General features: G+C 40.0%; 2 protein-coding genes across 3 annotated transcripts; one reads left to right on the plus strand and one right to left on the minus strand.

Moving 5' to 3' along the window:
• Window positions 1–13,791: 13,791 nt before the first annotated feature.
• On the plus strand, window positions 13,792–34,626 carry C7 (complement C7). The gene is made up of 18 exons (XM_015848684.2): window positions 13,792–14,021; window positions 14,326–14,381; window positions 15,046–15,121; window positions 16,270–16,411; window positions 17,166–17,307; window positions 18,066–18,204; window positions 19,110–19,244; window positions 20,713–20,956; window positions 21,607–21,720; window positions 22,100–22,266; window positions 23,215–23,443; window positions 24,007–24,178; window positions 24,546–24,633; window positions 25,903–26,035; window positions 26,966–27,157; window positions 28,202–28,298; window positions 31,727–31,911; window positions 33,321–34,626. The coding sequence occupies exons 1-18, from the start codon at window positions 14,016–14,018 to the stop codon at window positions 33,506–33,508; spliced, it is 2,505 nt and encodes an 834-aa protein (XP_015704170.1). The 5' UTR covers window positions 13,792–14,015; the 3' UTR covers window positions 33,509–34,626.
• An 8,120-nt stretch (window positions 34,627–42,746) lies between these two features.
• On the minus strand, window positions 42,747–68,365 carry C6 (complement C6). Of its 2 annotated transcripts, XM_015848692.2 has the most exons (19): window positions 68,266–68,365; window positions 67,961–68,075; window positions 66,775–66,950; window positions 65,929–66,085; window positions 63,639–63,783; window positions 63,006–63,147; window positions 62,021–62,159; window positions 59,949–60,149; window positions 55,716–55,956; window positions 54,548–54,670; window positions 52,033–52,199; window positions 51,576–51,801; window positions 49,578–49,749; window positions 48,534–48,645; window positions 48,012–48,144; window positions 46,967–47,158; window positions 46,383–46,473; window positions 45,264–45,505; window positions 42,747–43,342 (listed from the first exon to the last, which is right to left on the minus strand). In XM_015848692.2, the coding sequence occupies exons 3-19, from the start codon at window positions 66,915–66,917 to the stop codon at window positions 43,161–43,163; spliced, it is 2,808 nt and encodes a 935-aa protein (XP_015704178.1). In that variant the 5' UTR covers window positions 66,918–66,950; window positions 67,961–68,075; window positions 68,266–68,365; the 3' UTR covers window positions 42,747–43,160. The 2 variants fall into 2 exon arrangements, with proteins under 2 accessions (XP_015704178.1, XP_015704179.1); XM_015848693.2 differs by lacking the exon at window positions 67,961–68,075 and having other exon boundaries at window positions 68,266–68,362.
• Window positions 68,366–72,089: the final 3,724 nt, after the last annotated feature.

Below are 72,089 nucleotides of genomic sequence, written 5' to 3' on the forward strand. Positions count from 1 at the left end.
ATTGTCGTACCTGGACTGGAGTCTTTGTGTTCAGACTGGAGAGCGTCGTAGTCAGACAGGAACTCGTCGTACAAAGACGGAGGGTGCTGCGATTGGCTTTGAGGGCGTTGTTAGTCGGCCAATGAGGTCAGTGTACAACGAGTCAATAGAGTCATGTTTTGAACTGGAGATCGACGCACTCAGAATTGGAGGGCATCGTGTTTGGACTGGAAGAGTGTCCATACTCGGACCAGGAGGGCGCTGTGCTCGACTTGGAGAATGCCGTGCTCGGACCGGGAGGGCATCGCGCTCAGTCTGGAGAGTGTTATGTTCGGACCGGAGGGCGCTGTGCTCGGACTGGAGAGTGTCGTGCTCGGACCGGAGGCATCGCGCTCAGCCTGGAGAGTGTTGGAGCTTGGTCTGGAGGGCATTGTGCTCGGTCTGAAGAGTGTTGTGCTCGGTCCGAAGGGCATTGTGCTCAGTCTGAAGAGCGTTATGCTCGGACCGGAGGGCATTATGCACAGACTGAAGAGTGTTGTGCTCGGACTGGAGGGTGTCACAGTTGGATTGGAAGCATCATGCTTGGCCTGAAGGTGCCGCACTCAGACTGGACGGCGTCAATACTTGGACTGGAGAGTGTTGTGCTCGGTCTGGAGGGGCATTGAGCTCGGTCCGGAGGCATCGCGCTCAGTCTGGAGATGTGTTGTACTCGGACCGGAGGGCGCTGTGCTCGGACTGGAGAGTGTCGTGCTCGGACCGAGGGCGCTGTGCTCGGACTGGAGAGTGTTTGAGTTGGGATTGCAGGGAGCTTTTTCTCATCCCAAAGTTTTTTCTGCGACAGCTCTAAGATCTCTCTTTCTCGTACCGATTGAGTCTCGTTGGTACAGGAGATCTTTTCTCTCAGCTTCCAAAAGCTTTTTCTCTCTCTACCTTCTCAGCCCAAAAGTTTTTCTGCCTCAGCTCTAAGACTCTCCTTCTCGGCCCTAAGACTCTCTCTCTCAGCTTCAAAAACTTCCTCTCAGGAATGGTATTGACTAAGGCCCATAAGCATTAGCTAGGCCCAAAATCATTTGTGCCTCTTGAGATCTGCCTGAGCCACAACATTCCTGCCTCAAAATATGCAATCAACTCTCAGGATTTCTTCATTGTTCAGGAGTGAAGCTCTCATAACACTGAAGATGTCTGTTTCCTTTGAGAATCTCTTCAATTCCCTGCACTCAGTTATTCCTTGGTTCTAGGGAAGACTTCCGTCCGGATGTTATAACCCAGATACTGAGCTGAGTATTATTAACAGAATAATCAACAGTAAGAGTCAGGGAGATTAAGAGTGTGGCCCACGATCATTCAAAAACTGCATAAGGATTCATAGAAAAGAAAGAGGAGCTCACGCTTAAAATCACTTCTGTAATTAGTTGCATTAGTTGCTCCTCTGGAGCTGTATACAGATACGAAGTGAGCATTGCTAACCATGCTTTCATCCATTATACAATTGATAGCTCTCATAAGAAAAGTGGCTAGCTTAAACATGGCCCAATATGTTCGGAGCGTCTCAAAAAAAGGAACCAATGGCACACAGTCCTGGTAACAAATTTATTAGAGAAACATTTTTTTTTTCCCTCCAATAGAGAGAAAAAGTAAAAGAAAACAAAGACTCAGCAGTGTTTATAAAATATACTGAGTATTGGCAGTCCGCCTGGACTTTCAAAGTCAAGCTCGCAGGTGCAGAAGTCGCAAACACGAGATAGCTTCCTTAACAGGGAAAAAACTCGTAGCTTCTGTTAAAAGCTAAAGAGCAACAGAAGAAAACACAGAAAAACAGCAACTCAATTTCCCCGCATCTCCACCAAAATCTGTCACGGTTTGAACTAAAAATCCACCTGCGTCCGTGACAGGGGGCCGTAGGCCCGGAGGGGCCCTAGGCCGAAAGGAAAAAATTAACTTAGGAAAAGAAAACAGCGGCAACGATCTAAGGAGGCACACTTATTTACTAAAATACTATATCGAAATACAGGATAACACAATATAATACAATCTAATTGAAATTGAGCTAACGAATCAAGCAAAATAGGAGAGAGAATGAGTCCCGTAACCGAGAGGCCTACTGTGAATCTAGGCGAACGCTTGAAGGCTCCCACACACTCCCCTGAAGGCCAACTCGAAAGACGTCAGTCTGTTCTGCGACAGAGTTAATATAGAGTCCAGGTCCCGTGACCTATCGTGTTGTTCCCTGGGAGATGTAGTCTTCTTCTGTAAGTTGCAGATTCAGTAAAATTATTCATGCTTAATATGATGTTATGATGTGGAATACTGATAGCAAAAATTACAAAATTATTAAACCATGACAGATATTAAGCTACTTTCTAGCACAGGCATGTCCAACCCATGGCCTGCAGGCCACATGTGGCCCAGCACAGCTCACACTGCAGCCACCCCCTGCCCCACACCATCATGGCAGCAGCTCTTCCCACCAAGCAGCCTGGCCCAGCCCCTCAGCACCAACCAAACATTGGTGCTCTATGAACCCCATCTGGGCTGAAACCAGGGCACGGGGTGCAGTGTGGTGCCAGATCAAGTTATGGCAAGTAAGTTTATGGAATGTGATACATTGACTAAACACAGTCCTATAAACAGCAAGAAATACACAGCCATGCTCTCCATTTTAGTGAAGGAATTTGAGAATGGGTTTCAAGATTGCTTAAAAAAAAATCAACTTTTTGGTTTATTTGCAACTCCATTTTCAGTTGACATAAATACATTACTTGTGAATTTTCAAATGGAATGTATAGAGTTGCAATTAAAAATGTGATCATGTCTCTTTACCAGACTTTTATAAGCTCTCTCTTACCAGAGAGAAATATCCTTCACTTCACAGTCACACCTTATTCGTGTCATTGCTTTTGGCAGTACATACATTTGTGAACAACTGTTTTCAAGGATGAAGCACAGGAAGAGTAAAATTTCATCAAAAATCTCTGATGAACACCTTGAGAACTCACTAAGAATTGCAACCACTGCCATCAAACCAGACTGATGTGTTAGTTTCACAAAAACAAGGTCAAATATCCCACTAGTTTTATGTTTTGTTGATCTCTTTTTTTTTTTATGCAGGTTAATAAAAACATTACGCTTAAAATAATTGCTGTTACATACATTAACTTTTTAATATATTTAATGAGGGCTGCTCTGAAAGTAATGCCTCCTATTTTATTATACTGGCCCACAACATCAGAGGCAGATGTTGGTGTTATGGTAGTAAAGGTTGAATCTTCCCACCAGTATCCCATTATATTTTGTTGCTGTGTGACAGATGACAGCAGACAGGCAGTCTGACAAAATGGCATCTGGCATGGAAGTACGTGTGAAGCAAAGGTGTGTTATCAAATTCCTCCATGAGGAAAAAATATCACCCACTGACATTCATCTACTTTTAATGAAAGTTTGTTGAGACTGAACAGTGTAATGTAAGCCAGTGGATGTAAGTGATGTGCTTCAGCACAGACAACAATAACAACTGAAGATGATGTGGTCCAGCCTTTTTTACAAGCACAGCATGCAGGCTCCTGTTCATCACTGGCAAAGATACAAAGCTAATGGTGGTGACCATGTGGGCAAAAATAGCATTTTACAACTGAGAATCTGCTCAACCAAACAGAGTTCTTGTACACTTTGTATCTTTTGTAGTTTCCATGGAAATAAATAGGAGGCATTACTTTTGGAACAACCTACATAGATGCAGCCCAAGACAATTCCTCTTCACTCGTGGCCCAGGCAAGCCAAAGCAATGGACACTCATGGCCTAGTGGCACTGTATGAGTACTCTACTGCTATGCAGTTCCTGATAAAAATATTCAGGTGTTTGCTCCAAAGCAGAGCAGTTTCACTGGTTTTGCTGTTCTGCAAAATCTGAAATCTGCTGAAAGAACTTCTGTGTGGAAAATGCAAGACTGAAGCCCAAACAAATTCCGCCAAATGTCATCATGTGGCATCACTTAGCTATGTATGTGTAGCCTGCCCTGTGCACAAATGGCGGGACTACAGGGGATTGGAAAAGCAAAGGTTGATGTATGACGTATAATAGAATCGTAGCTGGAAGGGACTTTTAAAGGTCATGCAGTCCAACTCCTCTGCAGTGAACAGCTGTAGCATGTGCTTGATATCATTTTCAGAAATGTAGGCAATTCCCCGGGATCAGAGAAATGCTTTTATATGTTGGGTAGTGAAGACTTTAACCATGCTACCAATGTCTCAGGGAGGCCAAGGGAGAACTGAATAATTCGAGGACAGCATTTTAATAAGAGTCAGTTTATATGCCTTTCTTTCTGTATATAATCTTGGATTCCATGCTGGAATTAGTGTGGAAGAAGATGCCCTAAATATCTGCTATGAAGCTGTCTCAGGAAGGGTGACTGGTTTAAAATATATCTTCATTTATATGATATCCAGATACTTGAGTTTGGAAATACCACTTTGTTTGAATTTGAGCAAGAAACTTTGTCCACCACAAGATGGTAGCATAATTCAACTAAAACTTCCAAACACTGAACAGTGAATTAGGTTAATAAATTAAAAGCAATGTTATTTATACAGTTCTTTAATCTCTGTGATAGTAGCAGAAAATATGAGCAAATAAATAGCAATGCTTATGAAAAAGGCAGTTGCATCCTGCTAAGAAACTAATGATTAATGCAAATGGCTTTCTTTCTATTTAAAATTAAAATGGGTAGAAGAAAATTAAACAGCTGCCACTGACTTATGAAATTACTTGTTAAAATATAGTGAATATAAATTATCAAAATTATCAGGAGGCTTTGCAAAGCTTATACAAAATGTATTAAATACATTTTATATTGTTGCTTTCCTGGACAAGTCTGTTTATCACAACTATGTACTATTTCCATGTATCCAGACTCTTTTTCACCACACACACAAAACAACAGCAGAGAATGACATCTAGTGTAGCATGCTGAAATAAATACTAGAATTTATTACTGAAAATAAATTATTAGAACTCACACTCTAGTGTATCTCCAAGTGTTTTTCTCAATACTGAATTAAAAACGTACATAGCCACTCCATCAGCCATGATGGTATGAAGTGCTTTGTGCTGGTGACATGTGACATCCCTTCCTTAGTGCTCCTGTGCAGAGCTTATATAAGCAAGTTGCATTGGAAAAGCAATATCACCTATGTTTTTTTTAATTACTAATCTTTACCATTGGACAAAGAGACTGGGGTATGGGCCGAGTGTCAGAAGACATGCACAGAAAGCTACAAACTTCTTTACAAGTTAATAGCTGTTAAATACTACTATTATTATCAAAATAATGCTACACAAGACAATCAATCTTTTTTCTGGATAATGACTTAAAGCCTTGCTGGTTTTGTTGTTGTTTGTTTGTTTGTTTTTCCTGGACATACATACACACACAAGCATAATACAAAATTTGACTGGAGATCTGCTAAAAGCTGTTGCTGGGCCCCATAGTCCAGAGTTGTAACTTGCACTACATTCTAGGTTGAAAGGTTGAGCTTTTGACTGTTTTCCCCAAACCCTGCAGCAGGAGCCATTTTAGTGACTGGAAATACTTTTGTACCACCACAGGTTGCAAAGCACTGGATTTAATTTTTCCTTACATGGCTCTGTAGTTTCTGAGAAAAGGCTGGGCGAGTGTTTGTAGTGGGGTGGCAGATACACTAGATGAACTTCTGGCATTCCTTCCAGCTATATTTCTTCAATGCTGTCATTTTGTAAGAGATGGATAAGAGTAAAGGCATGACTGTACCTCCAGCTTCTCCGAATGTCATGTTTTCAGACAAATGCTTTTTATCAGTCTTAAGCTTTTAAGAAGAAACTTCAGTGCTCAGATGTTGATTGCTTTTTCCCAGCATTCTGGTTTACCAAATAAAACCCAGAGCCTATGCCTTACAAACTTGCTTTGCACTGGCAGATGTGCATATTAAACATCCGTCCTTTGCCAGAATAATGCAGGTCTCTGGCTTTCATTTGCAGTTATTCTAAAGCACATTAACCTGAAAAGACGCATTATTGAACAAAAGAAAAGCAAATATCACTCAGTCACATGTATGTAGACATGTGCATGTGGATGCTATACACTAAGCAGTACTAGCAATGTTTTCTTTCTTTTTTAACTATAAAAATTATATCAAAAGCTTGTCTGTTTTATAGCTGAATTCAGGTTAGATGTAAGGTGAAGTTTGCTAACTCAAAAACACACAGTTGAGCATTAAGATGTAATTTACAACAATTATTTCATAATTCCCAAGTTCTAGCATATAGGTTTCATAGGAATATTGACTCTCTGGAAACAAAATATAATTTGAAATGGCTGGAAATAGAACACCTTTCCTGCAATAAAGGGTAAAGACTTTGTCTGGAGCTTGTGACAAGAAGTCCTGCATCTGAGGTTAGATTCAAACAGTTGACTACCTTACCCTCTCATTTTTCTCACATTCTGTGTATAATTACACATTTCTGCCACCACATTTACTCCATGTGGTGCTCTGCTCAGCATCAAGTGAACGATTTCATTTTTATTAAAAATCGCATGTTAAGTATCTCATTTTCTTTCAGAAATACCTGTTTGCTTCTAACAAATATTTGCTATTCACACATATCAGATTTTACTTTAGATGGAGTATTCAGTGTATGCATGCTTACAGTGAAGTGAATATCAGAAGAAATGTTGGAGAAGAAGGGCTGAGAAGACTCGTGTTTACTCTGAGGACCAGTAAAAACAAGCCAAATATACAATTCATTTAATTTATATCACATCTCACCTCAGGAATCCCAAATAATTTACATTTATCTGTCTCTGGATTACTACAGGGGACTGCTCAACTCTGTCACTTTGACCTGCTTAGAACTGTGTAGTTTGCCTTCATTACTGGGACTCAAGACAAAAAATGTATATAAAAAAGTCTTTGCACTGAAAAGAAATATACAGTTGTGTGTTTTAAGTTTAGTGAAAATAAAGTCTTTTTCCCTAGGTGAAGTAAGTTAGCCTTTCTCCTTTAAAATCACTGTTGCATTTAATAATGATCACTGGCTGAGAGCCTTGCCTAAGTACAAATACTCTTCCAGGAAACATCAGCTCAGGCCTGCAATTAGAAACGTTATCTTCTGTTTATTCTGGAATAGCTTTTTCCTGTATCAGGCATTTTCCTCTTTCTGTTTACTGGAACTGAGGCATACTGGTTCCATCGGGAAATTCCCTTAATATCCATGTACAATTTCCATCTAATGCCATTCCTCTTGAATAAAAAATAGAGGACAAAACACTGCGTAGGCTTATTAGTGTATGCAAAGAGGACATAAAAAAGAACTGGGGATTTCTGAACTTTTCCTTATCTGATCACAACATGGATCTTACAGTCATGAGGCTGTAAGAAACAGTGTAGACTAGCACATGCAACACAGCCTGTCACTTCAAAGCAGACTTTTGAGGGGATGGGATGCAGTTGTGGCCCCAAGTCTCTGTTCTCCACCAGTGGGTACAGGGAAATGCCATTCTGGGTACCCAGATCAGGTGGAACTTTCCAAACTGTAGAGCTAAGTATCTACTATTATTTTGATTGGATCTGCACCTTAGCACCTGAAGGAAGAAGTGCCTGTGGCAATATTGCCCTGTAAAAAACAAAAACAAAAAGTAAAAACAAACAAACAAAGAAAACACAAAACTGTGACTAGTCCTAGCTTACTTATTCTGTCCTACTACATTCTAACATCAGAATAAGAATTAGTAAATCCTGAAGCAATAGGTAGTGGCAATTGAATTTTTCAGCTGTCTTTTAACCCTATCACAAGTTACTGACTTAAGTAAAAAATGATAAACTTTTCCCGAGGTTCTTTTCTCAAGGCTGATGCATTCTGCATGATGAAGTATACCCCTAAGCCAAACATCCCTAAGCAGTGTTTATTCCTGCCTCTGAAGGTACAGTACAGCACTACCAATAAAGGGCAGAGGTGTGTTCCTTTCTTGCCATAGGTACACACAAAGGAAGAACCACAAGGCTTCATTGACCGCTGAGGTTTTTGTAAACAAATGTTATCACAAGCCCCACACTTTACACTTTCCCCTCAGAAAGATCAATAGTAATATATTTTCTAGGGGCATTCATAAAAATCTCATAGTTTTTGCTAGCTCTAAAACATCTGGATATTGCTGTTTGCTGAGTACTTTTTCCTAGCAATTAATTGCTCTACAGATTGTCTGCACTCATACAAATCAGTCTCATGATGATTCTTGAACTAAGTAGGCACCCAGCAGGGACTGTTTACAGGCTAATTAGGAGCACCTACCATCTCCAGGAATGCAGGTTCTTCCAAAAACATTTGTTTACATGGTCTCCCATACCAGATTAGAAAAATGCCAGATTATATTTCATATAAAGACAAATCCATACCAACTTGTTATAAAAGTGGTACATAACAGTGACCATATGACATAATAGGCAGAACCTGTCAGAGCTTTCTATCTAGATATTAGCAAAGTACATCGTTAAGACTGGTGATGCAAGAAAATATATATCCACCTGATGCACAAATTAAAAACTCACAGTAGTTTATTTTCTTCAGTGCTGCTCATTTGAGCACAGCTGTGAATACAGACAGAAAACAGAATAACTTGCAAAAGGACACTGTTCCCATTTAAAGTGTTTATATGCTTGCTGTAGGGGAAGTAACAACTGCTACTGAGCACAGGTGAATCTCTGTGACTGCATTAGCCCTTTGTTATTGTTGCTATGCGTTTTCTTTTACTGCAGTCCGATGGTTGTTCTCTGTGTTCCCAGCCTAGAGTTAGAGAGGGAAGAAGGCAACCAGACATCATCTTGGTGCAAGAGAACAATGCTCTGTATTCTCATTGTCTCACTGAAAGTTTGCAAAAGCTTGCTTTATTTGTCTGACTTTGGTTCCAGACACAAGGTGTCTACAAAAACTCATTCAAGGAAGTTCCTCATAGTATTAGGACTTCTTGAATAAGCTGACAAAATCTTAACAAATTTCCAATGGTCCTAATAATGCTGTGATTGAAAAAGACATCCTAATAAGATCTACTTCTTTGAAGTTCTGCCTTTTTTTTTTTTCTTTCCTAACCTTCCTTTGTAAGAATGGAGTCCTTCTTCTTGACAAAATATATATCTTTTTAGGTTTTAATTTCAAGATTCTTATACATTTTTAGGAAGAAACCAATGGATTTTGATGAAAGATTTCCATTCCAAGTGTGCTTCTTGAAACATTTTGGCTTTCCAACAACTCACAATAATAATTATTTTAAAAAAACTAATGCACAAGATCTACTGACTTAGAAAGAAGGAGGAATGTGAAAGCTTGGACAAGGCTGGTAATGGCTAATGTTTAACATTCTGCTTGCTGTACAGAAAATTATCAGAAAAAGACAGCACTTTGAAAAGCATCAAGATATCAGACTGAAACAGACCTTCCAGATCACCAGTGCTGGATGCTGCAGTCTCAAGTACTCATATCAAGCTACTTACAAATTTAATAAACTATGAAATAAATTCACAGTTAGACAATGTGGAAAATAGAAGAAAAAAATAATCAGAAACGTAAATCATTCAATATTTGTGAAAAATTGACCTTGTCTTCCATTGAGGGTCAATCGCTTGGAACTGACTCTACAGTGCCTGGTATGATTTAATCCTTGAGATACTCTTTTATACCTCATTTGTGCCTTTATGTCACCATTATGCAATGCAATAATTATTCCAGTTTTGAATGTTTCATGTGACTCTTTCTGTGCTAGCTTATTTAAAGTGTTAAAATCATGAGACCAGCCATCTAATTCATGAAATGCGCTTCTTTTACTTTAGTGTGAGCCTCTGCTCCTGTATGAGAGCACATGGATCTGCTGCAGGCAGATTTTCAGGGTGAGAAGGGTTCGTGGAAGACCTTACCCAGCTCTCATCCCTCAGCGATAAAGGCCATTGAAAATCTCACTCATGTTTATACCTCAGTCACTTCCAGACGCTGGAGTATCAGTAGTTTAAGAAATGAAGAAATAAATATTCAGTATCAAAGAACACCTACATCTGGCACATTTGGGCAACTTGTCATTAGACAGAATGGTGTATTTGGATTCCACCATCTTTTCCAGCAGAGTCCTGTGAGGTAATGAGCATCAGGAAGGCTATAATCAGCAGTCTTGAGTAAGCAGCAACCAGAAAGTTTGTGTAAGGTGTTGGTTTGCAGACACTTGAGCCCATGCAGTGTCTGGCTGGATCTCCAAGCAGAAGGGTCTCTTTTTGTCTTCCCTTCTATCCTACAAGTTTCCCTTCTTTTTCCCTCTGTCTGTCCTCCCTGGCAGTGCATTGCCACCCTCTTCCCAGCTCTGTTTTATATCAATACTCCCTGGCAGATGAACTATCTCATTAACAGAGCAGAAAAGCACCCAGATTTTTAGCTGAATTTGTTTGTAGTGGACTAACCTGCCTCACAGGGAGAACCAAAGTGTGCCAAATCCAGTGCCAGATGTGCAGGAGATACACATAATTGGGATGTGAAGCAACAGCAGAAAAAGAGGTAGAAAAGCAGAATAGAAAGTCAGTATTTTGGGCAGCATCAAGCTGCTAAATTTGTTCACCATGCCTTGTGCTGTAAGATTAGAACCTAATTCTCAAGAACAGTAGTGACTTTTTTGGCCATGTATGACCTTTCTGTCCCCACAGGCTGAAATGTCTCTGCTGTAGGCAAGTCTAATTTATCGCTTATCTGCTACTAAAACCTTCTAAATTTTGAATTATGGTAACATGTATTCTTCTCTTCTGACCCAGTTTGTATAAACCAGAATTATTTTTGCCCTTCTTTCTGTGACACAGTCTCTGCAGTACATTTATTCCAGTATCTAAAGGCAATATCCTTCTGCAAAGTCCCTTGAGAGAGGATCATTTGTATTACTGTTAGCACAACATCAGTGCTATTCGGCACATTTTATAGAGACACATCCCAAGGCATTGTCATTAATTCTTGAAACATGACAAATACTTTAAAAGCAAAACAGGCAATTAATACACTTTTTAAAAGTTAGATGGCATTAGCAATCAGAAATGAATCCAAAACCTCCCCGATTCAGTTTCACCATTTAAAATCATAATGACAGGATGTTCTTTCTCCACTCAGTTGTCACTGAATCCTTGGCATTTGCAAAAATCACGGAGCACAGACTGTCTTCAGGGCTGTAATGCATAATAAACTTGGACAATGAAGACACAAGACTATTTAAGGCTTGGTAAACCATTGAGTAACCTTAGCTTCAATCCTACAAAGGGCTGGAAGTCTACAGGGAAACATTTCTGATATAATTATATTCTGGCTGACCTTAGTGTGAAGTAGAATACAGACAGTAGTGTTTCATGCTGTCTCCAAACCAGGCAGGACATGATTAGCCCAGCAAGTGAAGCATTACATTAATCATTACTGTGCTAGAATTACCATGTGGAGAGAGAGAAGAAATACCTTGCCTTATGGCTAATCCTTTTTTTCTCTCAAACTATTTCTCCTTTACTCCCTCTAAACTTCCATTTTAAGCCTAAAGACAGTTCATTTTGGTGTATGTATTAGAAATGTTCAGCAAGAACTGAAAGTTGCTACCATAAATGTACTTTTAGTGCCAAATGGTTAGTAGAACGGGAATTACTGATGTTTTCACTAATAGTAATGGAAAATCAGCCTCATCTTCTCTGAAAGTTACGCTGTGTTCCTCACTGCTGTGCACTCCAGGTAAATAACTGAGCAGCTCCCTCCCTCAGTCAGACCTCTCAGTAATAATTTCTGTTATTTGTAGCAGTACTTACCAGTCACAGTCTGGCTCTGTGCTGGCGCTGCACAGTTCCCCATCAGAAAGAGCAAAGAGGCTATCCTACAACTGCACATAGACTTATACTGCCTTAACAGAAACATGTAGAAAACTATCTAACAGGTACAGAGCCTAAGTGCTAAGCAGGGAAAAGTTATCATAAACACTCTATAAAATGGAAACAACCATTCATGGTCCCACTGAGTGGAGACTGAGCAGCAATCCATTGCACAGCAGCTAAGGAGTTGCTAGGCTTGCAGTCCTAGGAAGGGGCACAAGTCCAGCTCTAACCTCACTCTGTTTTGCACCTTGTCAGCTTGTTCTCTTTGCTTTCATCACTGCTGAAGCTGTGGTCAGTAAAGAAGTAGGATCCTATTCCCAAATGTAGGAAGATAACGTCTTTGGCCTGTAAAAACATATGCTGAAAAGACTAGTGAACCACCATCTGCTAAATTAACTATTTTGTTTTGCCAAAATGGTACTTGCAGTTAGATGCTCCATTAATATTAACAGTTTTGAATGAGTGACGGAGCACTGGAACAGGCTGCCCAGAGGGGTTGTGGAGTCTCCTTCTCTGGAGATACTCAAGACCCTCCTGGATGCTGACCTGCTGTAGGGAACCTGCTTTGCAGGGGAGTTGGACTTGATGATCTCTGGAGGTCCCTTCGAACACCTAAAGTTCAGTGATTGTGTGAATAAAATGTCAACAACTTTACTACTCTTTAAGAGCAGACCCACACCACATATATATCCTTTGCTGGTTGTATTTGGCTTCTCATGTGTTTATCTGTGTGTGTTGTTTGTGAGCTAATTACATATCTCTATCTTGAAGGTTGTTATAACTGGGATGTACTTACAGAAACTGACATTTCTATCTAAGCCATTAAAAGAACTAACTGCAAGGCATATGTCTGGAGAGATAAAATATTCTTTAGAGTTCCCATATATCAGGCCAGCAATTTGGCTGAACTCAGTTTTAATCACTTCTTACTAAGGCAAATGACCCTTAATAATGATGGACAAATCAGCCATACAACTTAACAGGAACATAAGGATTTCAACTGGAAGCAGAAAAATATATAAAAGTGAAGAAAGTGAATAGATCACATTACAAAAGAGGTTCATAGTTAATAAAAATGAAAAGTATCAGAGATAGCTCATGCCGTATATAAATGGGCTCTGTGGTTTCCAACTTCTGAAAAATGGGCCCAATGTCCCTGACATGGATTGAATAACATGACCGAAGACCTGGGCATCTTGTCAAGGAAAGCAGACTATACCAAAGGGGTGCAGAATTTAAAAGTCTCCCTAGAGGAATGATGTGACATGAAACATTTTCTCTGCAGACTGTGCTAAACCGTTCAAAACAGACGTAGTGCCTGAGCTGTAGTATCTGAAGAGATTTCAGATAGAGGAGCTGCTTTTCCATGAGGGCCTCATGCAGGCTACGCTTAGATGAATTCACAGAAAGTTTTGTGTTGCTTTCTTAACAGAATGGATCAGCTCCCAAAAGTGGAAAAACAAACAAACAAACAAAAAAAACCACAGAAGAGAAAAATAAGGCATGGTGGGGTGGGGAAAGAAAAAGTGTACCCCCCAAACCAGCTATTGATGTAGCATAAATACCAATGGCTTTCAAAACAGCGCCATAATAAAAACAGGTTAAAACTGTGTTCATATCCACCAGCTGATTTGCAATATGAAAACCAATGCACAGAAATCAACACGACTGCAGAATGTTCATGATCAGAATCAAACTTTGGCAACATCAGCTTAAATCTAGAGCTTTTCTGCCTGTTGCAGGCAGAGACCAGCTATGGTCCAGCTATATGTGACAGGACTGGCCTGAAAAGTCTCCTTTAGAGGAAAGAAATAGTGACAAAGAAGATAAAGACGTTCTTCCAGTAAGCACTCCTCACAACTTTCTGCCAGCCCCATTCTGCCTAGCCAAGCCTTGATTTATGTGTCTTAAAAATACTGGGCAGCTCCAAGAGCAGGCTGTGTCCCCAGGGAGCACTATCTGGGTTAAGATAAAATTCCTCAGCAGTGTTCAGCCTTTGGGGGGAAAGAAGAGCTGAACAGCAAGGCAGAATGAGCAGAGAAATACAGTAGCAGACAGACTGACTGACTCCTTCAGCTGCTGAACTGAGTGGAAGCGCATTTCTCCTGGTAATTGCTGGATGTCTGAGTACTTCATCTAACATGAAGGTAAGACAATTGCTTACTTAATTTGTTCTGATGAAGTGAATACGGCAAATGCAATGAAATATTAATTTATGTGGAGAAATACTTGGCAGCATTGGAGAAAAGAAGAAAACTGAAAAACAGTACTTTGCACAACAGAGCTGGGGAAAATCAGTGCATTATTCTTCTTATTACTCCAAGCAGAGTAATGTAAGGATTGCAGGCAGTTGGAATAGCTACATGAGGTAATGGAAAAATAAGGAAAAGAAACAAGTAAGTTTGCTTTGCTTCTCTCTTTTTATTTTTATTTATTTATTTTTTTTTTCAGATGCTGGGGATTTTTCTGTTGCTGGAGGTTTCAGGCTTCTTTCCTGTTTTTTCCAGGTGAATATTCATCTAGAAAATAGCATGGTACAGACTAAGCATGGACGATTTAACATTGTTGCATGTCATGGGGCTAGGCTTAAAGGTGTTTTCAGATGAATTTCCTGGCAGAGAAGGCACTGTTTGGTGTCAGCACTGCCATTGTTATTCATGGTGACAGGAAGAAATTATGGTGTCCCTTAGCAATCTGTTTGGTGGAGGAGGAGTAAGCAGTGGTGTGAGCCCACAAACTACGGCCTGCCCTAAGCCAGCCCCATGTCGTGGGGAGGTTTCACCCCTATACCTCTTTGCCTCCAGAGGCATTGCGACCCTGACTGCTGTCCAGACATCTCTGGGCACGGTCTGGATGCTTTCTACTTTGCCATGTGGAGCTGGTCTTTGAACTTAGCAGTGCATTGACAGAGCCTTACTGACCTTCAAGACAAAGGAACATGCCAAGTTTCTTACTGATCAGTGACCAGAAAGGTTGAGAAGGAACTGATATTATTCTTATAAATGAAAAGCAAATCTCGGTGGTTTTGGAGGAGGGAGCCTGATGGATCCCCTCATTTTCTTTGGAGGTCTGCTTTGCTGTTTAAGGAAGTTTCTCACTAATTCTTTTGAATGGAAATAACTGACAGTATTCTACTTTTGCTTTTATAATGCAAAAACCCTGCTGGGATAGCCCCTCCCGTCCAGTCAATTGCCGTTGGAATTCTTTTGGCCCTTGGTCCGAGTGTGATGGCTGTACCCTAAAACAGGTATAGATAGACACATTTTTAGGTATGCATGATTTCACAAACATATTCTTCTTTTTTCCCCCCATTAACAAAGAATCTGTTCTACCTTTAAGCTCAAACCAACTTTCAAATAAAAGCACGTGAAGCTCCTTTCTACAGAAGAGCAAGAAAGGTTGCTGGACCCTAGAGAGGGGAATTCTCCAGCCTGTCTTCTCTGTGCACACTTTCAAAGCTGTGGTATTCGTGTTGTAAGATAATTTGTGCTGTTTTTGTTTTGCTGATAGTTCCAAAAAGGCTGACTGAGCTGTTCAGTACACCAAGGCGTTCCTCAGCTGATGCTGACTTGAACCATTTCCTCTCATTTTTTATCAGAGAGGTTACATGTCAAGGGAAGAAAACTTTGTTGCAAAATATTACACAATGAAAACAAGTCGATGATTTTTAAAGTATAATTCTATTGATATTACCTTTCATTTTCTTTCTCATTTACTTTTATGTTGCATCAACTATGCAATTAATAACTATGATCAGTTAAGGAGAGATTGGTCAAAATCAAGGATGTGCTATGAAACCCTACTTTTGCTTTTTCAAAGCCAAAGGAAACCCACTTGATGCTTGATTTCATTATATCAGTAGCATTTTTATTTGTAAGAACTCTAGCAAATTCATATCAGGCATGTCTAGCCTATTAATAATCTTAAAGAAAAATGAAATTTGTCAGCACTATCCTTTTGGTTTCATATCAGATTATTGAACAAACCAACCAAGTTTATGGCTCAATCTAAAGACCACATAGCTGTCTTATTATTAACTTGTGAATCTGTTACCATACTGTGGCAATAAGTGTGGTTAAATCTTAGAAAAATGCAGTGAATGCATTCTTTACAGCAGTATAGCAGCATCCATTTGTGTGCCCTGGTGGCGCAGGTGGTAGGAATGCCGCGTTGCAACACCGGAGCCCCTGGGTTCGAATCCCCCCTGTGGCGCAAGTGGTAGAAGTGCCGCTCTGCTACAAAGAGGCTCGAATCCCGGGGGCTGGACTCGATGATCTCTAAGGTCCCTTCCAACCCGCACGAGACTATGAGACTATGAGACCCATGTCTTGACACCAGTAAACTGTTTCTGCCCTGCCTTTCGATTTCTTATGATCTCTCTTGATTTACATTCAGATTCGGAGACGGACAGTAGTGGTTTATGGGCAGTATGGGGGAAACCCCTGCTCTGCTGATGCCTTTGAAACAAGACCTTGCACCCCGACAAGGGGATGCCCAACAGAAGATGGCTGTGGTGATCGGTTCAGATGCTCCTCAGGTACCATCCAAGACATTTTTTTTATCATTTTCTGGACTTTGAAGTTAAGAAATATAACATTGTTTTCTTTGAAGTTTATAAATGAGCAATGCCATTGGAGAATCCTCGACCTATAAATAGATTAGATTTAGCAAGAAATTTTCTCTTTTTCAGCCTCAGATGTGCTTGTTTTTAATTTCAGTTTACTGAATTGCTTTGGAGTATGTTTTTGTGTTTAATTAAGAGAAGATAATTAAAGAATGCAACCTTAGATGCCATTGCTCAAAATTTATCTAGGCTATATTCAAACATCTTAGAAACCACCTGGGTCCTGAACACTGAGGGACTCCGGGCTAATGCCAGCATCCAAGCAACTTCTGTTACCTTCACAAAAAAGACACACCACCTCAGTGGATAGATATTTATCACAGAGAAATATGCTAAACTTGTTTTGGTGGTATCAGAGAGATAATCAGATTTTATCACATGTGATAAGGCCACAAGATGAAAGCATAGGAAGTAAGTTTAGAAATAAACTTTTTTATTAATGTATCAGAAGACTTGATTGGCTGTGGTTTTCCTGACGGAAATGCATTATTTCTTTATGTCTATATTTACTGTTGTTTCATAATCCCTCCCAAGCACACATAGTCCACTGTGGGAATAGCAAGCTAATTAACATCACAGGAAAGTGGGACCGTCACTTCGATTTTAGGTGATATGTAATTTTAACCAAACATTTCTCCTTTCTCCATGCATTTTTGTTTCCTCTTAGGTCAGTGTATTAGCAGATCTCTTGTATGCAATGGAGATCAGGACTGTGAGGAAGATGGTACTGATGAAGATCAATGTGAAGAGAAGAGGACTGTATGTGATATTGATAAAACACCTCCAAATTCAGAACTTACAGGAAAAGGGTAATGTATTGTGCAGACTTCAGTAGTACTGGTGCCAAATGCTTTCATTTTTTTTTTGTATTTACAATTTCATGCTATACAGACAGAATTCATGGGCCAATGGTAGAGTATCTGATATGGAAAAGCGGTCCTTACTAGTTCTCTGATTTGAGGCAAAAAATAAAGCCTTCTATTCTACTATTTAAATACACCTCCTAATATGTGAAATCAAAATGTAAGCCACCAAAACATAAATGTCAGAAAGGAAAAATTGAGCCAGCAACATTCATTCTTTTTGTTTACTGCTGTTTCATTTAGTACCGTGGATCCATATCTATTTTTACTTTTGCATTCTACCTGCAGCCTAACAAACTAATTATCTCATCTTTCTTTAACATAGTTATATCACTTGGAATGTGGTATGATTCAGTTATAGTACAGAAGTTTTTTTGAATGGGTGTTGAATGTTGTTGCTATTCCACATGAATTGCTGGAAAAATAAAAATAAAAAGCACTTGTGATAAATATGAATACCTTAATGTCAATCAGTGTGTCCATTTCTGTTGAAAAATTTAGAACTCTTTTTTCCACGTGCTTACATGTTCTTGTGCTACAGATAAAGAAGTCTGTCAGCTGAGTTCTGCTTTTCTTAAATAAATTAGATTATGATCTTAACTGCAGATACAGCATTCAGTTATATCAGGATGGTAATTATTAACTCCAGTAGAGGAATTTTTGCCTCTGTGTCTTAATGATTTTTCATGCTTTTATTCTTGCAGCTTTGATGCAGTCAGTGGAGAGTTCAGGGGAAGAGTCATTAATACAAAAAACTTTGGAGGACAATGCAGAAAAGTCTTCAGTGGTGATGGGAGAGAATACTACAGGCTGAGTGAAAGTGTTCTTGCTTATACGTTCCAGGTATGTTTCCATTAAGCACACTAGCATCTGCTTAATCTCTCATTAATCATAAGAAACCTTGCAGGGTCCCTTGGCTTCCCTAAACGCAGATGAATTATGCCTGTTCCCTCTCTGCAGAAACCCCAGTAACTGTGGCTGTGCTTTATCTCTCACAGAATTAAATGCACAGAGAAGTATCCTGTGCCACTGTTCATTGCTGGCTGGAGTTATACCAAACTAACACTACTGCCAATAGCAAAATGTTTCAGTGCCACCACAGTGCTGTGGGCTGTATAAGCCACTAGATGCTCTGTGAACATTGTGTCAGCTCATGCTAAAATAATCTGGTATATTAAAAACTAGGATAAATAAATAATGTGATTATTTCGAAGGTGTATACATATGCTTATTATTTTGAAATAAGCTAGCTTATGTCTTGCTAAAATGGAAAGGAAAAAATGTAATTGCTCAGATATGATTTCTAACTCTCTCACAGCTAGAACATAAAGCCACCTCTTTAGAATAAGCTGCAACTTGAATTACCTTAAGAAACACGATGGGCACCTGGCTTTGGAATACTTTTTGGAGGTCTTCCATTGTGATGCTTCATTTCAAATCATTGTCTTGGGGATTTGGTTTGTCTCCTTCTCATCAAAAGTATGCCAAGCAATCACTGATGTAATTTACTACATAATGTAAATGCTTCATATACAAACTTACATGTATATATAGATATGCATACATATGTCACAAAAAGTGTAGTATGACTACTGAAAAGTGCCTTACATGTAGGATGAGAGGTCATACTTTTTGAAATCCAAAATGGATTCAGCCTAAAAAACACCTCAGATTTTTTGCAGCAGGAAGGACTTGTTCTACCATTTTTAACATCCTTTTTACACAGAATTCTATCTTCCATTTTCTAGGTTAAAATTCAGAATGATTTCAGTTATGAATTTTTCAACAGTAGCTGGTCATATATGAAGCACACAGAAAAGAAGAAAAAATCAAACAGTGGATACAGTTATTCAGAGAAGAAAATAGAGCAACATAGTCATAAGGTATGTATGAATTGCTGCTGTAGCTTAGAATTTTGCATAAATATTTCTGTCATTTTTTCTTGCACTTTTATGGAAAGATGCATAAATTCATTCAGCTCAGATATTTTTGGCAGAAAGGGCATGACAGAAAAGAAATCCCTTAAAGTCACAGAATCACAGAATTGTAGTGGTTGGAAGGGACCTCCAGAGATCGAGTCCAAGCCCCATGCCAAAGCAGGTTTCCTACACCACGTAGGTAGGCGTCCAGGCGGGTCTTGAATGTCTCCAGAGAAGGAGACTCCTCAAGCCCCCTGGGAAGCCTGTTCCAGTGCTCTGTCTCCCTCACCGTAAAGAAGATCTTGCTCACATTTGTGCGCAACTTCCTATGCTCCAGTTTCTGGCTGTTTCCCCTTGTCCTGTCTCCACACACTGCTGAAAAGAGTCTGGCCTCACCACTTTGCCCCCAACACCTCAGATATTTATAGACCTGGATCAGGTTCCCCTCTCAGCCTTCTTTTCTTAAGGCTAAACAGACCCAGTTCACTTAGCCTTTCTTCATAGGGAAGATGCCCCGAGCCCATCACCATCTTTGTGGCCCTCTGCTGGACTTTTCTAAGAGAGGTGCCTGTCTTTTTTATACTGGAGAGCCCAGAACTGGACACAGTACTCCAGATGAGGCCTCACCAGGGCAGAGTAGAGGGGAAGGAAGAAGAAATCAGTGGTTTGGTTGCCAATAAGAATGGCTTGGCTGCTGTTTTTTTTTCTTCTTTCTCCGTTTTACCTCTTTAACAGTAATTTATTTATTTACTAGTTATTTTCCTCCATATTTGAGGAAGAAAAGCATCAGCTTCTTGTTATAATTGATCAATCTTTTCCATTGTCTTCCACACTTTTTGTTTTTGTTTTCCCCTACCATCTTTGTGAGTGTATTGGACTGAAAATATACAAATAATACTGTAGTTAAATTCTTTTATGATACCTTTTCCTCTAATAGCACTCCATTAAGAGAGGATTTTACCTTTGACATATATAAAGTGAAGCATTAGTTAAGTAATTTGCAAGTGACTCTCAATTCTGAAGTAAAACCTTTATCTTACAGCAAACAAAATCAAGTCACAGATATATAAATTTTATGGTCTCCAAGCTGGCAGAGGATAAGCTTGTCTTGCTGCTCTAACAACAGTGTATTTTAAGACTTAGGCTAACAGAATTCAAAAGGAACTTTAGGAGACTGAGGTGATGATCATTGTGCAGACATGCAGAGTTTTATCTGCAGTAGCATCTTTTAAATGGCTACAGCACCTTACAAATGAAGGATCCTCTAGGTAAAATCAGGGTGAAAAGGAAAATTTTTCTGATGCCTCCAATTTGCCTTCAACATTTCTATAAAGCTTTGTTCAATATCTGATATCACATCTTCATGATCTGGCTGATAGGAACTATCTTTTTAGTAAAATGAAGCATGACTGATTAATTTTCCTTTCCCCAGAGTAGACAGCTGATGGTTGTTGAGAACACTGTGGAAGTTGCTCAATTTATTAACAACAACCCAGAGCTTCTCACTCTTGCGGAACCATTCTGGAAGGAGCTCGCCAACCTTCCAGTTTTCTATGAGTACAACGCCTACCGAAGATTTATTGAGACTTTTGGGACTCATTTCTTGCACTCTGGATCTCTAGGAGGACAATACAAAGTTATATTTTACTTGGATACTGACAAAATGAAAGCAGAAGGTAGAGTACCAAATATTACCAGAAAGAAAGCAAGCAAACAAGAATAAAAACTACTTTGGATGTTCTTCCAGCTAACATCTAAAATCTAGAAAGAGACTTCTACTTGCCATCACATTCTCTTCATGGGCAAAAGAAAGAAGATTGTGAAAAGTTTGAAACTACAATGTTTAGTCAAAGATCTGACTCTGCGACCTGTAGTGCTCCTGGTAGCCAAGTTATCCCACTTGCTTCAGGACCTCACCAGGCTAAAGCAGAGTTGTAGGGCCAATCTGAGTCTCAAATAATGTTAAAATTTAAATGTTGCTTAAAAGTGGAGGCTGGGTAAAACCTAAAAAGCAGAATAAATTGCAAACAAAGCAAACACAAGAGCAACATATACGATCATGCTCAATGGGAAGCAATGCTGTAGGATTAGAGATTGCTGAGAAAAAGAAAGAAAGAAGCAATGAGCCTTTTCCAGGTACACCCCACAGTCTGTCAGTCTCCATCTGTAGGCTCTAGAAACAAGTGGACTGTCTGACATAACCTGCTTTTTAGCTGCCTTCTTATTTTTTTCTTTCTAAAGCACATTTGAAATCAATAGGCAACTTAGAAATGAACATAACGTGCTTTCTTTGTGCAGTACTATTAATGGATGGATTTCTCTGCAGGTATGAGCATAACAGATATGTATCAGTGCACCACATCAGGCTGGAACTTTTTCATTGTGAAGAAGAAGAAAACGAAGTGCTCGAAGCTGGATGAACTGCTACAGACTTCTTCAGGTGAATGTTCAGTATTAACTTGTACAGTTACATCTACAGCTTCCATGTCCCTCTTAAATATCTGTCAAAATGAGGAGCAGGTGTTGATAGCTGTGTTGAACTGCATCTTGACTTGTTGAACTCGGATCCAAATGTCTAGTTTAAAAGTCTCCCTAGCACCAATAAAATGTAGCTGATGCTTTCCCAATAACTATTTTTCTGGACACCTGCAAAAACACACTATCCACATAGAACTGCTTGATACAGGCATAGATGGTTGATCTGCACCAATGAGTCCTTTGACTACTTACTAGGACAGATATTGCATGTATCATTTCTATTTTCATGTGCAAATATCACACCAATGGCATTTTCTTTATTTTTCATCCCAAATCTTCAGGAAGCAGTAACAATAAGATTAGAGGAGATCCCTACATAGAAGGTGGAAGACCAAGTGCTGTTGCTGGCCTTAGTTATCTAGACCTGGATGATCCTGCTGGTAACAGTCAGAGATACTCCTCTTGGGCCAGATCTGTGACAGACTACCCCAGAGTAATTAAACAAAAGGTAAGGATAGTTCCCTGAAGCTGAGATGAGCAGATGGGATTACTTCAAGTGGAGAAATGATTAACCTATAGCTGGTGATAAATCAGGCAGTAGTCTGAAATTGTTTTGTATTCAGATTAATTCATAAAGTAAATAAAAAAATACACAGGAAATAAATTCCATGAAGTTAACATGAAGTGATAGCTGTATCATCAGCTGAGCCTTTGGCAAGTCAATACTCACACTTTTACAAGCCTTCAGTAACTTTAGTAGAGCTCTGTCTAAGGATAAAGGATCACCCTAACATTGGAAAATGCCCAGTTTCCACACAGCCCCATTTCTGAACGGTATATTGGCAGGCTTGTACAGCTTCCACTATTCTTATCTCTCTCCCTTTTCTCTGCACACAGAAATGTGGTATAACTGGGTATTCTGGTAGCCAGGCACACAAACTCGATCATGACCATATTCACCACTGCCTTGTTTAAACTCCTTTTGGAAGCAGTCCATATGCTGAAGAAAGATGTGATAGCAAAGGACCTGTCAGGGGGTTTTCAGTTAATGCAAAATGTTTTTGCTTATTGTTGCTTTCAGTCACTTCTCAATGAAATGACATGATATCCAGAATTTCAGATTGGAAATATTTTGGTAATGATTAGGGTTTTTGTACCTTGCTGACCTGTTTTATGATACACATTTACCTCGACTGTAATATCATATCTCAAATACTTTTAAACATACCTAAGGTAACCAGTAGCATTAAGGGATACTGTTTAAGCAAAGCTGAATTTCCAGAAAAAGGTTAAAATTAAAAATTAACATAAGAATTTAGACACATAGGAAATTAGAGCAGCTTTCAAATCCTGTATGCAGGAACATATATTCCAAACCATTTCACATAACAAAATATGCTTACACATTCTTCTATCTCTAGTATAGGTATTTAATATCAATGTTTATTCTGCGCAGCTAACACCATTATATGAACTGGTAAAGGAAGTGCCCTGCTCCTCAGTCAAAAAGCATTACCTAAAACAATCCATTGAAGAATATATGGCTGAAAATGATCCCTGCAAATGTCAGCCATGCCAGAATGGGGGTGAGGCAGCTGTGGAAGGAACTCAGTGCACGTGCTACTGCAAGCCTTACACCTTTGGAGCAGCTTGTGAGCTGGGAACTCTCATGCAAGATCAGCCAGGTCAGCTCTTTTTAAGCTTATGAGAGTTTAGAATTGGCATATGTGTTCTCCTGCTTCTGGAGTCTGTATGTCCTGCTTCATGAACTGCTGCTGCCCAGCATTCAGCACAGGAGGATCTTAACATGAGCCTAAGCCTTGCTTTGCATGTCCATGCAGTACTTCACAAAGAACTGTTTGTATTACTATTGCTAAATTCAGTCAACAATATTAACAACTCAAACTGCAAATTTCTATAAATAAATATAAAAACAAGTAAATAGGAAGGAATATGTACTGAATGACCAGCCATCAATAAATTTTTACGATCTTGTTCTTTAATTTTTTCCTTAGCTGTAACTACTGTTATGTTGTCTTATATTAGTACGTAATTCCAAATTTGTGGGATTAGGGTTACAGAAATGGGGAGTTTGGGGGAAATTAGGTCATTGTCACCTGGATCTTTCTGTAAGGTCATATTTTGGCTCATCATTAGCTTGTTTTTGTTTGTTTGTTTGTTTGTTTGTTTTAAAGGAGAACAACCCTACAGAGCTGTTTAATGTGAAACATTCTCAAATGTTACATAGGTGTTGTGGATGGACGCTGGAGCTGCTGGTCTTCCTGGAGCTCTTGTTCAGGGGAAAGGAAAACCAGGACCAGAACTTGCAACAACCCCTCCCCAAGTGGGGGAGGGAAGGACTGCATAGGAGAGCAGCTTGAGAGCAGGCCCTGTGAGGACGAAGAGCTGCAGCACTTTCGGTAAGCAGAAAAGGAACACCTGGGGTATGAATACAGGAGGTGTTAAAAAGTTAATCCAAAATACCACGTAAACTATTGAATTTAGGGGAAGGTCATTTATTGGGCTGTCACGTTTAAGCTGAAACAAAATGGAATTCAGAAGTTGTGATTCTCATAGAATGTATGACTGGAAAATGGGGTTAAAAAGCAGTAAATGTGACAGTATTCTGTTCAGCACTTTCTCAGACAGCCTGGCAGTGCCCTCCTTAAGTATAATCCTGATGTAAATGGGTCGTATGATAGTCCTGAAATTAGGCTTCCTTGGAAGAGTAGCATTTTGAAAGGAAAGCTGAATTCAAACTTAACCATACTTCTGTTTACTTTATAGCCTTATTGAGCCACACTGCTTTGATACATCCATAACTCCTACAGAATTCTGTTCACCTCCTCCTTCCTTGGCAAATGGATTTGTTAGAGTAAGTTATTTCTACTGCTCCATTATCTGTCCTATCTCTATCAGCAGTGTTTCACCTTCAGTTAACACAGAGATCCACTTGCAGCCATGTATTTATCCTGGTAAGCTCAGTATCAGAGCTACTGCACAGCAGCTTTCTCAGCAGTTTTCCTTGGCTGGAGTTTACAGGACATTTGCTAAGACTTTTCATTAACAATAAAAGCAAACCATAAAGTCATCCAGAAAGCAGAACAAAGTCTTTACTTTTCAGTAGTATGCTGCCCATAGAATAAAGAAATCTACTTGTACTATATCCTAAAGACATTACAAAAACATCTGTGCCTTGTGAATTACATTTTAATATAGAGGAAATAAGAAAGAAAGCAGGATAGAGACTATGGAAGGTCATCCAGAAAGTCCACAGCAAAATTATAAACAGATTTTAGGGACCTTCAGTTTATACCATATGATTCACCATTACACTTTCTTATTATCTGTTGAAATTACTATATGTAAAGTTATTTGTGCTGATTAAATTGGGCCTATATAACAAGGGGAGAAAATTCTTCAGATTATTGATTGCATTTTCTTTATTTCTGCTCAATAGATAGAAGCCTTAGTTACAAATCCATTAGTTGTCTCTGCACAACTGCAACCGGAGGCAAGGTCCTAAATTTTGTGCTCTCTCTTTTGCTAGTGATTTTTTTCTGTAATCACTAGTTCTTTCCTATATCAGAGCTTTTGGTTCAAAAACTGAAGGTAAATCCCTGCACTTTGACATGTAGTCTCAATTTTTTTATAATAGGGAGATTTTTCATATAACAGAGGGATATATAAAATGACAAGTGGTGTGTGTCCTGAAGTCTGGCTCTTCTGAGTGACTGTTATCACATTTACCTTGGGGAAACTGATAATATGCCTTCCTAAGAATTAACAAAGCCATATATTGTTCACTGACCCACTCATAAGGCTAGTTAAGAGCTTGTATTCCTCCTCTAATGCTTGATAACGGATACATGCAGTCCACTTACACCTTGTAGGACTGAACTGTTCCATCACTGATGTATCACTGCCAGATCCCCAGCAAAGGGTGCCCTCAAACCAAGCCCTACCTTAATTTAGTAAGTTCAGGTAGCCAGAAAATTCTGTATTTTGCTTTTTTTTTCTTTCTTTCCACATCTCCATTTTGATCACATCTTCTGACTACTGAAACTGCCCACAGAATTCCAGAGACTCTCTTAATCACTTTTATATTATATATTTTAAATGACACCTATTTATTGTCTTTCAGAATGCTGAAAACTCATATCCTGTTGGAAAAATCATTGTTTATGCTTGCAGACACGGATATTCTCTCATTGGTAATCCTATTGCTAAGTGTGGCAGTAATTTGGAGTGGCAAGGTGGAGACAGATATTGCCAGGGTATGTCTCTTTCTCATTTTGAAATACAACTTAATTTCTGAATTCCAGTGAAACTTCTCTGAATGTCTGCTTTCCAGTAGTAACAGTGGAAATGAACACTTGTATTTCCTAGATTCCTACACAGAATTTGGTCTACATTGACCTTTATTTTGCAGCCACATTTTTTATACTGAAAAGTGTCCGTGGGGACTGGTTTTAAGAAAGACAGGAAGTGGAACAAGGAGAAAAGTCCAGCCCAAGAACTGATTTTTATGTGAAAAACTTTTGTTCCTTAATTATGACCTGTAGTGGAATTCAAAAACTATTGATATGAGCCATGCAAAATGAGTAAAAGGCCCAGAAATCAGCACTGGACAGCCACAAAGCTCTCAACTAACCATCCTGTCATAAAAGCACAGCTTTGGGGATCACTTTACATCTTAGACAGTCTCCTCCCTCCACTCTTTTCTTCTTAACCAGTCAGTTATCCTTAGGGATTCTTTTTGCCACAAGCATTTCTCATGAATCAGTATTGAGTGGGATTTCTTCTCTTCTTCCTTTCCCCTTCTAGCCATAACTGACTGTTACAAAGGCTAGTCCACACTGCTTGAACACCATCTAATTGTTCATTAGAACTAAGCCCCCAGGATGTTCCAGGGCCCTGTTTGTATGAGCTGACCATACTAGCTTGTTACTCACTGGTATGAATCCTCAGCAGAAGCATGGGTCAGACCTGCAGGTAGCAGGAGGATATATTAGAGCATCCTTGATACTGCACATTCACCTTCCCGGTGTGATGAGTTAATAGCTCATGCTAACATGACCAGTATATACCTACAGGAGCATAATCTAATCTTACTATTTGATTTCTTAAGAAACTTAGGAGGAGATAAAACCCTTTTCTGCAACCCATTGGTTCACTGTGGCTATCTCAAATGCTTAATTCCTTAGAAACTACTTGCCTTCTGCCTCTCCTGGAGGGGGGGCTGCAAGGAGAGCCATGGAAACCTTCATATGAGATTGGTGAGAGAATAACTCTGTCCTGTCCACATGGCATGCATCTAGAAGGGGCACACTCCATTTTGTGTGAGCCCAGTCTCAAGTGGACTCCTGACATGAAAACCATCCAGTGCAAAAAGGCAGGTAAGCCATTGCAATGCTTCAAGTGCAACCCAGGAGTTTATTTTCTGGGTAGACCATTGGTGGTAGAGATAAAACACAGAACTGTAGCTGACATGGCTGCTACCCAGGCATGCCTCCTACTTTTCAAGTATGTTTTCTTTTGCTCAGCCAGCTGCTGCCTGAGGTAGCCTGATTGGAGATGAAGGGCAAGTGACGATCAGGCTTAGACCAAAAGAGCAGAAACACCTGAGTTTCCCATTCTTGGTCATTCATCACTGTATCAAATGTATGTGCATATCAACCACAAGAATTTCTGAGAGATTAACATGTACATAATTCAGCTCATCACTGCAGAAGTACAAAAAAAGTACCAGATCTAAAGTGTCACAGATGCCATCTTCCCAAATCTTTCAGCATAGCCTTACAGACCCTTTTTTTGTTTTGTTGGGGTTTTTCTTGCATCATGTTTTAAAATTCCAGTAACGAGTAGAAAGAGTTTCCAATGCTTCCATCTTTAGAAATAGCTTGTGTCTTGCTTTTGGAGCATTATATTGGTACAATGGTCAGAAAAAAATAGAACTGTAAGATGGAACTTGCAGCTTTCATTACTGTCAGTACATAACAATATTAAGACTCAGTATTTCGACATAGGGCTTTGGAGCCTTAGCTTTTCTGGTGCCAGTAGTGAAGCCAGTAACTCTGAAATCTAATGATAAAGCTGTTGCTAGAAATGATTCAGCATTGCTAAGATTAGTAGAGACAGACAGCTGCTGCAGAAATGAGATGGGTGTTTGAGTTTGAACACAGTACCTGACTCTTTACGTTTGACTCATGACCTATGGATAAATTACTGTTCAGTAACTCTGTAAAGAGTATCATATATTTTTAATAGTGTTGGTTCCTTCTGTGCAGTAGATTCTTTTAATGAACATGCAGGATATCACTTTGTGTCATGGCTATATAATCCAGTGCCTTTATTCTCAGCTGGTAGGATACTTTCAGTGTAGAGCTTTAGCAGCCCTTGTTTTTCTGACCCTTGGCATTGTCTGTGCTCTTTTACTTCAGTTCCCAGTGTGAAACCAGAAGTGACAGAGCCTAAATGTCAGCCATGGGAGAAAGTGCAGCAGTCGCAATGTGTGTGCAAATTGCCCTATGAGTGTGGGTAAGTTCAGGCTGGATTTAGCAATGACCTTCTCACTTTATTCAAGTCCAATTAAATTTCTTAAGTTTTCATTCCATGACAGTTTAGAAAGCTTTACTCACGAGAAGCAGGAATTGTACTTTGTTTGCTTTACAGCTCAATCAATGTCCTGCTCATCACTTACCTGCCTTGTCAGAGCTGTCAGTGGGTTTAGCAGTGATGGAATTCAGTTAGATGACAGAAGGTGAAGGGATAATTTCAGTTCCACTTGATCTGTGAGATAGGTGGAAAAAGATAAAATGATATTTTGAAGATTTAGAAGACAGGAAAAGTTAGAACACAGACCCTTGGGACATAAAGCATCAAAGCTGTAAGGTAGGGAAATAAAGCAGCCTTCTTTTTCCTTGCTAGGGACTGCAGCATTACTAACAGCACAATAATCTAATTTCCCTTTGCACAGCCATTTGCACAGATCAGTCATGTCACCTTTCCTGACCTCATAACTTGCAGACCAGGGTTTATTTCCTATCTGTTCTAAGCCTACATTCAGCAATAAGCAATGCAGAACAAAGGTATGGGAATAAGTCAAACTGTCAATTCCTTGCAAAATGTTAAGGAACAGAATCAAAACAAGAATTAACATGAAGAGGTCCCTCTGACCATCCTGTGCTGACAGCCAAATGTGCCGAAGAATTCAGCGCTCCAACATCTGTCTGGTTTTCAAAGATCAGATAAAGTTTCATATGAAGTCACTGCTGAGGTTTAAGCACGAAATCCAGGCAGCTTTTGTCACAGCAGGAGCTAAGCAGTTCGGGAACTTTATGATAACAGACTGGATTTGTCCTTTCCTGGTATAACAGGGAGAAGGTATTTTGAAGTCCTCTCCAGTGATTTCAAAGTAGCAGAATTTCTCAGTGTAGTAGGTGTACTTTTCCTGTCAGTAACGCCTTGCACGATGACTCCAGTTATAAGCCAAAATTAACACAATTTGAACATCTCAGAATTATAGTTGGTGATTTTTGTTCAGGTTTTGAAGATCCACTGGACTCTTAGCCAGTATTTGAAGACATTGCCTTGTACAATTGTGAGGTTTGTAATAAGCCTTTTAAGAGTCTATTTTTAAATTAGACTCTATATTTAAAATAGTTGTTTTAGTAACCAACTCCTACACATTTTGTCTAGGTACTCACTAAAGTGAGGCAACAATGTCTTCTCTGGTTCAGGGATGTAGTGAAGTTATTTGGGAAGAGTCCACAACGCTGGGGAAAGGCTTGGATAAAGTCCCAATTTAATTAAGTACACTCAGTTATGCATTTAAGCTTCAGTTAAAATTAATCTACTGCCTCCTGTTTCTATTTCTTCTTTTTTAATTACATTTAAGATGGCAGGAAGATGGATAGCAGTCATTTTTGTTACTGATGCTGCCTTTTTGCTGTCTTGAAATAACACATCTAATAATAGAAGGATAAGTCATCACCTGTCACAACAGACCAATCTGCCAGCTTATTAGTGATATAGGACACAGGCATGTAAGTAGATCTTGGTCCTTCCTCAGAGTGCAGAAGTAACCCAGTTTGCTCTGCTGTGGTGATGACACTCATCAGCAGCCCCTGCTCAAAAGGTGGGAACAGTTCACATGGGAAGAACCACTGTGGTCTCAGATGCATCACAAATCCATTGACAGCACAAGAACCCTACAACTTGCTAAGGAGTCATTGGTCCCTCATGACACAGCCTTGGGTTACGTCTGCCTCATCAATTACAGCCAGAGAATGATCCTGGGCAATGGAGCTGCTGAATCCCTAAAGCAGTTCCTGGCAGAGTTTTGGTAAGGGTCAGCTCCCAGATAGCTCCAAATACAGCTCAGGAATTGTGAATGTGAGGGACCAACTCTAACAGGCCATTGGTTTTGGTCTCCTTTTGTGGACAGAGAGAACATAACAGCATGAACATAAGCTTTTCTGTGTGAAAAGGTGTGAGGTTAGGAAAGGGTCATAGCACAGTTAGTGAATTAAGATGGATGAAACCTCAGATACTGGAGGCTAAAGACTATCACCACACTGAAGCACTATATTCAAGAGTTCCTCAACATTTATTTGTTTAGCGTCCCTGTCTTGGTCTATGTTATATTAAGACTTATGGGCTTGGATACAGTTTTAAGATGTTAATGATTTCCAGTTAGATTTCTCACTTAGTTTCAACTAAAAGCTGCCCACCTCTCATAGCAGGTGAAAGGGAGAGAAATTATATGGTGACTTACAGCTGCAGTTTCATTTCTTATCTTACATTCTTCAGTAAAGGCATGTTCGTTCCCCCCACCTGGGTAGAAGCTGAATTTTTCCTGGTTCCCTTTATACAAGGACTCTTCCTTGCCTCTAATAATTTTTGTTGCACTGCTCTGAGTCCCCTGCAACAGTCTTTCTAAATTAGTGAAAATTAATAAATTCCCTTAAAAGTACAGATTCACTGTCCTTTTTCTGATGCATCTGGACATGCTGATTTCCACAGTCTTCTCTGCAGCTGATCCAGCCATAGCAAATAAGTACAGCAGTCTCAAGATAGCTTCAAGTATTACTGCATTGTAGTGACAGATTGGCAAAATGGAGCATTCATTCCTTGTTTCTTTCCCAGCAATCAGATTTCCCTCTGTTCAACCAAGTGATGAAATCAGCCTCCCTCCCCTCTGCTGCTGATAAAGTGGTGCAAAGCAAAGCCATTAACACATTCCTATCTGACTTTTATCTTTCCAGCTAAATTAACTTGCCTCTTCTACTAGTTTTAGTCCTTAAGGCTCAGATACTGAGACTCTCAAGCAAATATAATATTGCCTCTGAGCAATTTTAAACATAATAAACAACTAAACAACTTAACTTACAGATTAGATGCTTCCACTGGATCACACAATGTTATTTCAAATTTAAGCTGATTCAGAAATTAAGAATTTCCTGTACCCTTACCTGCTAAGATAACTTTGACATCAAAAATCAGTGCTCCAGCATCTCATAGGCTGTGCAGCCAGATGAGAGAATGATGTAATGGAGAGAGATGCACAGTTTCTGTTATTAGCTGCTTGGCAATACTTACCTGTTGTGCTTTTGCCCTCCCTCAGAATAAAAGAGTTAAACTCATTCTTTATGTCAGCAGAAGATCAGTAAGGAAAATAGAGGTGACAAATGTAGCAACTGGTATTGAGTCTAAGGACCTTAGTTAAGGGGCCCTTGGCAAGTGAGGACACTAACACCTCAGGAGCAGCACTGTGTGGAAAACAAAGAAGTCTGAATTATTCATGCACCTAAGCCTCAGGTTCACCACTGCTTTCTTTGGATGTACCTCACTGAAAGGCAAAAACAAGAATCCAGCACTGAATGTTTTCCATTCTCTCAGCTCCTTTTAAGACATACCAAGACAAAATGCTTTTAAATGAAGTGATCCCTGCTTTTTATTTTCAGTCCTTCCCTGGACATTTGTGCCATAGATCCAAGAACAAAGAGGAACATTCCTTTAACTGTTTGCAAGATGTATGCCTTAGAGTGCATGGGTAGAAAATATTCTCTTACTGAAGCAACAAACTGCAAACCACCTCAAGCAGCTGAGAGATCATGTGGGTCGTGCTATTCATGGGAAAAATGTGAAGGTGAGAGATTCTTTATGATTTTAAGTGAAATTTGTTTATGTGAACGAAATGAAGTTCGTAACCCCATTTACACCCATTTACAGTGGCAGTGGCCCTGTGCTGGTGCAGCACCTCCAACCCTCCCAGCACCATGGGGCGCGCACTACTGCTGAGTGGGTTCACACCATTCACCCAAGGCTTGGTGTCTGACTATGGCAGGAAGGAAAAGAAACTCCTGTGGGAGATAGTAATAGAATGAGCAATCTACAGGAAAAGCTTACACCTACTCCCTCCCCAGTGGGTTACCTGATTTGATGTTCCTTGGGAAGCTGTGGGTGAAGCTTTTGCCTTATTCTTTTTTCACCATTTAAAGTTTCCCAGCTCAATACCTGCAGGTGTCTTTGCTGCCCTCAAGAACAGCTTGGCTTTTCCTGGAACTGGATGAGCTGTCTCCCCAGCTGTATCCTGCAGCAAGGAATTGAATGTTTCATTTTGTACCACCTAGAAAAGCCACTTGTTTTTGTTTGTACTTTGCTGCATATCCCCAGTTTCTCATATTGTGAACAAAGGTGGAGGGATATTCCCCTAGAGGAAAGAGGCCCAATCTTTTGCAGTTCTCAGATTCCCTGATCTAATTTCCCTGAGTATCATCCACTACTGTGCATTTAATGGAGGGCTGGCAGAAATGTGAAGGTAAAGGAGTAAATTATGTTTTCAGATAGAAGGCACAGTTATTGTCTGGCAGTTAAAAAAAGATTGCTTGATAGGAATTTGTGTATTTTGTCTACCCGCACTGAACAGACAGAAATAATACAAAATAAATAAATAAATGGATGGATGGAGCTTCAGCAGAGATAAACATACCACACTGAAACAAAGACATGGTTGTGAAAAGTATATCTCAGTCCTCCTTATATGATTATTTAGATGTTGGCACTGATACAGCTGTGCACATTTATTTGTAGGAACAAATCATTTTGTTGTAGTGACACTGCCCATAGATAAGTAAAAATACAAGTTGCGTGTGCTCGACTGGTTTGCTACTTTCCAAGGACGGACCTCTCATTGTGCATGGTATCTGGAATACAGAGCAGTATGTTCACAAACTGGTGTTAGCAGACTTCCAGCAGTAATATCAGGGATGTCTCTGAGAGCAATAAACTGCTCAGCTGGTGAAGCTTTCCCACAAGCACAGCCAAGTTAGCTGAGGTGCAAAGCCCTTTGTCTGCACTGGGCTGCTGTTGCAGCCAGCACCACCTGTTGGTGCTTCTAGTTTTTTCATCAGCTCCTGTTAACGATTGGCTGGGAAGGACACGCTCCACATGTCGCAGTTACTCCCAGTTGCATTTTGCTAGGAATGGTTTGCGTTGCTTTGCATCACATCAGATGCCATCCTGAGTGAGTGCCTTTTCCTCTGTGTCCTTGCTCAGCGCAATCCAACAGCTGTGTGTGTGATGAAGACGCGCCATGTGAGGAGGGCGGCATCCGGGTCTGTGCTGCTGTGAGCGACTTCACTACCCACCAGACCATGACGGAGTGTGAGGCTGGGCGGCTCCAGTGCCGTGGGCAGACTGTCACCCTCGTCAGCATCAGGCCCTGTGATGTGCAGACCAAATGAGATCTGTTATGGTTCATTTTGTTTATTGCCATGGGATACATCAAAATGTGTCAACTCTTGGGCAGGACATAATTCAAACCATGCTCTGTCAAATACAAGCTGTGCCGTGAAGCCCACTGCAGCCCATGGGGTTGTGTGCATTGGCTCTGGTTGCATGCCCAGGGCCCTTTGTTAGGCAGAGCCATACTCTTTGCTGATCCAAAGGTTCTTGGCTTAGGCCCCTGGCTTAGCACTGGCAAGTTTTGTTTGCATTTCTGTCACAATTAAAAAGTGTTCCTGAACTGCAGTCGCCAGAGCAATGATGGATTACAGTGCATAGAATGGCAAATGCATGTTTCTGAGAGCAGCACAACCATATGCATTGCTGACTAGATAGAGGTTCCCAGAAAAAGAATAGGCTTTACAAAATAAGACATACAATTCTTCACTTTTAATAGAGTAACTTGTTCCTGCTGTGCCTCATTCAGCTGTGCAAACTGCATCTACAGCACTGAACCTGTTGCTGAGCCTAAAGCTTTTAAAGGTCAAAACAGTGTGCATTAAAAGCAAAGTCAGCTTTAAGTAATGAGAAGAATGTCTTTGCTCAGTTTCCTCTACATAGAAGCACTTCAAGAAAAATCAGCATTTTACACTGTTGTAGCTATCATCATGAGCTACACTTATAAGTGCAGATAACTTCATTGCATTTGTCACATTTATTTATGCTTGTGCCAATACCTGTTTGCTCACAGACCATTGCATGTAGAAGTCTTCTACAACAGCACATCTTTCTCAGGGGGAGCTATTAGGGAAAGTACATTCTCACGAGCATCGTGATAGCATACAATCCCTTGGAGACAACCTTGGAAGAAAGACGGTTATTAAAAGCAAGGAGTCTCTCATCGTCCTCCCTTAAACTTGTCATCAGGCAGTGACACATTTGCTCACTCAGGTTTAATCTTGCAAGTTGGCTGAGGTGCCACCCTCAACTGTCCTTTCAAACAATGCCCTTAGTGACAAAGGGGTGGGTAGTGAGCAGGAGTGATCCAGCAAGTGCAGCCTATCAGCAGGAAGCTTGCATGCTTTGTAAGTAATAGATGCTGTTTCTTGCTATCAATAAATGCCTACCAGAATATACATCTGCCTTGGTTTTTCGTATGTATCTGCAACTTGCGTCACTCTGTAAGCCCTACCCTCAGCTGAAAACGCTTTGCTTTCTGTGGTGCTGGAAATGAGGATTAAGCCTGGATCTTAAATGTTATTTTAATTACTCTTTTCATGGGCATGATTTATTTTATTTTAATTTATTTTAGAAAATTCTAAATTTTTGCAGACAGCTTACAGATGAAAATAAGCAGAATAAAGGCCAGATTAATCAGTTATTTGCTCTGAATGATCTGCTGGATATGAAAAAGCAGCATCTTTCAGGAACTTCTGAGTGTTTGGCCCATGTTTGTTCCCAGCTTCCTAACACAGCATTTCTAATCTTTTTCTTAAGACACAACACAAGCTTTGACAATGAGCCCACTGGGTATCATTAGTCTTCATACCTGCTGGAGGCAAGAGAAAATCATCTGGAAATTTTCTCGAAGAAAATACAAAAAGAAGAGTGACTTGGTAATTTGTGTCTTCAGAAAGGAAAATGTAGAAAACCAGTGCAGGTCATCAGGAAACCCTGAGGTTTTCTGATTAAGAAACAGTTGGAAAAAGAAAAAACCCTAAATTGCCTGTTACTCATCTCCAGATATCAGTAGGAACAGAGCCCCATGTCCATAAAATAAATTAGTCTGAGTAAAGAGAGACAAAATATTAATGAAGATTGCATTTCAAATGCTTCATCCAGTCCCTTATACCTCACTGTTCATCTGACACATCAAAATCTCTGCAGGGCTCCTGTGTTCCTCTTTCATCCTAATGATCAACTCCATCTTTCCCACTCCTCAACACAGCCAGGTCCTGCCCTGTAGATGCCTTGTGGACTCTTTCCCTCCCAGCTGCCTGCCTGCTGGTTTCCAGCACAGCTCTTTGTCACTTAGTGCTGTTACATCACAGTCCTTTCCCCGCTGGAATTGTCACTTACTGTTCTCAGTCTATTTGCCTGGGTCAGAATGTACTTCATCTGTCCATAAAATCTGAGGACATCTTATGGCATTTTAGAAAAGACATTAAGCCTTCTCAAAAGCAGAACAGAACAACCACAGAAAAAATCCAGCTGAATGCCGAACACTGGAGAGGGGGAAGTAGTATTATGAGTAGACAGAAGTCTTTTTCAGAGTAGTAGGACTATTTAATAAATCATTTGGATTCTAGCAGAGCATGACAAAGAGGCATTTCTCAGTGGGAAAATTTGGGGGCAATATCTACAGAATAGTTGGAGTTTTGTTCTTTCTTTTTCTCATTTTTCTTTTTTTTTTTTTTTCCCTTTCTCTTCAGATTTTATGGCAGCTCATCAATAACAACCTTTTCCGAGAAGCCCAAATCCCCCAAAGTCACAAAGTTGGCTTCAGGCTGTGTGTACCTACTCTCCCTGCTCTTTAAGCTGTCTAGACAGAAGACGGCCTGATCTGGGGACGATACAGCTGTGCCAGGGTAATATAGTGGCTAAGCTAGTAAGTTCTGGGGAGATCAGAGTGGATTAACTTAAGAACAGGGCAGTGCTTTGAGATTTAAGCCAGCATTCAGGAGGGAAAGAAGTGGCACAAATACAGAACTAAAGCTGGCAGCAACAGCCACATCTGTACTGATTGCTCATAGCACAATGCTGCTGCACTCAAGACGTATCTCAATATTCACAAGTTTTAATGATTTTAGAAATAGAGAGCAAATATCACAAGGCTAAAAGACAAGTGGAAGTCATACCACCGACTTCTTACTCACAGGGGCAAGAGCAGTGAAGACTTAAGTAAAGTTGTGCTTTCTTGCATGCCCACACAGACAGACTAGCTGCAGCCTGAACAGGGGCTGTAGTATCTGTGGTTAGACAAGTAATGGGAGAAGGTGATGGTGCCGAAGCACTTCTAGTCCCTTGAGTGAGCATGTTTATACATATGTATAAAGACACATACCTGCACGCAACAAGCTAATAAGGAATGCTTTTTTTTTTTTTTTCCTTGCCACAGCTCGGCACATAGTGTCAGCCAAGAAAAATATAACTTTAACGGGAAAACCCACTGCTGTTCTCAACCTGTTACACAGTAAATAACGGCATTGCACAATGAATGTTGATGCAGCAACTCACAGAGGAGTTTCGCAGACAAAACAAACATGTAGTCAGGGATGATAACAAAAAAACCTGGGATTTCACATCTTTTTATGCAGAAATTATAAGAAAAATAAATATTATCATAAATCATCTTATGCCACCACATGCTGTACTTTGCATGCTTCAGAGTTGAAGGAATACATAAAGCAGAAGTTTCCCAATCTCACTGAGAGATCCCACGTGGATACTGTTAGATTTTGTTTATACTTCAAAACTTGGAACATTTCTCTGTCCTTGCACACTGACCCTTTGGACTGTTGTCTGTCCCTGCTGCATGACAAAAACTTTCAAAACAGATATGAGCATGCCCCAAGTCTAGGAATTCCTGGGAAAGATGAGATAGCTCGTGTTTATACCAGTAAATAAAACAGATCAGATGTTTTGCAGCCCCAGAGGCACAAGGGCTCGTGTTAGTTCACATCCAGCCAGCAAACCATGGGAATAGTTGGCCTGCTGGAAACAGCCCTCGGATTGCATGGATTATTGCATTGGGCCCAAACGCTGTTCGCAGGAGGACTGGCTAGCACAGACCAAAACCACATTAAGTAATTCAGCAGGAAGGATAACCATGCACACTTTCCTCAGTCCTGTGCTCTAATGGTCTTTAGTCAGACACAACCAGAATGCTTGACAAAGGACAGAAATGTGCTCAGTCATCTGCTGCATTACAGTGATCCAACTCTGCTGCTTCTGAGGACATGGGTATAAAAGTGCTCCACTCACACAATAACCTGGACTTAGATGAGCAATGAAATCTGAAGTGCAACTGCTTTTCAAAGTAATAGTTCTGAAATAATTCCAGAAAAATAACCTTTGCTAAGGTTCAATTCAGAAGTGCCACTTTCTGGGTCATTTTTTAATTCTCGGTGGGTCACTACTAATGAATCCAAAGACAGGTCATCAGATTTAGCTTTGAAAATATCAGGATAAACCAACGCATTTAAGAGTCAAACCTATCACATCTGCAGTATTTTTTCCTTCAATCATCACTGTAGATCTTGTGTTCTGAATAGGCCAGTGCATTTCATTTCACAATTACAGGGACCAGGACACAGAAAGCAGAATTACTGATCATTTAGGCTTTTTCAGCTAAATCCTGGCAAAGTGGCTTCATTCCCTTCTATTCCAAGGCTTAGACAATAACAAAAATATCTCCGGAGCTGTCACTGTCGAAAGAGCCTCACTGCTGTGTGTCATGGTTCTTTGTCTCTGTTCCTTGTGCAGCCCTTGGATGTGATTATTTGCAGAAATGTTTTTCCTGGTGCACTGCCCTGGTGAACCAATTCCATCATTGTGGTTAATTTTCTGTAATGCAGTCCAGCATTAACCAGCACACATTTGGTTCAGAAGTAATGTCACTCTGCCTGCAATTATGGCTCACTTGAAATGAATCTTTTATTTTTGACCAGCAGTTAGTATCAGGGCTATTTTTCTTCTTCTTCTTCTCTTTTTTCCTTTAACCTAATGCAGTAGTAATTTTAGGGAATGGAAACACCTCAGTTTCTCCCTGTGCTCTTGTCCCAAGTCTTCAGCTGTAGTTGTGCAGATACACTGGGATACAACCTGTTGTGTTCTTTTCTTCAAAATTACAGTTATCCCTTAAGTGCAAGTGAAAAGTAGCAGGAGGAGGGATGCAGCAAACCTCACAGATCGATGCTCTTGTAGGTGGGGAACATTGATGGCCTATGATAAGTACAGTCTTGCTCCCCAGAGGGAGGTGGCACATTCAGTCATTCATTTCTGGAGAGAATGTGCAGATGGCACCAATGCACTTACATGGTATACCCTCCATTACCCTGACTGTATTGCATCACAAGTGTTAATTGTGAAAATTAGGAGGAAAAAAAAAAAAAGTTGTTCTCAGTCAGTTAATATTTAAATAAATAATTGCTTATTTTGCTATGCCTTTTGTTTTGTTTTGTTTTTTTCTCCAGCTGAACTGATTTCCAGGAACAGATCCTGTAATTTCTGCTGTTATTTGCAATCACCTCCCTGTGCTCCGATGACCTGAAACTGCAGCTTGGCAAATGCGCAGTGTCATATCAGAAGGACTTTCTGAGACACAGCTGAACAGTGAGCGGGATGAGCAAACTGCAATTAATTTTGTTTTTTCCCTGAGTAGTTTTTAACACATAGGTCATATTGATCAGGTCTCAAAGATAGCATTTGATGGCACCAATCTGTTCATTAGGGGCCTGAAATTCCTACTTGAGCTGATACACAGCAATCACCTGTGTATGATAGGTTTTGTACTTGATTTGTCTGAAAAGTAATATATTATTATGGATGAAAGGCTCTGCTGCCCTGAAAGTTATGGGAGCAACAAATTCCGAGAACAAAATGGGAATGTCAGCTTACCTCTCTACAATAATTTCTTGGTTTCCTTAAAGCTCATTTGTGTCCCATTAAAGACTCCTTGACTATCAACTTAGGTCATAACTGGCCTCTAGGGAGGAAAAAGTAAAGGCTTCATCTAAAGCAATGTACTTTTTGGATCAAAACCAAAGCGCTTCCTCCCGAAAAGTGCAAGTAAAAATGTCTGTGATCTCCAAGATCAAACAACCTACTGCTGAAAATTAAACATTAGGATATAGATATAAAACACATACACAGAGAGAGTTTTAAAAATAGAAGCATTCATGTGATTTTAGATATCTATAGCATAAATATTTGCATGTGGCCTGGCCACTTCCATCTCACTTCACATTAAACCTTCAGGGCCTAATTCATCTGACATAAGACATCTTTCAGAAGTCATGCCCTCCAAAAGATGGTTTCTCCTGTCCCTTGACTAAAAGGGCAGCCAAAGATGATTAGCTTGGATACATATATACACCTTTAGGGGCATCTCATTCTCATAAACCAAGGAAGACTGGCTTACTTAAACCTCTCAACATCAGTTCAGATCTACCCCTAGAGCTTGTCGTTAGATTAACAGTTAAGTTTTTAAGTGACAGTGTTATTTGTAGCATTGTCCCATATGACCCCATCATCAGAGCTGAGTCAGTTCTGTCATAGTTGCATATGAAACCTCTCTTACCTGACAATAACTACCCAAAGCATAATGCTCGGGACTCTCTGAGCAGAAAATGTGATGGAACACCTACTCTAAACTGCATGTTGAACCTATCATGAATACTACACGTTATGCTGCTGTTGGAGATTCATCACTCAGTCAGCTGGGAAGCACTCTGGATAACAGTGAACTCAGCAGGAGCCCAGAGGGAACAACTGCTCGATGCCACCTCTTTGTTTTTCTCTGCAAACACTTAACTTTGCATACACATATATGTTACATATGTGCTAAGCACTGTCTGTCTTATTATGCACCAAATTCTTAAGAGATACCTAACTCTATGTAGCAGATGAAGACAGCATATTAAGTACAAGATATTTTCTCTCACTGCTGTAAGGAGAAATAATAACTGCAATAATAACGTAATGGCCCACAGTGAAAAGTTTGCCAGTTGCTACTGAAGCTGGTAGCTACCCCATTTTTAACTCCATTGAAGCAAACTCTGTACTGCTCCTTTTTCAAGATACATATGGACCAATCTTGAATATATGTATTCTGTTCTTTTCTATATTTGGTCAAATTTTGCATTGTACATTACAACTGAAGTGACTTCATACAAAAACCCAGAATGGCAGCTGCTAATTGTCCAGCCATCAAATAAAACCTCAGCTGCTGAGCTGTGGTAAGTGTATTCTACATACACTCAACATACTGTTATGGCAGAGAAAAGTTAAATATGGAATGTTGTGTGAAGTTCTTGTGTTGGTGGAAACGCTCATTTTTGTTTCCATTTTGAGTAATGCCCCTTCTCTGACGTTAAGAATGAATAGATGATATTTTTTTCTGTGTGGCAGAGAAGCTGCATTACTGAGGCAGCTGTCCTTTGAGAACTGGTAAGCTCCCTGTGACTCTGGTTACCCTGACAGATTCAGTTCAGGTGTTACTTCATCTTTCCCAATTATAACTTATGACCCAAGGCAGTGATCCATCAAACCAGATAATGTTACTTGGAGCTTTCAGAGGCGAAGAAGGGCAGACATTTCCTGCCACTAGTGAACAGGAAATCACTATCATTACCTAATATGCATTATCACAGCAGAAGAAGAGAACTTACTCTAAGAAAAATCTGAATGTTACAGGAAACATCCAAAAGCTGCAGTCTTTGCTGTGAAGATTACAAACCTCTATCACAAAGCATAGCAATGAGTTTTAAGTCATTTCAAGAGCCATCTTCGTCCTAATGAAACCAAATGCGGAACACTGACCAATTTCAGCCAACTGAAAATTTCCTCTGGATTCAGGTTATTGCTAAATCACCACCTCATTAGTGAGCAGCACATGACGTCTCCACTCTGTGTCATGATGCTAAGCTGTAAAACTCAAACTATGGGAGTTGTCCCCATCAGCAAGAGAGAACAACACTGAGACTCAATGTGAATGCTTGCTGCCACTCAGACTACAGGTGTCAGAGAAATGGGGGCAGTCAGGTAGCTATGGTTTCCTTCTGTTTATCAGAAAGTAACTTAATCTTGCAATTTGTTATGGTGAAAAAAGCATTAAGGAAAAAAATAATTCCTTCCATCACAACAAACACTGCCAGACAGTCACGCATCTGATAATGAAAAGCCAGTATTGAGGTTAGAGGGCCAGAAGCGAGAAGTCTTTAGCGCTTGTTGAGGGTGAGGCAGGCACACACAGCCACTCTGAGTGATTATTCCCCTACAAAACGTGAACAGCAGTAAGAAATGGGGGTGAAAAACAGAAACCGGGGACAATGAAATTTGCAGCATGCCCATGGACCATTGCCAGCATGAAAGTGTAAATGCTCAGTCGGACCAAAGAAAAACAGAAATACAAGGGCAAAACTATCTTTTTATTAAAATCATTTTCACTACATTTTAAGCAAGAAAATGTAATGCTTTGTCGTATTAAGCTGAAGGATTCATTGTTTCTTTACCTTGAGCTCCATCCAGTTGAATCTAACTGCTGTTGATTTAGGGAAACTGGCAGCATCCCCAATAAGTGGGTATGATACCTTTTGGAGGGGAAATAATCATGTACTGCTCTCGTCCTCCTCCCACGTGACTCTACCCATCCCCTGGCCAGTTGTGACATTTATACATTGCACACCTCATTCACAGACAGACACTTTTTTGGATGCCTCTCCCCCGCAGCCCCCTGATTTTCATTGTTCAACTCACTGCTGGTGGAGGAAAGTAACTGTCAACTTTCCCCTGCTTGGAAGGCAAGTTTCTAATCCTCTGGCTTGTAAAATCCTGAGCCCGAGGATAAAAACCAACAAACAAACCCAGAATGCAGATTCTTCTTTCAGTAACACTGATTAAAACAACTCATGGTTTTGAAAGCTTCACTGAATCACTGTATACTTGTGGTTTGCAGTATTTTGTATTGCTCCCTGAATCTGCATAGTGAGTGCCTGTAGGAGTCTATTCCTTTGTAACTCTGTTACGTATCAGATTAAACATGAAAAGATCTTCCCCTCAACATAAGGACATGGAGCTCCTGGAGCAGGTTCAGGGGGGGACCAAGAGCACCCCTTCTATGAGGGCAGGCAGGAAGATTTGGGGCTCTTCAGCCTGGAGAAAAGAAGGCTCCAAGGAGACCTTACAGCAGCCTTCCAGTATCTGAAGGGAGCCTACAGGAAAGCTGGGGAGGGACTTTTTATAAGGGCAGGTAGTGACAGGATGAGGGGAAATGGCTTTAAACTGGAAGAGGGTAGACTTAGACTAGGTATCAGGAAGAAATTTGTTACTGTGAGGATGGTGAGACACTGGAACAGGTTGACCAATGAGGCTGTGGATGCCCCCTCCCTGGATGCATTCAAGGCCAGGCCAGATGGAGCTGTGAGCAGCCTGGTCTAGAGGGAGGTGTCCCTGCCTATAGCAGGGGGTTGGAACGATATGGTCTTAAAGGTCCCTTCCAGCCCAAACCATTCCGATTAATTCTATGAATCTATGTTGAAGGGCCCAGTCTGCCCAGCAGGCTCTCAGCCAGTAAGACAACCAGGATGCAGAGCAGTTACTAGAGTAGAGACAGAGCAATAAATGGCTGAGGAAAGGAAGAATCTTGTCCAAAACCAGAGAGACCAGAGGCAGAGCTCCCCTTTCTCTTTTCCCATCTTCTCTCTTTCCTCCCTCTGTCCATGCAGAATTACTGATGAGCAGTTCCCATACCCCACACTTCCATTCATTTTCAAACTGAAATAAAAATCCCACTGCCACTCTTTTCCCATCGAATTAGTTCATTTCTAAAATTATTATTATTGCATCCTTTTTAAGTTCATTTATCCTTTTATAACCAGTTGAGTTTTCCCCATGGTGGCTCACCCCATTTGTGGTGGGATGGCAGTGGTGGCCATTGAAAGAGCCACTGATTTACCCCACGCAGCTCCCCTCCTCCAGCACCTCCAGTCTGATGCCAGCACACTTCATGGCTGCCAGCACACAGTGACTGACTGTCTTCCTTCTCCCTGTTGACTCCATCTGGATGCAGTGAAGCTGGCTCTCTTCTTTGGGGCACTGGTAAGGCATCAGGCAGGAACATTGCATCTGTGACTCTGGCAATGAATGTGTTGGAGTTTTAGCTGAAAATTTTATGACTAAAAATATTTTATAGTTTGACAACACTTCAAAAGCCAACAGGGAAAAACTCTATTGTTGGTTCATGATACCTTAGTCAGAAAGCTTATAGTGCGTGCACTAGGTAACAGGATATTGGGAACGGAGACAGTAGGAGCTTTAAGTATCAGTTTTTGCAGCAATGACTACAGCAGCAGAAATGAAGTATCTAACTATTTTTATCCACTAGTTTACCTTGACCTTTCTTCTAAGCAAAAAGATATTAAGTTGACTTTCTGTTCCCAATTATCTTGGCACACAATGTTGCTGTGAAATGGAGTCTTAAGGTCCATATTGTGCCAGCTCCTATTTCATTAGAGCTCCCTTTATGAATGCTAAGCTACCTGCTGCTGGCCTGTGGTAAAACTCAGTCCTGCCGGTTATTTCATTACCCATTTCTGATCTAATCAGATTCTGACTCTTTATATTCTTTCCCAGAAATTCCCTGGGCAGGAAACTAAGTTCCTGCCTCCCCTTTCTTAAAACAAATGAAAAACATGCATTTTACTCAGTTTAGCTTCTTTCGCATGGTACTGCTGTATCATCTGCCTCTGTGTTGATACAATCACAGACACAACCAACTACTGATTAACTTCCATTTCCTAATTGTCCACACTCATGGTCAAGAAGGTTTTTGAGGAGCTCGTGAGGGAGAAGTTCCAGTGAAAACTTCTAGAGTACCACAATGAAAACTTAATGTCTTTTTCTCCCAGAACTCTTGCACCCTGAACAGGGCTCCTCTGTGGGTCTCTGAGATAAAAACACTGAGGTGGTAGCACTGAATCCAGCCTTAATCCAATTTGATAGTGGGGACAGAACTAAGCTTCTCAGGGGCTCTGGAATAAATAAGCTAAATATTAGCTTATTGAAATTACAATCACCTACAGAGGAGCCCAGCCTGCCATGCTCCCTGAAGGGCACACCTGGTCCTGGTCAGTCCTTCAGCCGCACTTGAAGTGATACCTTGTGTAGTAGCTTTAAACCACAAACTTCAAATCCTGTGCTGCATAAATCATCTTGCAAAGCAGGGTTTTAAGACTGCTTCACACTGCTGTTGCTTTTTTTTTTCCTTTTTTCTTTTTTTTTTTCTTTTTCTTTTTTCACAAGCAGATGAAGTGTGATGGGATCATATTTGTCTCTGGAAGCAAGCAGGGGAATGAGCATGGCTGCCACTCAGCCTTCTCCTGGCAGGCGCATGATGTGCAGGGAGCCAGCCAACACCTCAGACATTTACAGGAAATCCTACTGCTGCTATCACCCAGTTACAAAGTAAATAGCCAAGTTGCACAACAGTGTTTATAAAATAATCCTCTTAGGGATTTCACCAAACAGCTTAGCTAGTTCATTAAAACTCTTAATAAACACAGCTTTCAGATATAGGTATTTGCAAATTTTATCATTAAAATCCCATTAAGGCTGATGGCCCCTGTCTTGCTAAGTAGTTTCATGATTAGTTTCATTATTTAATTATATGCCATAGAAGGTGTGGCCCAGATTTACTCCTGAAGTACAAGCAGGTGGTAACAGACTCACAGGGAATAGGTGATAACATTTCTGGCTGCATCTCTGTAATTAAAGACACAAATATTAATTCTCCCCAAATAGTTCCCTTCAAATTTCTTTTATCCCTTACTGATGGCAAGTGGCTATACCACTTGTGCCTAAGGGGAAGACATACATCTGAGTGTAACACGTGTTAGCAGGGATGCAGCACTGATTGTACTTCCATACTCCTCTGACCACAACTTGCTAAAGTGGACACAATGTTTGTAAATCCCATTCTTACATAGTAAAAGAGCCGGCACATTTTATTTTCAGTGTCTGTGGGCAGGGATAAATGTCACCATTCAGAAGCCATACCTGGACATTCCTCCCAGTCATAGCAGGTGTCATAGCCGCAGGGCACTTTCTTCAAGCTGTTTGCAGAGAGCTTTGTCCTTTCAATAGCCCAGTGTAAGTTGGAACTACTGTGGCAAGGGCCAGCATGCAAAAAATGAAATGACTGCTCTCCAAGGCACTTTTCAGCTGAAAACAGACAGCTGGGCTTCGTCACATGCTGTTCAGAAGGAGCATGTAGCACACAGATGTCTTCTGAGTAATGGCTGCCCCAAGGAAAAAGAATAATTACTTTAACAGGCCGCAATGCAAGTTTATACTTTAAAAACTCCAACATAAGATGAAAAAGAGCAAATCCATGACAGGAAAGGTCTAAAGACCTCAGGCTGTCCTAGCTATTGCAGTGTCTTGTCCTTGAGAAGGCCCTGGTACAGCATAGTGCTGTGAGCTGAGGAAGCTTCGGTCCCAGCCAAGAGATACAAAACCAGGGACGTGCTTGGATAAGGAAACAGGAGGCATTATCTCCACAAGGCAGAGGGCACTTCCACTGACCCTGCGTTGACCTGGCTCATACTCAAGCTGTATTCATCTTTCTCATCTTCAACCCAACACCATACCTCCACCCTCGCCATCCATTTACTAATAATTCTCTGGGATAAACTTTTATTCACTTGAAGGCTCAAAGGTCTGTGCATGTTGTGTTCTGCTAAGAGACAGTAAGTTCAAATCTTATGTATTATCTTAGGCTCTCAATATTGAAGTATATGGTGTACTTTGCAGCATGTTCAACTGAAGAAGGGGGATGTCGAGCACATGCAGTATGGCACATCAGGGTAAGGTAATGACCATGAAAGTGTAGAAGCTGAAGGGAAAAGGAAGGAAGAAGAGTCGGGATGTCTGGTAGCAGATGACAATGGCATAAGACTAGAAGGATGGACTGTGGTGTGCCATATGGTAAGTTTTCATTTATTTTGTGGACTGTAAAGAGGGCTGTAATTTGGATGCAGAGGCATAACTGGTCAATTAGAGACCAGGAATCCTCAGATCGCTGTCTTTTGCTTCTCTTTGTTTTGTCTTCATAATGGACTTTCCGTCTGCAACTGGAGAAACTGCGAATTTTTCAAATGAAATTGTTTAACTTACCCACAGTCTTCTTCTGGATTCATACAAACACACTCAGACCCAACCTGTTTTTGTCCTGGAGTGCAAAATCCTCTAATCTTAGTTTGCTCATCTGAAACAAGAGAGAGTTCTTGTAACTGGAAACAAAATTAGCAGAAATTATTTAGACTTCTACTGCCAGGGCTAAGTTATATTTATTTCAGTTTATCCTGCATTTCTCTCTTCATCAACTGCAATGGCAGGCTTTCCACAAGTATGTGTAGGTCTTTGCAGGAATCACTGGAAAAGCTTGTATTATGAAATTTCAAAAGAATGAATTCTCCTGCTATATTTTCATAAAGCATTGCAGATACAGATTTCTCCCCCCCAAGATTACAGTTTCAGTGCTTTCAGTTTCATGATCAAAATTGCGCCCAAAAGTTCTGATAACATAAAACCAAATTTAATGAACAGTAACTCGAAAACTAGTAATCATCTCCTTTCTAGCTCTAGAAATATATATATATATATATATAATATGTATATATAAATAGATCTATTTATAATAAACCATGCTTAGGATACCAGCACTACAGGAATAGTAATGGACCTGCAGTGATACTAACCTTTTTCACATGTAATAGATCTCAGAATAGAAGGAAACCAGGACAGGTCTTTTCCACAAGTATATTGTGTTTGACCAGTGACTACAAACCCAGCTTGACAGTGTAGTTTCACAGTTTCACCAATGTTGTAGTGCTGCTTCAATGGGGAAATTTCAACACTGTCACATGTTGGTGGCCTTGGGCATAATGAGGCTGTATTAAAAAAGAAAATAAAATAATTCTAGTTGTTTTCATGGTATAGGGGTATTTATAACATGACATAATGCTTCAGGCGAAGAGACATTAAGGCACTCACAATAACACCAAACACTTGATTGACATTCAGAAATAATATTTGTCATAATTAAGTCTTTTAGATATTTTCAATACACGTCAATGTATTTTATAAAAATATCTTTTGATCAATAGCTAAATAACTACAATCCATTACTAATGTTTGCTAGTAAGAGTAATTTAATTTCACTGTTTGTTAAAATACGACTAGTGTTTACAGCATATTTTAATCTTGCTTTTGTAAATGAAGCTATTGACAAAACAATTAAAATCGATGTTAAAGAACTTGTGAGAATAACCAGAGATTTTTTTATTTTTTTTATTTTGGCAAAATGAATAGTAAGCCAATAAAATTACACTGAGTTTTAACAAGCTATTGGAAACCCATCTGTTAGCAAGACCAGGCCAGTTCTCACCTATAACTGTTGAACAGATTTGTCTATAAATAGTTTGAGGCATTCATTTCTTGTGGGGATTTTCAAGGCAGTGTAAAGGTGATTTTAGAGACATAATTTGATATAAAAAATGGTAGTCAGACTCCTCCAAGAACACTTTGTCCAGCGCAACTGTCAAAGATTATTATTATTATAAATCTGAATATAAGAGATGAGCACTTCTTTCAAAGATATTTAAAACTAAAAGAGAGAAAGACGTCACAAAACTGGGTGTTTTCTAAAGTTTACAAAGTACACGGCAGAAACACTTTGAAGCTCAAAGAGGAACAGTGTAACAATGACTTGTTCTGTTCTGAGCAAAACTAGTTTTTCCTTACGTTGGCATTCAACAGGTTGTTGTGACCAAGTTTGATCAGGCAAACACCGAAGGAATTGATAACCACTGAGGACATGACCACTCACACAGGCAATTTCAGCTTCTTCCCCCACAGCATACTGGTTCTTTTCATTCTGCCAAAAGAAAGACCCCAAAAGAAAAAGACTATAAAAAATCTTGAATGACAATAGATATTGTCAAATAAATCAGTGCTTGAAGTCCTTCAGTAAGTGCTTTTCCTTGTGAAAGTGCTTTGTGAAACAAGAGTCATCCAGTCATCTGCAGAATATTTGTCCAGCCACACTAAACAACGCTGTGGTTATAAAATATTCAATGACCAGTTTGGGACAGGTTTCACTTTGCCTTTGGTTCACTTGCTCATGGTTGCTGGTGAACTGGAGTCCCACAGCATGCTATACATAGCAGCATTTTCACTAGCACACTTATGGGCTTGGGTATCAATCTAGCAAACAGACTGTAACTCGTATGTTTTCCTTCCATCTCAATCATTTTTCATGCTTACCCTGATAAACCCATTTTCTGGTGGGTCTGGCCTGGAGCATCCAGTCTCAGGCTCACCAATCACAATATCCACTTCTTTTTTTGCTTCATCATCATTAATACATGGAGCTCCTCTGAAAAGTAGAAGTTGCTGGTAAGGATTCATCTTAAGCAGTTGTCAAAAAACAATGGTAGAATGTCAAAAGTTTTGGTCAGGTATGCTTGGAGTATTTTTCTCCTCAAAAACAAAAGTTAAAAAAAAAAACAAACAAAAAACATTAATACGCCAGTTTGGTTAGGTCTATGAGTAATGTTGTAATACAGTACTTTGCCATATCTAATGTGAACACTCAAAAAATACACCCTTAAAATGCTTATGTGGTCATAACCCAGCCATTGCTATCAGTCAGTGGTTACAGGAGGCTGGTTTCTATCAGTATGGAGCTGTAAAGCCTAGTCTCTGAGGTAAGTAACAAAGAACCACGGGGTCCATTGCTTTTCATTCTCTCCTATCTGCTCTATAACTGGCTCATCTGTTTCTGACTGTGACTCTCAGCAGAAAAGTTTAACCCGTTCAAAATCTTATTCTTAAAGATGCAAGAAACTGAGCCACTTTTGGGGCTAGAATTATGATTTCAAGTTGAAACCATGGAAAACTTGTGCATAAGATGTAATCAAAGCAGGAATGTGGAAACCTTGTTGATTTCAGAGGCCTTGAGCTCAGACTTAAACCTTTAAGAGTATGTAGTACTAAAAAATAAACTGCTAACTCCTGTGAGTGTAAGTAGACAAATCCTCCATAGCTTTGGAAAGGAAGACATAAAAAAGCACTACAGACAAACTTTAGGATGAAAATTAATCATCCATTTTCTAAGACTAAACAATGAGTAAATCTCAACCTGAAGCAAGTTGCAAAAATTTACAAATATTTCCTTTTCTCACCCCATACCACATAAGTTCAAAAAGGAGAGCTGTCTGTCATTTCCCCTAGGTCACAAAGCCACTCTGGAGGGCTCCATAACTCTGTCTTATGACTGAAGATTCTTTTGATTAACCATGTTCTTACTTGTCCATGAACACAGAGATATAACAGTCCTCCTCTTCTTCCCGTTCACCCTTGCAGGGTTTTCCACCATTCAGTGGGGATGGATTATTACATTCCCGGGTCCTCCTTCTCTTGAAAGAAGCATCACGTGAGCTCCATTCAGACCAGCAACTCCAGCGACCATCTACAGCAACTGCAAGAAATAAAAGAATGTCTGATGCTTTTGACAAATTTGTATCATATATCAAACTTTTTAATCAACATATTAGAGGTATACTGGTACATTCATAATAGCCATTTGGAGAGGATTTAGAATTGTTACTGTTAACAGAGTAGATTGTCTCGAGAATGTGAGGTTTTCCAAAGAGACAGGAAAATTTCAGACAGGTTCAGGAAAGCCTGAAATAGGCCTTTCTTTCCAGTTTTGATTGCAAGTCACATTTAAATCCAGAAGCTGTATATATTCTACTTCACTCACAGATGTTTGCATTTTCATAGTGCTGACAACCTTCTCAGATAACTCATGAAATGATAAGCTATCAAATTAAATATGAGCTCTAAAATGAAGTCTAAACACCAAGTCTGCTTCCCACACAAACTGAATTAAAATATCACTGTCTTTTCTTACCCACCAGGGTATTTTGCCTGTGCCACCACAAAGCATTATATAAGATTATTATTTACACATCATTTCTGTTCTTCGTGAGATATGTTATCTACAACCATATCTTTATTTGCATATCTTATATTGTTTCTCTTTGAAACATATAGTTACTGAGATACATTTTCTTTTGACAAAACCATCAATATAATATACTGTGCCTCTTCTGTTTTCTACATGAATGCCAAATTCTTTTGAAAAAACTTCTTTTGTGTGAAATTATTCTTATGTTTCTTTCAGAATCATGATTTGGTTTCCTATCCTTAAGACAGTTCAAACAGATTTTTCCCTCTACGCTATAATTAACAACTCTTACAACCATTGGATATTTTATCTTAAGCATAATAGGCTATAAGAAAATTAAGGAATGGATGTCTTAGTTTTTGCATCAATTATCTTATAATTTCATCCTTTTTGCTGAACAACTTATTTCATACTATCTCATTAATGTAGCCTAGGGATTTTTTTATCATCTCTTGTACAATGTATAACATTGTGGACCTGGCCCAAGGGTGCAGCTGTGAGCAGCCCTTCTTCACATGGCTGATGCTTCCCTGGCCAAAGACTTCCCGAGGTCTTAGTAGGAAAGCATACAAACTACTGCTTATCCTGATATCTTGGTAAATCCCAGCTATCTTCTGTGTATGTGGTTCAACAGATAACATCCTTGCAGATGTTTATGGTTTATTGCCTAGGGTGTTTGAGCACTTTGAAAGATGCCTGAAAAGACCAGCCCAGCGAGGGGCAGGACAGGCTGTATCTGGACTAAATCTTCAATATTTCTGTAATGGCCACAGCCCTGTTATCAAGAGCTTTTCAGTTATTCTAAAGATAGGACTAAATACCACTCTGCACAGAAAAATGCTTTTTCATAAACACTGGAAAGAAGAGTGGAAGGCCAGGCTGGATATGGCTCTGGGCAGCCTGTTCTGGTGATTGGTGACTGTGCACACTGCAGGGGAGTTGAAACTGATCATTGTGGTCCTTTTCAATCCAGGCCATGCTATGATTCTATGAACTGCATGAAACATGCATATGTTACATTTATTAATGTATGCATAAAGTGATACATTTCTTGTGCAATAAATGCATTTTTATATAAAGTAAAAATATTTATATTTCTTTATACATTCATAAATGAATCAATAAAATCATTCAGGTTTTTGTTTTTCAGTGAAATTTCAGATTTTTGTTCTCTAGAAAATACAGCAAATTTAATTTTCAAACAGTCTAAGAAAGCGATGATTAACCTTCTCAGTTATCCTGTACCACAGGACTTTCTGACCACAGCTTGCTATGGACTTCATATCAGGAGGACCCCATTTATACCACATGACAGTATCATCACTGGTACAAACCTGACTCATAACCTGGAGCTCGGATCTCACAGTTTGCACCATAGGTGCCAGCCTGGCACAAGCAGAGGCATTCTGTCCCAGAAAGCACAGGCCTGCCATTGTTGGGGCACGGGGCACACTGACATGGGTCAAACCTGCCTGCATATTCCCTCAGGGCCCTTCTCAGGTTGCGTCGCCTGGTCACGGCACAAGGTATGTTCTTCACCAGGTCCACAATGGACGACACCTGGAAAACAGCCATTCAGTTAGTTCTTACCTTCGGTTTAACAGTGTGCCACATTGTGCTGTGTAGATCCAACCAGGAAAGGTAGATAATTTTCTTTATATCTTGCCCAGATGTGTGTGGACATATAATTTACCTCACATTCAACATCATCTGGATTTAAACAGCAGGGATGAGTTACATAACTGCTGGCTGTTGTGTGTTTATTGATAACCTTTCTTAACCTTCTCTTACCTCAAAGTCAATCACCACAGGATTGTCCTTGGTTGATTCCAGCCAGTTTGTAAAGATTGTGTTCCCTGGAAAAGCCCCCTTTTTCTCCCATGCCAGAGCTGCAGCATACTCTGATCTGCCACCTTTGACCAATGAGACTGACCGTTCTGCTGACTCCAAAATGGAACCTGAAGGGATTTCAGCACAGAAATGTCAGACAAAGGCATTCAAAGACAACAACAGCTTCATAAGGAAAAGTGTAAGAGGATAGAAAAGAATATACTAAAATATTATGAAGTTATGCTTGGAAGAAATGAGTCTAAGCTTAGGAAAAAAAAAACCAATTCCTATTCTGCTTAGTGATGTATCAGTTTCCCAAAGAAGGCTGTGCAAGACTGCTGCCATGGAGATATTCAGAACTACACAAGAGACTTGCAGAAATTGTATGGGATACAGCAGGCTTCTCTAGAAGAAGAATGCACTACAAGGTGCATCTTTGGTCCCAGTTATAAATGTCTGATGAACTGGACTTGATCACAGAACGAGTGCAAAAGCAGTGGAGGTGAGAATATACCTGTTTTTAGTGATGCAGAACACAACCCTCACCATTCTTTCAGAAATCGTGCCAACCTTCTGCAGTATGAGATGCACTGATGAGGGCTTCCTGATGTCTGTTTGAGATGAGGACATGGGAGGGGAATATCAGGTAACATTACATTGCCCAAATCTCTCAGCAGCTCTGAGCATCCTCTGGAGAAAATCAGGGGATTGACCATGATCACAGATCTCCCACTTCTCCCAAGACTGACCCCTGAGGGACACCGCTTGTGACCAGCCTCAACCCTGACACAGAACCATTAATCACTACCCTTCAACTGCATCTAGTCAACTGATTCTTAATCCACCAAACAGTCCATCCTTCAAATCCATACCTCTCCAATTGAGAAAGAAGGATATGGAGAAAGACCATGTCAAAGGCTTTGCAGAAGTCCAGGAATGTGACATCTGTTGCCCTTCCCCCATCTAACTGATGCTGTCACCCCATCATAGAAGACCACCAAATTCATCAGGCACTATCTGACCCTGGTGAAGCTGTGGTGGTCGTCTCATTCCACCTTGGATCACTTCACTGAGTGCGTCCTCATAAGATTGCAGATGACAAGTTGACAGGAAGTATTAATCTCCTTGGGTGTAGGGAGGCCATAAAGAGGGATCAGGACAGGTTGGGTAGCTGGGATGAAGTTCAACAAGACCAAGTGCTGGATCCTGAACTTCAGCCACAACAGTCCCAGGCAATGCTACAGGCTTGAGGCAGAGTGACTGGAAGACTGTGGAAGAAATGGACCTGGGAGTGCTGGTCAAAACTTGGCTGATCATAACCAGCAGCCAAGAAAGCCAGTATCTTGGCTTGTATCAGAAACAGTGCTTCCAGCCGGAGCAGAGAACTGACTGCCCTCTATACTCACAGAATCACAGAATCACAGAATCACAGAATTACCCCGGTTGGAAGGGACCTCAAGGATCATGTAGTTCCAACCCCCCTGCCAAGCAGGGCCACCAAACATACACATTTACTAGATCAGGTTGCCCAGGACCCTGTCCAATATGGTCTTGAACACCTCCAAGGACGGGGCATCCACAACCTCACTGGGCAGCCTGTTCCAGGACCTAACCACCCTTCTAGTAAAGAACTTTCCCCTAACATCCAACCTAAATCTTCCCTCCCTCAACTTAAAACCATTTCCCCTAGTCCTGCTTTTATCAGCCCTTTCGAAGAGTTTACTCCCCTCCTGGGAGTAAGTTCCCTTCAGGTATTGAAAGGCTGCAATGAGGTCACCTCGCAACCTTCTCTTCTCCAGGCTGAACCATACTCAACCCTGGTGAAGTCATATCTCAAGGACTGTGGTCAGTTTTGGGCCCCACACCAGAAGAAATACATTGAGGCTCTGAAATCTGTTCAAAGACAGGCAGCAGAGCTGGTGAGGGTTCTAGAGTACAAGTTTTATAAGGAGAAGTTGAGGGAACTGGGATTTTTTACTCTGGAGGAGGCTCAGGGAAAATCTTACCGCGCTTGGCAACCACTTGAAAGGAGGTTGTGGCAAGGTGGGTGTTGGCCTTTTCTCCCACGTAACTAGTGATAGGACTAGAGGGAATAGCCTCAAGTTGTGCTGGGGAAATTCCTGTTGGATGTTAGGAAAAATTTCCTCTACAAATGAGCAGTTAGCAGTTCAGCACTAGAATGGGCTGCCTAGACAGGTGGTAGAGTCACTCTTCCTGGAGGTGTTCAAGAAATGTTTAGATGTTGTACTAATGGACATAGTTTAGTGGGAAATGTTGGTAGTGGGTAGATGGTTGGACTGGATAATCTTGGAGATCTTTTCCAACGTTGCTGATTTTATGATTCCATGAACACTGGCTTCTCAGTGTTGGAAGAACACCTCTAGCTCAAAACCAGGAGGACCTGGTGTGCCTTGTGGAGGGGTGTGGTATCTCAGGGTAACTAACAAGATAAAAACCCTGTTTTTAACATAGTTACCTTCGTGTTTCACAGTCATCTTGTTTGTGACACATTCAGTACTGACTTTCTTTTTCTTTCGGAAGAACACACGCCTTGTTGTTTCTGTTCGAATACACTCCATTGATTCATCCACTGACAGACCTGGAAGTACAAAAGCAGCAGCAACATCACCATAGACCTGTTACATCACAGGCCTCCCTGCTCATTGGTTTCTTTCTGACCTCTTTACTACATTCAAGCTCCTGACCCACCATTGTCTCTGCTGCCAGGGTCTGTTCTGCTCTGCATCAAACCAGTTCCATCAAGTGCTGACCATGGACTCTCCTAACCTCAGCCTATTTCTGTCTAGGTATTTCTCCTACATCACCTCTTCTGTTGTGTATGACAACTCTTCCTTCTTCTGGATCACTGTGGAACAGTCCTTTGCTGTCCAAAGTCAAAACCCATTGACCCAGGATGCCAGGTCAGTGGTGGTAGGAACAGCAAACGTTCATCTGAGCCCAGGCCGTAGGACAGGACTGCTCTAGCTGGGGCAGTAATTACCACCTATTCCTGCAGCACTTCAGACAAAGACCACCAATAGTATAGAAGAAGGCATTGCTCCTGAAGGTACCCGATTCCATGGCTATGCACAGCAGTAGAATACACCATACTTACCAGACCCTGTAGGTATCCTCACATATCCACACAAGTTACAGTGGTGGCATTAAATATGACAACCATTAACCAAGAATTTCTGCTTCCATAATACTCTGTTTTTGTTTTGACAATCTGGAAGTCATGGATTAAGTTTCAGGTTAATTTCTAATCAATATCAACAGCTCTAAACTGTGGTCCAGAAAGGTGACACATCTCTCAGACTGCAGTCCCACAGTGGGGTATGTTGGAATGCCTTCTTGGTGTCAAAGGGTTTGGACCTGAAGGTCTTAAATACTGACCCTGAACAGTGACATTTACCAATTAAAGAAGATCTTCATTTTTTCAAAATAAAGGGTGGAGTAGAAGTTTCTTCTTGCTTTATATTCGGGCATTGTGAGTACTTCCTCTGTCTATGCAAGTCTAAAGGGTTTTTTTGCTGTTAGTTGTTGAGTTTTCTATGTAAGACCAAAAAAAAAAAAAAAAAAAAAGACAATGGTAAGAAAAATGACGAACAAATAATGACATTTTCTTGCTAAAGATTACATACCTGAGTTCTTCAATTCCTCTGAGCTATACTGGTAGAGAATGTCGTAGGAACCACCCATCTTTCCAGAGGTGTAGTAATGAGTGCCAAAGTCATCAAATATTCTGCTGTATAAAGCATAGTTGTACTCCAAGGGCAGCTGGTTTAGTGCTTTTAGAAAGACATCTGAGAGCTGCAGATCTGACTCTTTCATTGTGAAGTTCGCAACAGAGATGACTTTGTGGACTCTAATAAAGTTGGAATTCTAGATGTAAAATAAATAAAATAAAATGAAATAAGATAAAATAAATGAAGTAAAATGAAATCAAGGAGTCTTGCCACTTTCATAGGTAGTTGACTGCAGAAAATAGAGTGGCCAAGAGTATGACTTGAGCTACACTGCAAAACCTATTTCATCCAGTCCATCATGATGCTTTAACCATTATTAAAGTCACACAGACTAGCCCTGGAATTTCCAAGCGTCCTGTGAGATTCTCAGGGACAACACTCATTGCTGCTTTGCATTGCAGGAGTATATAGGTGAGTTAAGAATTCCTAAGCAGTGGGCAAACAGAAAGAAAAATCACTTTTTCTATAGCAAATACACTAGAAATTGATAAGACAACAAAAGACTAGGAGGAAAGGCTGAAGCTAGTAAGTACCTGTGAGCTATTTGCAGCTAATCTTGAGTGGGTAATTTGGACACTACCTCACTATTAGAAGGTCTCAGATGCTGTTTATCAGTCTCCTAAAACTAAACTTACAGGAATAAAGATTTAATTCAGTGTCAGGCTGTTAACACACAAGGTCTGGGGTGTGATATGAGGGGAAAAAAAGTGAAGAAGAAAAGTCAGAAATTAGAAGCATCGCCTCTTACATTCAGAAAACTCATGTTTTTGAGAAAGCTAATTTTTGTTTTGTTTTCATTGCTGAAGTTTCTTAATGGGAGAGTTCAACTAAAAAGAGAGGAGAGAAAAAGAATACCGAATGGAGAAAATGGTAATGTGGCAAAAAAAAAAAAGTAACAAAAAAAACAAAACAAAAAACACCCTGAAGCAAAGAGATCAAGAGTGAAAGGAGTGACTGGAAAAAGGACCAAATGAGTATTCTGCTTAAAGAACAAAACCATTCTGAACAAAATTGATATTGATCTATATATGGGTTCTGCTACTGAATTTTCATGTTGTTAGGTTGATTCCGCTCCACTTTTGTCTTCAAGCTCTTGTGGCACAGAGGACATAAGACTGCAACTAGATATGGAGTTTCTTCAGCCCAGAGTCAGCAACATAGCATGTGAGCTGGATCACAGAACTCAGACATGCACAGCACTGTCCATTTCAGTGCTCTCATTTGCACAATGGAAAATAAACTAAGGGCACTGAGCTTTCTGCAGCAGTGAGGATCAGAATGCAAGAAATAGGGTATGTAATATTCCCTGGACTGTACTTTGCTCCTAAAATACCCTGAGGTAATATCATTTCTCAGAAAATGACTTCCAGGTGATTTGAGCTCAATTTTCAGCCATACCGTATAACATTTCAGATATGATGCACAAAATTACAGGCCACTTTGACAAGTATTAATTCTAAATGCTCAGGTGGATACGATGCTCCCACATACAGAAAAAAAAAAAAAAGATTTTTTTCTTGACATGCATCACACATTTATGTTCTCTAATATTAAAAGTATCTTAAGTGCTTTCCTTACTAGTAATTTCCCTTACAGTTGTCAAACCCAGTGATTTCTGCATTAAATCCCTGAGGCTTGAACAACCTTGGAAACTTTTACTTGAAGAAGAAATTCAGGAAACTGGATTCCAAAGTCTCCAGTTATCTCTGGTCATGTCTAAACACACTGGCAACCCCCTGTACTTGTGGCAATCTTTATCTGTGAATACCAGGTATCAATACAAAATAAAGTACTGTAGATCAAAGGTGATTACTCCCAAAGATATTCAGTCAAAATCTTGTTCTAAATCAAGTGCAAGTACTCAAATAAGTTCAGATACAATATAAAAACTACTCAACTGACAAAAGAAAAAAAAACAGCCAGACAGAAGCTGAGCTGTAGTGATGTAACTAATAGTTTTAATTAATTAGAACATTTCTAGCAAAGCAGACTAGATCTTACTGGTTAATTAAATAATGCTTACTTCCAAGAAATACAGCCATGGAATCTTGCCTCTCTGTGTCTCACATCCCCATGGATGGGGATGGCTTCCTAATTTCAGACCTCAATTTTTGAACTGTGGTTCAAGCCATCCAGCTCAATTAGCTGCAGCCAAGAATATTAGGAGCATGAGCCAAAGGGTTCAACACAAAGACTTCAGGAATCTCTTGGTGTCTTTGAATGCCTGGAACACACATGCTATCAAGCAGTTACCAGTGTGCCAATTCTGAGATAACTTCTCTATCCCAGAGGAACATGGAATTTGGGAAAAAAAATATGAAATTCAGTTAAAAAAAAAAAGAGGAAAATGGTACATAAAAATAACAACATGCAGCACGATGGACAAGATTAATAATCAAGTTTATAATGAAGTGGGTAATATAGTAATAATTCATAATATTAAAGCTTCACTTTATGAGTCTTTCCTTATACTTAGTAGTGAAAAGTGACAACTGGTCACCAAGGCTCCCTCTAAGCACTGTTAGAACATTATTCAGAGAACTCACATTTATGCAAAAATTCACTGAGTGTCTCTTAAGTAATACAAAGTGAGAGTAACTAGCTGAGATGCAGGGTTCTGTAAAACTGTCGTTTGTAGATGTGCAAGATGCATCCCACCCAAAATGCTTGTTTTTATTCAAACAGAAGACCTCAAAGGGGTCATTACTGTCAAAAAAATTATTTTAAAATTAGAATACAAGATTATGTACTAAAGAGACTAAACATTAGCTTAACTAACAAACAAACAAATAAAATAGGCAAACAAAAATAAGCATCAGAAACATCACATTCATATTTCCTCTTAACAACATGGAAAAATTCAAGACCTTTCAGTGATGCTCATGTGAAGCTATTCTGCTTGCAGTTTGAAATTCTGACCTGAATTTGGCCTCCCAAATTGTGAGTTCCTACTCATTGTCAGTGTTCTACTTAAACTATTTTCACTTTATAAGTGAATATTGTAAATTTATAGGCTGATTTCATATATACATGTAAGTAGATACCTACTGGTGTATACACCTACAAATAAACTACATACAGGAAGGCAAAGGAAAAACAGAGGCTTCCTGTAACATATGATAATAAACTACATACAGGAAGGCAAAGGAAAAACAGAGGCTTCCTGTAACATATGATAAAGAACCCGAGGAAGATCAAAATCGAAAGTCTTGCTATCAACACAGCCAGGACAGAATTTAAACTTAGCCATCTACAGCAAACAACAGACTAAGTTATAGCCTTTTCATATATGTTTCTGATAGATTCTGATAGATATAGATTTCATGACAATAATGTTCAAAACAAACTTAAGTCCAATAAACTCTCCTCAAGAAAGTTTCATTGATGTTGACATTTCTTTAAGTAGTTCGGGACTGGGCTTAAGCCATTAAGAAGACACCATTCTATCAAAGTAAGCTTACCAGTTCTACAAAAGAAAAACTAACTGCATCAGAATGAAAGTAAATAGAACTCCAGTAGATGGAACTTAAGCATGGGTTATTTCAGACTAGAAATAATGGACTATTTAATCAGTCAAATTACTGAACAATTAAGACAAGCCTGCAAGCTTGTAATAAATCTTCTACAATAAAAATACTAAAATTAAAACAGATTTGGTTTTTTTTAAAGATTAACTACAATTTTATTACAACTCTTGGGTTTCAACAAGCTTTAATTTTGATCAATTTTATGTTTTTTTTCCAGGCATAATTACTGACCAAAGAATATTTGATCCTTTACTATCATTAAATTCTAGAAGCATCTGAATATTATACTTCACAATATTTATCTTAATTAAAGAGGTAGAATTTTATGGGAAATAGTTGTCTGTCCTCAGAAACTTTTCTTATGATATATTATTTCTGAGATTATTTTTGAGACTGTGCAGCTTATCAGAAGGTATGTAACAACTGGGAACAACCTGTAGTATCAGAAGAGGGATTTCTTGATTTTTAATTCTAGTAGTTTTGCAAAATGGAATCCCAATATGCCTTGTTAGTAGATAATGCCCTTTGGTAGCTCAGTTCTCCTAAATGCAAAAGATGGAAACTCAAAGAAAGGAAAAAATTGATGTCAGCATTCAATTACCTTTTCATGTGAGGCTTCAATGGCTTTCTTGAAGGAGGAAGACGATGTGATTTGAACCTTTCTCTTTTTTGAGAATAGACCCGGTATGCCAGATCTTCTCTGAGAAGAATGAGAGGATGTACTACTTCCCACATCACTGTCACTCAGAGGTGTTAAATCCCTGTAGAAATCTGATTTTACATCATCCTCTTCATCTATTACCTAGAGATTCAGTAAATCAAAATCAATTTACCCCCGTAACAACTCAAAAGAGAGCAACTTATTAAACAATGAGTTTAATTCTTGGCTTCTTCTGGAATAGGCATGTCTGATGCTTGGGAACATAGCAGTAAGCTAAAAAGCTGTCCTAGGGTAAGGAGATGGTTATACAGTAGGCGGTTATAAATGGCAAAAAATGTGTCACATTATTCTAAAAATCCCCAGTCTCCCTGCCCTGAAGCTTAAGCATAATTTTCTACGAAGGTTTCAACACACTTTGCAAAGACTATGCAAAGACCTGCATATTATGACCACACTAAAAGTAAGTCTCAGAATGTACTAATGTATGCCCTCTATATTGTACAATGGTGTGTTCTTTACTTTCTGCTTGATTCCCTTCTAGAAGAATGAGCAGGTTTTATCCAGATAGGAGTCAGACCACATCTGCAGTGTAAGTTACCATATTGCACAGTGGACTAGAAACAGATGAATAGTAACAGAGTGAATCTACCTATTAGCATTGGCAAGACTGAGTTATGCTGTTGTGCTAAGCACTGTCACTAAGGCATCTTGAGCATCTGTTCAAAAGTCACTTGTTTCCCACAACTAAGGCAAATCCCTTGCAAGATCTGTGACCCATAGATTCATTTATTTGCAATTTCAGGCTCATATAGTAAGACTTTGTAGGATCTGTGAAGGACTTTGGGCAGTGATGTATACTCCCCTGATCCAGTTCTGTTCTCCAAGAAAACACATACTTTTGCATTAAAATGCACCAGAGTCCCAATCAGAAAACCTATTCTTTGATATTTCTATATTAAAAAACTACTCTAAATGTTGAAAAATAGAGATGCACTCTCAGGTGAGAGTCACAAACTCATAATATTTTTGCAGATGGATATTAGTTACCTCATAAACCACAATGCTCGGAAGAATTGCGCAAGCCAAGACTTGTTTTTCCCACAGAATAATTCTGCACACAGTACTTCAGTGCTACTGACCAAACTAGACAATGTTGAATTGTGCTTTGTTCATCTGAGCCTTCTAAAGTAAAACCTCACAATATTCATGACAATATTCAACAGCTCAATTTCTTCCTCTCCTTAAACCTTTTTCATGCCCGGCATCCCTTCCTTCCCAATGCTGTAGCCATTTGCTTCTAAGAAGGCCTTCCAGTATGTACGCAGCCAGATACTAGGCCTTAACCATAATATCACAATTATTTTATAAATAACAGCGTTTAAAAACTAAAATATCCTTTCTAAAAATCACATTCCAAGATTTGGGGGAAAATAAAAGCCAATGTCTTCTTGTTCTTGGCCTGTCCTGCAACTCTTCTCCACAGAATTTTGTCTTCCTGCCTTGCAGAATCTGTAGCTGCCCTTCTTTCTGCTGGCTGGAAGGGTTGGTCAGGGGACAGGAAAGACTGAGAGGCTGAAACAGCTAAGGGAGGAGCTGTTCCCAAGGTTGCAGATGCCTCAACAGGAAGCCTGTGCTGAGAGAGCTGTTGGTACTGGAAGGATATATCAGTAACGCTAAAATGAGCTTTGGACTTTAACAAGCCACTCTCTGGGTTATATCACATTTAGTAACAAGACCCTGGGCACCAAGTCACAGCAGAGGCATGGCCACAATCATGAGGAAGCAAGAGAGAAGCCAAAATCAATTGTGTTGATTCACTGCAAAAGTGAGGGAAAGGTACAAATAGAGCCATCTACTACCACTCAGTTTTTTTCCCATTTCCACACAACACCTGAAGCACTCAGCAGGCTGAGAAATCTTGTCTTCTTAAGACTTCCTAAGACTTCAGCATATAACTTGAACTATGCTTATGAAAATGGTTTTTTTTGCTAAATGTTGCTGTTAGAGAGTACCTGAAAGCTGACAGCCTCCAGGTTTGCAGGCACACGATATGATTTCCTTGTCTCATTGCGTCTCACTGTTCTACATTCTCCTCCATTGAATGAGTTGCCAAGGACTTCCCCTTTGCTCTCTCCCGACAGAATGTGAAATCTAACAACAACAAAAAAGGAATTTCCAGAAATTAAATGGTCTCAGAAAGATAAATACACATCATTTGTTGTGTACAGCTGCTTCAAGAATGCTTTATGTTTGAATGAGAGGACATAAGTGTTAAGGCTATGTTAGTGCTTTGAAATAAATTTCTCTGCAAGAATTTCTGATTTACCCCAAATTCACCTGAAAAATTATACATTCAGCCTATAACACCAGCATAAGGCTTCCTTGGACAACCACTGTCTCAAACAGAGAAACACACTAAAATGGCGCATGGAAATGGGCATGTGTTTCTCCAGTTCAGCCGTAAGTGCTCGCTACCAGAGTGCACTGTGTTCATCCAGAAACACAATGCTTGGGGCAGGCATCACATGCACATAGGTGTTGTTGCACTGATTTAATAAGTAGACGGGAAGAGGTGATGGCTGTTAGTGCAGGAGATGTATCATGCACAACCAAACATCTATAGAGGAACATCTTCTTAATTTCTGAAATGCTTTGTAATAACTGAGCTGGAATTTGTCAGTAAGTGCAGTTCTGGTTGCACTGAGGGTTGGCAGCGTCCCTCACACAGCAGTGCTCCGTGATGGCTCCTCCTGCAGAAGGAGGGCAGAGTAGGACTGGCAGATGCAGCGGGCAAGTCCAAGCCTGGCTGTTCAGCTACATTCTTATAATCTCTTACTAATTTTCATTTAAGAGAGCATGTGTTTTTATGCACATATGCTCATATGCACATTTCAAAACTGTCTTTTTTATGCAAGTTACTGATAAACAATATAACGCCAGTGGAGAAACAAAACAAAACAAAACAAAACAAAACAAAACAAAACAAAACTTGCTTACCCACTGCTGATTAAATTCACACCTGGGATGCTCTCAAACTTTCTGCTACACACCACCTTTTTCCTCCCACAATGTCTTTCATCAGAACTGTCCCCACAGTCATTTTCTCCATTGCATTCCATTTGTTTTGCAATACAGCGACCTGCATCAGAGAAAAGGCAGCAGAAAGAGGACTTATGCAACGATTCATCATATCTGAATGCAAAAAAAGAGCAGTTTCTTTCCCTAGCAATGCTGTAAACTTGCAACAGGAATTAACAACACCACGCACTTCAATACCTGCAGTACCGCAATAAAAATATTTGTTTCTTCCAGTTTGTGTTACTTTGAAGGCACAATGGCCAAAGTTAAGGTTTAGCAGAAGAAAATTTGGATAAAATCATCAAATCTCATCAGGAATATTTAGAATTTAGCAAGAACTACCAACACAGTGATTTTAAAAATTAATAAAAACAGTGCAAGTTTGATTTCAGACAAACTATAAGGACATGTTTGTACATGAAAAATCTGTGAAAAAAATAAAATAAAATAAAATAAAAAATCTCATTGGAACAGTGTTACTTTTTTAATGTCCTAAACAGTAGTTATTGACTACTGCACAATGCAAAGTCAAGCTATGATGACTATCTTTACCATTTTCACACTGGAATTTATTCTTGCAGTCCACATCCACGATGTTGCAGAGCTTAGCTGGAAAGCACGGTCGGGACTGCACCAGTGGCTCGGTACAGGCCTGGCCCCCAAACTGGGATGGCTGCAGGAGTTTCCGGACACGAAACTGGGGGCAGAAAAATAAAAACTTGTGATGTGTGAATGGGAGATTTTTCCTCTTCCTTACCAGCTCTGTTGAAATAGAAACACTGTGATAGGGCATGCATCCCTATCCCCAAATCTGCTGGCTTGGCTCCCTCTCACAAGGCCTCTTGTCTGAGAACTGAGCAGGAGAGAACATGTATTTCTGAAATAAGCATCCAGGAGTAATGTACACCCAGGAGTAATATCTCAAGCTCATCTGATCTCTTTCCACAAATCAGAACCCACCTTGCTGAATGCTGAATGCTGCTAGAAAATCATTTCAGTTATGTTTTCCATCCCTGTTCCAGGGGTTGCAGAAGAAACTTATCTGCCTCTGTCTGAACTGTTCTTTCCTTAAGAAAGAGTAGGAAAAATTTCCCCCCATGAAGTTCCTTGCAGACTTCATCACATCCCTGCCTCTAGACAGACCTTGAAGTTAAAAAATTCAATGGGACCTAAAAAATAAATAAATCTGTAACTGAGTGGCTATGGTCAGAGGGAACAAAGAGCAACACTTTCTAAAGGTTTTTGTCTCAAGACAACCCTTTCTTGTACTCTGGAATCTACAACACATGTTATATTGTTAGTGTGAGCTTTAACCTCTTCATCACTTCCATTCACTGGGAGCTTGACTACAACGGTCTTCACATTTATCTCGAGGGCACATACCCCTCTCTGAAGGCTGTTTATATTTATAAAGGTCAGAAGCAGTGATCTTTATAGTTTGGAGAAAAAATATGTTCAGCTTACAAAAACTTTTTTTTTCTTCTTTTTTTTTTTCTTTTTTCTTTTTTTCTTGAAGCAGCAATTACTTTGAGTAAATATTTAAAGCTAATAAAAACGAGCTTTTACTCGGGGTTATTTAGGTAAGGAACCCAGAAATTTAACTAGAGAATATGGATTTTGAAAATGAGTTTAAATGAGAACAATAAGAATCTTTCCAGTTCTTGCAGTTTATTTGCTGTCTCCCATTGTTTCTCCTCATTCTGCTCTCACTCACCACTCACTGTAGGTAGTCTCCTGGAACTGCTTCCTCATGGCCCCCAAACACCAAACCTTTTTTTGTCCTGCACAGGCTTCAAGATAGGTACATATATACATGTAAACATATACAGAGGCACTGATATACAGATGTAAAGCCTAACAGACTTTTTGACACTGCAGTTCAGACGAGTATTTCTGAAGCTTCCTGGGACCTTCAGAAGATCTGTAGGCTATGGCAAGCGCCTTGGACCCACCAACTCTCCCAAAAAGCTCCCTACAACCTTATACTTGCCAGGGCTTTTTATGTCAGTTTCACCCAAACCTGTTTGTTCACCTCTTCTCTCTCTGCTAGGGCAAGTGCATTTAACTCCTAAATCTGCCATCAGGGAATCAACACAAGACCTGGACACAGGAGGATTCTGTCCTACAGATATTAAACAAATCCACCTGGGTTTTATGTAGACTATCAGGGTTGCAGGAAAGGTGCTAAGAATGTCTCATCAGCAACCTCAAACTGATCCTGACTATCATAGGATCATAGAATCACAGAATTATTCAGGTTGGAAAAGACCTCAAATATCAAGTCCAACCACAGCCTAACTATAGTACCCTAACTCTAACAACCCTTTGCTAAATCATATCTATCTCTGAGCACCACATCCAAACGGCTCTTAAACACACCCAAGGAACTATGATACTGCATTTCTTAACAGCGATAGTAATGATTTGCCAACTACCTCTTTTCAATAGATGATTTGATCCTGTTATCTTTCATTTTCAGAACATGTAAAATGTTATGCTATATGAAAGATTCCATGACATGCTCCTGTTGAAACAGGAATGCAAACTCTATAGCTTAATTTATCTCTTGTGGAGAAAGCTCATCTTTAATAATGACAATGGCACATTCTAAGCAAGTTCTCATAAATGGATTTACACTACTACATTGCCCCTTTCTATTTTGATATACTTATTTTAACTTGTTCCCTCCAGCTCCTACTGTTATAATTTACAACATTTATAATCTTGTTAACTTAAACTGTCATTTTACAGAACCAGTTCCTTGAAGTCAAACATCTGAAATCAAGAAACTTCTTAGGCACAATTTCTTGCATTTAACATGCAGAATACATAATCTACCTACTTGCTTTTTAATGCATGGGTCACATTCTGACCAAGGGCCAAAGTCTCCAAGTTGGCAGTTGATAGGACAGGTTTGTTGGTTACATGCACGAGATTCCTGCTTGGTGCACAGCTGGTCACAGAAGTTTTGGTTATAATATTCATCCATTTTTATTTGCCTAAAAAAAGGTCACTGAAAGAGTTACACCAGGAAGGAAACAAACTGTAGATGTTCTATAACTGTAGGTTAAGGCTGATAATGTTTTGAGTCAATAAAAGCTTGAATGGTAGTGAGTGGATGGCTCTGGAGTGACAATTGAAAGTAAAGTCTAAATATACCTTAAGACAGGAATGAAATAAGGGATTTCTTGCAAGTTTAGAGTATGCTCCTGAATTGCATCTAGTTTTGTGCTATTGAATCTTTAGTTAACTATGATTGCAAAATTATTTGTACAAGAAGCAGCTTTATCTCAGCTTGTCATACTGGAACTTGTATCTTCCAGAGTGCTGCTTGGTGCTGGGCAGAGCTCCCAGCATGGACACTGGGCACCAACCCTGTTCACAAGAGCTGGCTGCTCTACGCCCAATGCTGTCAAGGCCACCCCAGGACCTGGCTGTTCTGACTGTGTGTGTGCAGAAATAACAGGTTTGTCTGGAAACACTGCAATATTCTATACACAACTTTACACGTAGCAATTAAAACCCAGTCATCTGCTGGACACTTGGATACTAACATTTTTCTTTCTAGATATACCTAAGATGCTGAAGCATCAGACATGATACTTCCCTCCAAAAAGCAATTTTTATTTATATTTTTTCCCCAGATAAAAACTAAACCCATAAATGCAGTGAGACAATTTGTCCCTACCTGTGCCTTGTCTGCGTGCCATAATTGCAGGTTTTTGAACAGCTGGACCATGACCCCCATGGGTAATGTTCACAGTAGCACCCTTGGCAGCTCCCAACCACCAAGCTCAGCAGGATCATCTGTATTAGCAGAGTCTTCTCCATAGCAGAGGTGTTTATCTACAGACAGCAAAAGCTCTGGAGGAAATGTAACACTCACAGTTACTATATCTTAGTGACTAGTCTCTTCTGATCTGCTGGATCTATAAATCTATTTCGCAATACAAATATTTCATTAAGCAGTGTACCTGGAACGTGGTGATAATACACGAGAGAGCATTAAGTAAACTAGCGTAATGTGAAGGGACACAAGTCAAAGGCGTCTGATCTCTTATTCAGTATTCATAGCAATTGCATGTTAGTTCTATTTAAGAAACTGTTTAGGGATTGTCCTGAATGTGACAAATAAAGACTTGCTATTACTCTTCCTTGTTTCTAAGTGTTCTGAAAAATATTTTCTAGGAATACAAATAAAAGTATGAATGAAAGCATTTTTCTTTCTGGGCATGTAAAATAATAGAGACAAAACATTAACTGGCTACAGATTCATTTTCATCCCTTTTGCCTAACTGCTTTGATGCCGTGAATCCTTCCTTCAAATCTTGTGTTGCTCTTAGTTCTGACGATTGAATGCTTTTTTTTTCAGGAAAAACAATCCATTGAAAAACTGCAGATTTTTTTCCTTCATGCTATCATTGAACCAACAACAAATTGTAAAGGCTGTAGCAGCAGAATGTAACCATTCTGTTTTGCCACAAAACAGTAACAAAAAATGGGAAATGTAAAAACAGATTATTTATTTTAAAACAATATTCTGAAGTATCTCATTTTGAAAATGTTTAAATGAAACATGAAATCATTATTTTTTTAATTTCATAGCCCATGCTATTCTGACTTCTATAGCTTGCTGACAAAAATAGTTTTTTATGAAGTGAAAATATTGCTTGCTCCTTTAGCAAAGAAAGCCAATTGGTCTTCACAGTGCTGTAGCAGTGAGAGCTCAGTGTGCTTTTCATGCAGACATTCAGTCAACAAGCTTCTTAGAGAGTTAAGTGTAATCAGCAGAGTATAATCAAATTGAAGGCAGAGAAGTCAGCAATGTTCCCAATGAACCAAAAGGAGAGCAAATACTTGATCTTTTTCCTTACCTGGGCTCCTTGTACCAACAGTGCCAACTTAGAAGAGCAACGAAGAAGCCCTACGAGACTTTCTCAATTACTTTGTTCATTCCTCCAGAGCTCTCTACACAGAAAATACTCTTATCTGGCAGAGAAATTCCAACCAATCAGTACATCAGAACTGTATCAGCAACTACATAAATGTATGTACATGACAGAGATAAATTTAACCTTTCAAAGAGAAGATACAAACAAACAAACAAACAAAACCCCAAACCAAAAGCTTCCCCATATGTCAACACTGAAGCTAATAAAAATCTTCCTTATCAACTTACTGTAAGAGTCTCTTACAACTGCAGAGTCAACTCTGCAGACTGTCACAACCTCAGCATGGCTTGCTGTAGGCTCTGAAATGAAAGGCTGGAGGTTTTATTTGATCTGGTTACTAGTTAATGAGGACAGATCCTGTATAGTGACAAGAACGGTCAGCATAGCGTAACCTCTCTACAAGCAGACCCACATCAGCAGATGTTTTCCAGAGAGCTGTGCAAGAACATCTCTCCTCACAAACATAAATGCCCAAAACAAGAAGACACACAAACATTTGCATTCAGTCACAGTAGCTGGATGCACTGCAGGGCTCCTCACAGTGCACCACCTCTCTGTTCTGAGGGCAGCTGATGTTCTCATTTCTAAGCCCTGCTCAAGGGAGGAAACCCAGAACTCCAAAGAGCAGAAGAGAGGGAGCAAACATCACAACGTTCTTGGGGAAATAAAGAAGACCTAACTCAAACAGATCTTCAATTTAAATGTCATCTACTGGGGCTTTCCAGTTACCTGAGATGCAAATACAGGAAAAACATCATTACCCCCATTAACAGCTACAGATGGTTATCTCATACCTCCAGGTCTTCGGGTGGCAAACTGCAGAACATCCACCTTTCCCTCTTTCCCATCAGCCCTCACAGATACTGCAGCTGTGGCTTCAGCTTCTACTCTCACCTTCACTGTTGGCAAAGTCTGCAGTTTTAAGAGAACAAGCTGATACTATTCACTGGGCATTTGTTTCCTCAAAATCTTCCTAAAAATGAAATATGAAAAAATACTTTCATTCCTACACAGCAGATTAAAGTTTAATATCTGCCTGGACTCAGACAAAAATACACTTAGCACTTCATTCAATAATTCACATAGGTATTTTTCCTCTTCTTTAAACTTTTATCAGCCTACATATCCCTCATGAGAAGGCATGCTGAAGTGCAAGAAAAATATAGGCACCTTTAAGCACGAAAGGCCATCTGAATGGCCTCAAAACTGAGCTGTTTTGACACACCCTGTGGCAATAAGAATAGTGAACCATAAAATATCTTATTTATTCTGTCCATCATTAGGGGATCTGATGAGAAGGGTGGCATTCCCCATGGCACTGTAAGGCACAGTGTATGCAGTCAGGTATCCATCATTTGCCTCTTGGTCAGTGGGAATCCATGGCATCACATCCTTGTTTCCCTCTTTCCCCACTGGTCTGGAGAGGCTGGGGTTGCAGGCAGAGGGTGCTGGGAAGCACCAGAGACAAACAAATCATGTTGGCAGATTTAGGTTTGGTGGAACAGGGTTTGAGAGTGTGAAGTTACAGCTGCCATCTCCTGATGCTTTACCGAATAAAAAGTCGGGCATTCCCTCTCCTGCTTTTGAGTTAGATCCTTGTTTTTATTTGCTAATTAAGCATTTTAATGCACAGGTAGTAGCAAAAAGAATAACAGAATCACCAGGTGCTGATACAGAAATGAGATCACAGCTTTTCTTCCTGCATGAAGCCACTGAATGGGAGATGTGCCTGCATAGAGGTTACTGCAGCCAGGCTGTGACACAGAAGCATTTCCTGAGAAGGAGGCAACAAGTAGCCTTGGGATCAAGGCTGGAAGAGCACAGCAGCACCTGACCCAGTAAGCAGCCTTCAACCCAGCAGCAAAACAAGCTCTTGCAGTGCTGGGTGCTGGGTGCTTCATTGTGTTGGCAGAGGAGGTCTAGCAACACGCACACATAAAACAAAGAGGAGAAATAGAAATTTTCCTTTGCAGTCTGATTCGAGTTTGCCTCCAGCCCATCTGCTGGTAGGTCTCAGCTTCCTGAAAGAGATAAGACAGCGTCGAAGATGCTGAAAACAGAATGAGAATATCCTTCCTGGCAGAAGAAAAGTACAGAAGCTGCTTCAAAAGGAACAACATGAAGTAAGAAGTACCCCTGAGGAACAACTGGACTTACAAACAGAAAGGTCCTATGACCACCAGTCAAAGCATCCAGTAGTTGCCTTCTTTGGACTCCAGGTGTTTTCCAGGTTTGCAGCCCTGCCAGCTGCACAGCTGTGGGACCGAAGGCACTGCTCGCTGGCTCTGCTCCACACAGTGGGAGGGCAGGAGCTGAATGTTTTCCTCTGGTTCACTATCTGATCTCAGAAAAGGAATGCTGCCTTATGTGTAAGTGGAGAAACTTAACTGAGTGATGAACCCTTATGAAGTATTTTCAATTGAAAGAAAATGAAGAAACACAAAAGCTTTCTTAGGAGTAATGCATCAACATCAGAAAAATGAACAGGCTGAAAGTAACTTTGTGTGCTTACATCTAACCGAATACCATCCACTAGCTTAGATCTTCTTAAAAACCATAAAATGTGTTCTCGCTTCCAGACTCATGACCTGGGTGAATATTTCAGCAGACTCTTATCCACAGAAGCCACATATTTGCAGTCTGGTTTATACTTTGGTTCCCATTGTTCTCCTTTCTACTCCTATCCCTGTCCTCCTCTAACTTTCAAGTGCTGCTTTCACATGGCACAAACTCTCTTACAATAAAAATGTCTGTAAATGCTCAGTTGGTCTCAGCAAAACAACACAGCCTCTCGTGCTGTCCTCCCACTTTACCCCCAATCAGGAAACCTGAGAGAATTAATACCCCTGGGTCTGCCTGATTAAAGACTTTTAGGTGCAACTGAAAAGCTCTGTGAAAACTGTCATTTAGCAAAGCCAGTGAAATATCTGTCAAATGTTTTCTGACACAGAGAAAGTGCCACGTTTCTTCAGAAACTTGACAGACCTGCTATCATGTGCCACAAATGTGGGACTGAACTAACCTTTTCTTATTCTTCCAGATTATTCTTGTAAAACAGACTTTAATCTTACTGATGTAACCCTGACTAACGCTGGCCAATCGGCAGTTGGCTCAGCTGGATGAGAAACCTGTAAATCCATCCCAGAGATTAATGAAGTTTCTTTATTTGGTGTTTCACAGACATTCTGTTTTGCACTAGCTAAAGGAGGAGTTCCAACCTGGAGAAGATCTCCTTGGTCATGATAAAGTAAGAGATAATGAAAATATACTTGATTTATCAGCTTCAATATGACAACTTAGTGTCATTGCTCCTGCTGCTCATAGTGGAGTAAGACTTCCAAATCTCACTGTACAGACAGATACTTTCATTTCTGGCCAGCTTAGTTCTATGCCAAAATTAAATTTCTACATAAAACTATTATCATTCTTCCTTTCCCAAGTACTTCAAACTGAAAAGAAATGCCACAATTCCCTGTTTTGCACAGGGTAAACTGGTTCACTCTGCTGCTCATCATTCGCTCTTCCTTTTGCTCTTCTCTCTGAATAGAGATGAGAAACTTTCTGCATCTGTCACCAGTACATCCTCATGTCTTCACTGAACTGCTGTCCAGACAAACATGTGTCTCTTCTCCACAGACCCCAGCTCAAGGCAGGCATTTGTCCCCAGCCCAAAGCACACAGTGCTGGAGGAGATACCCAGTAGGGTCTTCCCAAATGGACAGAAGCTCTGGACAGATCTTACTGCTAGGAATTAAAGCTGCAAAACTTGAATTTCCCCATCTAGATGTCTTGCTGTTGGGTTTCCTTCCTTATTAAAAGTTTGCTATGCGGTCATCCATCATCTCTGAAAGATAAAATAGGGAGGAAGACTTATGGGAGCTATCACTGATGTTGTCAAGGAATTTGGAACGAAAAGATTAAAATAAGATCAGAAAAGTCCACGGGGCTGTTGACAGAGTATGGGCCATGCAAGAAGGTGCACGTGAAGCAGAAGCAAAGTTTGAACTATCCTACTTTACAAGAGGTGAGGCAGCCAGACAGCCAGCACCAG

The sequence above is a fragment of the Coturnix japonica genome, chromosome Z (genome assembly GCF_001577835.2).
Source record: "Coturnix japonica isolate 7356 chromosome Z, Coturnix japonica 2.1, whole genome shotgun sequence".
Lineage (NCBI taxonomy): Eukaryota > Metazoa > Chordata > Aves > Galliformes > Phasianidae > Coturnix > Coturnix japonica.

Excerpts from the sequence above, each read along its gene's own strand:
- C7 (XM_015848684.2), top strand. Across the intron at positions 21,721-22,099 it reads ACTGCTACAGACTTCTTCAG|GAAGCAGTAACAATAAGATT; the intron begins GTGAATGTTCAG and ends CCAAATCTTCAG. Across the intron at positions 26,036-26,965 it reads TGGAGACAGATATTGCCAGG|AAACTACTTGCCTTCTGCCT; the intron begins GTATGTCTCTTT and ends TTAATTCCTTAG.
- C6 (XM_015848692.2), bottom strand. The coding sequence starts at position 66,917 with ATGGAGAAGACTCTGCTAATACAGATGATCCTGCTGAGCTTGGTGGTT. Across the intron at positions 60,150-62,020 it reads TGGAGGCTGTCAGCTTTCAG|GTAATAGATGAAGAGGATGA; the intron begins GTACTCTCTAAC and ends CTGAATCTCTAG. Across the intron at positions 45,506-46,382 it reads AATCCAGAAGAAGACTGTGG|CCATTACTCAGAAGACATCT; the intron begins GTAAGTTAAACA and ends TCCTTGGGGCAG.